This window comes from Vicugna pacos, unplaced genomic scaffold (genome assembly GCF_048564905.1).
Source record: "Vicugna pacos unplaced genomic scaffold, VicPac4 scaffold_19, whole genome shotgun sequence".
Lineage (NCBI taxonomy): Eukaryota > Metazoa > Chordata > Mammalia > Artiodactyla > Camelidae > Vicugna > Vicugna pacos.
In genome coordinates, this window is record NW_027328740.1 from 55,946,720 (window position 1) to 56,008,888 (window position 62,169).

At 37.8% G+C, this 62,169-nt stretch overlaps 1 protein-coding gene and 4 pseudogenes across 2 annotated transcripts; 4 read left to right on the forward strand and 1 right to left on the reverse strand.

Annotated features, from left to right (window-relative positions):
- The first annotated feature begins 3,717 nt into the window (after positions 1 to 3,717).
- Positions 3,718 to 22,849, forward strand: LOC140693451 (olfactory receptor 9G19-like; annotated as a pseudogene).
- Positions 22,850 to 26,666: 3,817 nt separating this feature from the next.
- LOC102532589 (olfactory receptor 9G4-like) lies at positions 26,667 to 27,608 on the forward strand (annotated as a pseudogene).
- Positions 27,609 to 28,466: 858 nt separating this feature from the next.
- Positions 28,467 to 29,382, reverse strand: LOC140693602 (olfactory receptor 9G19-like; annotated as a pseudogene).
- A 19,809-nt stretch (positions 29,383 to 49,191) lies between these two features.
- LOC140693329 (olfactory receptor 5AP2-like) lies at positions 49,192 to 53,019 on the forward strand. 2 transcript variants are annotated; one of them, XM_072957263.1, is made up of 2 exons: positions 49,192 to 49,203; positions 52,099 to 53,019. In XM_072957263.1, exons 1-2 carry the CDS (start codon positions 49,192 to 49,194, stop codon positions 53,017 to 53,019), a joined length of 933 nt encoding a protein of 310 aa, XP_072813364.1. The 2 variants fall into 2 exon arrangements, with proteins under 2 accessions (XP_072813364.1, XP_072813363.1); XM_072957262.1 differs by lacking the exon at positions 49,192 to 49,203 and having other exon boundaries at positions 52,066 to 53,019.
- A 5,542-nt stretch (positions 53,020 to 58,561) lies between these two features.
- On the forward strand, positions 58,562 to 59,502 carry LOC102529606 (olfactory receptor 5AP2-like; annotated as a pseudogene).
- Positions 59,503 to 62,169: the final 2,667 nt, after the last annotated feature.

Sequence of the window (62,169 nt, forward strand, 5' to 3'; positions counted from 1 at the left end):
CTCTAGTTTTTAGACACCTATAGCTTCCTTCACTCTGGTCATTACAACAAAAATGTATCTGGATGTCCTCTGTGGGACAAAAATATGTAAACCAGAGCCACTGATTTATGCTTGTCCATAGCTGCTTTGGGGTGACAAGGGCAGAGCTGGGTAGTTGTCACAGAGACAGTATTCCAGTAAGTCCTAAAATATTTACTAATAGCCCTTTATAGAAAAACTCTGATGACTCTTGCGTTATTCTATTCTATTCCTTTAAAACAATGTTGGTCATGACCTACTAAACTGATTTTATGAATATTTCCATTAGTAGGGCTTCAATTGCAGTTTGAAAAGTGCTATTCTCATTTAGCTCTAGAGAGGCAGTATAGTAAATATTAGATAATAGCCAAACATGGGTTCATGTTTTGTCTGTGGCACCTACTAGCTGTGTGAACCTGAGCAAGTTACTTAACCTCTCTGAGCTTCTATAACCACATATATAGAGTGGGGATGATGATAACCATGGTTACATAGTTATTTTTGTAAAACGACCAGAATGGTGCCTTGGTAGGTAACGAGCACTAGTTGTTTGCTATTAGCACTGATGTTTGTGTTTGTCAGGGTCCTCTAGAGAAACAGAACCAATAGGAGGTGGATGTAAAGGTAGAATGAGATTTACTTTAAGGAATTAACTTGAGATGCTGGAGGAGCTGCAGTGTGGATGGCAGACTGGATGTGCAGGGAAGAGTCCACGAGACAGTTCATGTCTGATCTGACCATCAGGCTAAAGACCCAGGAAGAGCCGATGTTGTACTTCAGATCTGAAAGAAGCCATCTGTGGCAGGATTCCCTCTTGCTCAGGAAAGATCAGTCTTTTATTCTATTCAAGCCTTCACCTGATTGTATGAGTCTTACACACATGCTGGAGTGCAGTTAATATTACTCCAAGTTCACTTAAATGTTAATCTTATCCAAAACCCCCCTCACAGAAGCATCCAGAATAATGTTTGACCACATATGTGCGCACTGTGTTTCAGCCACATTAGCATATAAAATTAATCATGGCAGTGCTCAACATAGTCCATGTCACAGTAAAAGAAAAAAATGATAACTCTTCAGCACCCTGAAGACAGTGGAAGAAGACTCAGGTATCTAAATGGGACTTGTTCAGATATTTTATTATTTTTAAATATATAATAACAATATACAAAATGATGGGGAAGATGTTTTGAATTTATATAAAAGCTATAAATAATTTTTTCCAAAATTTTGAATGGGAAACTTGAGTTTGTTTCCAACAGTTTTTACCTTAGGTTTTTGGTTGAAATGACTGTGAACAATGTCTGAGGAATAATTAAATTTTTTTTAAATTGAATTATAGTATATTTTCAATGTTGTGTTAATTTCTGGTGTACAGCATGAAGAATAATTTTTAGTAATAATTTAAAATTTAATTTTTACATCTCTTAAATATTTAAAGAACTGACATTAAATTGAAAGACATGATGTTAAAGCTGTTTGTTTTCTCTTCTTGACAAATGCAATGCTGAGATTTCTCATTATAATGAAAATGGTACATCTATTGAAAAGCTCTTTTTGTTCACTATCATTCCTATGCCACAGAGTAGTTGCTTAAGACTATTTTTTGAGTGAATGTTTATAAGTGACTAATATTTATGTGATCATATTCATCCTTATCTCAGCAGAAAATCCTTGCTTTGTCTTTGCATGTCTGAAAAGGTGATTGATACTGATAGCAATACTATTCACTGTAGTTGAAAATGTGGAAACAACCCAAAAACCCATTGACAAAAAAATGGATAATCAAATGTATATCCATACAATGGAATATGATTCAACCTTAAAAGGAATGCAATTCTGACACGTGCTACACCATGGATGGGGTTTAAGACATTAAGCTAAGTGAAATAAGCCAGGACAAATTCTGTGTGACTCCACTTAGAAGAAGTACTAAGAGTAGTCAAGTTCACACAGACAGCAAGTAGAGCTGTGGTCACCGGGTGGGGGAAGGGATAGTATGGAGTTACTGATGACAGGTACAGCGTTTCAGTTTGGGATGGTGAAAAAATAATGCTGGAGATGGATGGTGATGGTGGTTGTGGGGCAGTGTGAATTTACTTAATGTCACCGTATTATACACCTGAATGGTTAAAATGATAAATTTTATGTTGTACATATTTTACAATGATTAAAAAAAACTGACAGGATTTATGTAGACTAAGGGAACATACTCTGCCTTAATGAAGTATCAAAGTCTCTATTTTTTGTAAAAAAAAAAAAGGGAAATTCATAATGATTTGAAAAATGTCTTTTTATGACTTTCATCCTTGAAAGTAAAAGTTGCAGGCCCAGATGCTCCGAGTGACAGATGGGACAATGAACTACTAAAATAGTTTATTTCCCTCTGTTGAACATTTAAGCCCAGTGAACTAGAGCATTATGTCCTTTATACAGAAATATGATTTAGCTATTACCAGTCTCAACCAAGTGTCTACAAAACCATGAAGGTATTATTTGTTTCCTGGTTAAATAAGAAGTAAAAATAAAATGTTACATACCTGTTTTCAAAACACTAAACAAGGAAGAAAGATTTAAAAAAATTTAAAAAATGATCTATCTAACTTAGTAGCAGTTTTATTTGTATAATGAGATCATATATGACTTTAAAACTTTTTCTCTCTGTTTCATTATTGTTTAAGCTTTCTAGAATGAGAGTGTTTTAATACTATCTACTTAAAAAGGACCCTGAAATTCTCTTCAGAATGTCTACTTAATTCACCACTGTCCTTTTCAAGGGTAGTAACTCTCCTTTTATTCAGTTTTGGTTTAGGCTGGAATTTGAGAAGAAGCCTGGTTAACCTATTTATTACTCATTATCAGTCAATAACACTGTTTTAAATGTTGCCTTGACAGAGTACAGGCTTCAGATATTTAATTTATTATCATTTCCTCATGTAAAAGATACATTCACTACTCTGCTCCACATTTTGATTTACCTGGTTTTAAACTTGAGGCCCCAGTGTCATGATGATGTTCTTCTAAAGGCTCTTAGGAGGTTCTGGGCCTGTGGACCTGCTGGTGGGAAAGACTGTGTTTGGGGAGAGGGAAGGAGCAGAAAGTGGGGAGAGAGGAGAGGATTGGGAAAGTTAAATGCCTGTAATTTTTGCATAATTTTGTAAAATTGAGATCCAACTAATCCCCTGGCAGATATGTGTTTATGTGGGAAGCCTGAGGGCATAAGACCATTGACAACACTGATACAGGACCCTTGACCTTGTACACATAAGATTAAGAAAATACTGGCTTGGGAAGATGACTGCATAGGAAGTCACAGAGTAGAGTTTAAGACTTAACTTTGTCACTCATTTTATCTGTGATCTCCAGAAGCTACCTCGCTCCTAGGAAGGCCTCATTTTCTCATTTATAGAACAGAATTACAGCCATTTCTGAGGAACAAACTAAGGATAATTTATGAAGGCTAAAATACTTTACCATTTGTTAGCATTTGCTTTTACTATTAATAAAAAACCCCAAAAAGATAGTCTCTATCCTTAGTAATTTCCCAACCCAATAAAGCCAGCTAATGTACAAACAACTAAAATGCATGATGGAATGTAAGTGTCATAAGAAGGAAACACAGTGATGATGACTCAAAGGAAGTAAGGAGGGAAGGAAGGAAACAAGGAAACTTCATATCAGACTAGGCGGTGACTAACCATGGTGGAGGAGGTAACCCTTGAGATTGGCAGTGACGGTAGGACGTGGACATCCAGCAAAGGTAAGGAGAGTACCAGGTGGGAGGAATAGCACATGAAAGGGCATAATGATGACAAGTAAGGGGTCACTGGGATTATAGGGACTGTGACGTAAAGTGTGGCATGTGAAAGGCAAAAAGAATGGAGTCAGATTATGGTCTAATTAGTTTGGGGAGTTGGGACATTATTCCCTTTCCAGGAAGAGGTCAACATTTCTAACATGCAGGGCTAACCAGTCAGAGAGGTGGCTTTGTGTAGGATGGTCAGGGATGAAGAATGGGTAGAGGTGAGCAGACCTGGGAGGAACTAGCCTGAGTGAGAATAAGAGTGATGATTAAACAATAAAATGATGATGAATGTTTATTGAGTTCTTACTGTGATACAGACACACTATACGCACTGCCTCCTTTAATTCTTCATTGCAGGCACCATTATTTAACCTGTTGCTACAGTTGAAGAAACTGAAGCTCTAGAGGTTTAAATAACTTGCTTGAGATCAAGAGCTGGTATTCCAATTTAGACACACGTTACTTTGTTTTGTTCTGTTTTAATTAAGCTTTTTATTTTGAGATAATTGTAGATTCACATGCAAAAGTAACAAATAATACAGAGAGATCACATGTATCCTTTACCTAATTTTCCATGGTAACATCTCTTGTGCTTCACCTGCTCAGCACATCCACTGTCCTCTGAACCCCTGGAAATCACTGATCTTTTTCTCTGTCTCTTTTTTTGCCTTTTCTGAAATATCATGTAATGGAAAAAATAAAATATATAGCCCTTTCAGATCAAGACACATGTTCTTCAACATAGGAATATTTTGAATTACGACCTTGTCTTCATCTTCTGATTTTTCCAATTAATTTAATCTTCTGGGTTTGCCACTTTTTTCTAAATTGGAATGAAGTTTTCTGTTGTTTGTTTTGTAGGGAAAAAGATCTAATCCAAGAAGCCAGGATAGTGATCAATGAGCTGATACTGTTAGAAAGCCGCTTTCCTGCCTTCCATCAATTTACAAAGGCATTGCCTATCCCCAGGGCCAGTGCTTTGTTGTCTGACTTGTATCAGGCCCCAGGAGCTAACTTTGATGCTGAACAGCAATTATCACCCAAGAAGTTTTCTTACTTTGAAGTGTCTTCATTAATTAGTTCCTCTGAAACTTGTTTAGGAGTGAGGCAAATAATTTCTTTCAAGTTTAGTAACTACCCATCTCTGAGCACCCAATCAGTCTTAATAATGCCCAAGGCATCTTGTTAGCAAGATCAATAAAAATGTTGGGTCTTGCAGCTTTAGTCTCGCACTGGCATATTTTACTTTAGCTTTTTGCTCTAATTATTTCTCTGAAGAGTTAACTACTGGATGCTCAGGTTCCAAACTCATGTATAGGGTGTTTTTCATTTTTTTTGGAGTCACAGAAATGTTAGATGTGAAAGCTACCTTAGAGCTGCTCTGCTAAGAAGTAAAGAATTGATCTGCTCAGAGTCATGGGGTTAGCTGGAAGCTCAGTCTGGTTAAGAACCTGGTCCTTCTGATATTTAGAGCACTCATTCCTTGTAGGGCACATGGTACCTGCTCATAAAACAAGAGAGGAAAGAAAGAAGGAAGGAAAACTCAAATAGCTAATCACACTGAAAGGGATTATGAATGATTTTTTGATTAACTCATGACTATTCCCAAAGGAAGTTCTATTAAAAAAAAAGATATTCATGTCTTTGTGGAATTTTAGAAATTTATGATAGAGCATTTAAGAAGAATTTTTGAAAAGAAAGTCAGTGCTTCCTGGTCCTTTCTAATGAAGCCAATAAAGGGGAGAAAATAGTTTCGAGCACTCAGGGGAATAATGACATAATGACACTTGTTTTCTATTACCTCTACTTTGTTCTCTTTTCTACCCAAATTTTTAAAATTAATCTTTCCTCTGTAATATATTTGATTGATATAATATTCTTAATGGATATAGCTATGTAAATTTATTTTATTTTTTTAATATATATAATATATATGTCTTTCAAATTTAAAAAAAAATTCACAAAAAGAACGTCCCAGAAACAGAACAGGTATTGACTTATTAACAATGAAGTGCTATATAAAAAAGCCCCCTCCCCACTTAGTAAACAGGAATATAGTGTAAATAAATGTGAAAGGAGGTGAACACTTTAAAATTAAATACAAACCCTAAAGCTGAAGCCATATATGGCTTATTATCTCACAGCAATACTATTTTCATAATGATATATATGGCATTTATACTTATTGGTCAGATGCTTCTGACTTGAAAGTTAAAAAAATGCAGAAAATGTAGTTTAGCCAATGCAAGGCATGTGTAGACTTATATATACACACATACATACTATGCACACACATACACACACTAAGTAGAGCAAACATGTGACAGAGCAAACCTTAAACTAGCTTGGAGGGGGGTCCTGAAATGATGACATATGTCCAAATAGACATTACAGTGCTAAGGTTTAAGATAAAAATGAGAAGGTTGCAATAAAAACGCATGTATCATTATGCAAAAGAGAGATGGGGGACCCCGGCCTTACAGCATATGCACTAATCAACTCAAAATGGATTAAAGATGTAAATGTAAGACTTGAAACTGTAAAAACTAGAAGAAAATGTAGGGGAAAGATCCCTGACACTGGTGTTTGCAATGGTTTTTTGAATATGGCACCGAAGCCCAGAAAACAAAAGCTAAAATAAACAAAAGCTAAAATGAACTATAGCCAATTAAGATGCTTCTGCACAGCAAAGAAGACAATCAACATGATATAAAGACAGCATATGTGTTGGGAGAAAATATTTGCAAATCATAGATCTGATAAGGAGATAATATTCAAAATAGTTAAGGAACTCAAACATCTTAATAGTAAATAAATGAATAAATAAATAGATAAATAAACAACAATAACAACAAAAAACAAACAACCCGACTGAAAAATGGACAGAAGACTTGAATAGACATTTTTTTCCCAAAGAAGACATACAAATGACCAATAGGTGTATAAAACTATGCTCAGCATCACTGGTCATCAGGAAAACGCAAATTAAACCCACAGTGAGATATCACCCCAAACCTGTTGGGATGACTATTACCAAAATGACAAAAGATAAGTGTAGTCTAAGTGTGGGTAAAAGCAAACCCTGTGCACTTTTGATGGGAATGTAAATTGTTGCAGGCATTATGGAAGAGTATGGGGCTTCCTCTAAAAACAGAGCTACCATGTGATCCAGCAATCCCACTCCTCAGTACACAAAGAAAACAAAAGCAATGCCTTGAATAATCTAAATGTCCTTGATGGATAAATGGGTAAAGAAATCATAATTATATCTATATATCTATGCCTATATAATTTGCTTTAAAAATGAGGGAGATCTTGTGTTTTGCAATAGCATGGATGAATCTGGAGAATATTATCTTAAGTGAAATAAGCCAGACTTAGACAAATAATGTATGATCTCACTTACGTGTGAAATCTAAAAAGGTCAAATCCATAGGGGTAGAGGTTAGAACAGAGGTTACCGGGGGCAGAGATATGGGGAAATAGAGGGATCTTAGTCACAGGGCGCAAGGTTTCAGTTGTGTAAGGATGAATAAGTTCTAGAAATTGAATGTACGGCATGGTGGCTCTAGTTAATAGTTTCTGCATATTATACTGGAAATTTGTGAAGAGGTTGGATCTCAGGTGTTCTCACCACCCCAAAAATGATAATAATGTGAGGAAATAGATATGTTCATCAGCTGGACTGTAATAATTATCTCACTGTGTATATGTATACCACTCATCATGTTATACACCTTAACTATATACAGGTAAAAAAATTAAAGAAGAATGTGGAGGTTTAGTTTCTCCCTTTCACATCATAAAAATGTACGAGTAATTTGTTGTCTACATTCAGCAGTCACTATAATTTTTATTGTTAATGCATTTATATTAAAAATAATATACACACAGTAAATATTCCAATAAGTTATGCAAATGAGTACATGATAAGAAGTGATGGTTGCAGCCCAGACCTCCCACTTCCATGTATGACATGGGTCAGTATAAACAGTTCTGTGTTTCCTCTCAGAGGATTTGTATCCATTTACAGGAATATGTATGGATATATCTTTGCATACCCTGGCAGATGGGAAGATACTATACACACTGTGGCATTTTTTTTAACTTAAACAGTAACTCAGAGATGAATATGTTTCAGCATATTAACTAACTCACTCGCTCAGCATGAATTTATCACGTGCTCCCATGCTGGGTGCTGTGCAGGGGGCTGGGCCAGGCCAGGGGTATAACGCACTGGTGAGCAAAGGTAAATTTGGACCCAGCTTTCCTGGGGGTTGTGGTTTAGGGAAGAGGCAGGGAAACAGACAGCTTCAAATAAATTGTTCAGCATGATAAGGGCTATGAGGTTGGGGTTCTTGGTCGTGGACGCTTGGAAGGACTTGGATTCTGTGAGTATTTGGAGCGGCAGAGCCTGGCTGGTGGAAGGTGCCTCTTGTACAGATATTCTGCATGTGGCATTATTCTTACACAGCACAAGATGGCAAATGTTCTCCAAGGAAAGTGTCTTTCCTTGCTGGGATGAAGTCGGAATGTATTTTTTGACTGTGCACATGTGGACATAAATAATTATATAGAAAAGTAAAATCTGTAAACATATCATTTGTGCACAGTGTCACTAATTGTATTTAGTGCTCTCCTATCCTACCTGTAGTGATGAAAGACTTGAAGTCATGGTGCAGGAGCGATTTGTAGATTTTACAGAGACTTTAGGATACAGCACTTTGACCGAAATACTATCGTTTCTTCCTTTTCTTTCCAAGGTTCAGATACAAATCCTTGCATACTCCATCAAAAGGCAATGCTTTTGAAATTTACAAACAAAACATTTTATATATTTAAGATGTACAACATGATACTTTAATATGCATTGCAAAATGATTGTGACCATTAAGCTAATTAGCACATCCATCACTTCATGTAGTTACCATATTTTTGTGTAAGAGCACTTAGATGTTTTCAAGTGTACAACACAGTATTATTTACTACAGTCACCACATTGTAGGTTATACCCCCAGAACTTAGTCTTAAAACTGAAAGTTTGTACCCTTAGACCATTTCCCCATTTCTCCCACTGACCAGCCCCAGCAACTACCATCCTACTCTCTTCTAGGAGTTTGACTTTTTTGACTTAACACATAGGTGAGTTCCTGCAGTATTTTTCTTTCTGCCTCAGAATCTTTCTACTCAGCAACGTGTCCTCCATGTTTGTTTTCACAATTGTAAGGTTTCCGTCTCTTTGATGGCTGAATAATGACTTAGTCCATGATGTTCCACAATCACCTCTGCCCCCATGCTCTTGGATGAAGTCTGCACAACTGGACTCCTTTTTCCCTGAGGCTGAGTGCTGCCCAAGGAAGCTCCTTGGTTCTGAGTGTAAATTTACATTTATGCCCCCATGCTTGTGTCTCTCCTTATGGTCCATGAAATAACTTGAATTAAAATAGGCACACAGCTTAAGTTCACCCATATACAGAATGGTTTCAATTTTGTAGAAAATGGGGAACCAATAGGATAGATCTTAAGATACTAGAGTGAAAATATGGTATAATTTCTTGGAGAATCATCAGAGCAGCTGTGTGGAGGCAGGATGGAAAGCAGGAGGAACCAGTGGCCAGAAGTCTACTGATGGCACAGGAGTCTAAACATGAAATGGTGAAAGCCAGATGGGGCTGATGTTTTTGATATAATGCATTGCAGCAGGTTCAGCAAGGGTTACAGAAACTGAAAACTGTTAAATCCGAGATAAACCTCTGGGAGAAAATCAGACAAGACCTGCTGTCTTCATGTGAATAGTCTATCTGGTGTGTGTGAAGTGGGGTACTGGATCAGCCTGCCAGCAGCATCCCTCTTAGTTGGGGATGTGAAAGTAAATGTAGTTCCATTTTTAAATTTTTCATATTTTATTACAAACTGTTATTGCAATGATGAAAGCAATCTCCAAGGAAGATTTTGTTTTCCTTTTTTTGGAGTGTCTACAGACAGAGGGCCTAATTTAAATCCCCAGTTCTGTCTCCTGCCATCTGGGTGCCTCAGGTAAGTGATCTAATCTTCCTAAACCAGTCTCCTACCTGTACATGGAGATAGTGGTAGATATGGGATTCCAGGGAGGATAAATGAGATTAAGAATGATTATTATCATGCCTGCCTCAAGTTAGGGCTTTCTGGATTTAATTTGTGCGGGAGCCAATGAGGAGAATGAAAGACAGAATGTGCTAAGAATTTTAACAAAAGAGAGCAGGTTTTGAAACAAGTCTTCTCTCCAATAAACTTTAAGGGTTTTGAGGAAAAGGACTCATGTATTAAATGGACTCAATGTATTATAATTCATTCATTCATGAGTTAATTTTTGCATACTTCCAAGTCTGCATGTATGGTTTTCTTGTTAAGAAAAAATTTTTTTTTGTATCAGTGAGGGTCTTACCAGGAGACAGAAACCCCAGCAATTATATTGACAGAGAAAATTTAAGTGAAAAGTATTGCTATTTGAATGGCTGAAGCACTGAAAAGACCAAGAGGAAAACTTGAGTATGAAAGAAGTAGCAACTTTAGGAAGCAGTTACAGCATGTAGGGCTGGGGCAAAAAAAGGGGAAAAAGTTGAGATTATTAAAACTGAAAAAATTTGAAGAGCCTGAAAAGCTAAAACACCTACCTCAGAGAAATTGTAGCTCTTCACGGAAGTTCAGGGGCCCTCCCCTCCTCACCTACCACATGATCTTGAGTCCCATATAATTGAGGTGTGTGTCTTTGAGGTGCTGTAACAAGGTGTTGGAAAGACTGCAAGCTGGCATCAAATGCCACTGCAGGAACAACATTGCTATATTGGAGTGAAGAAGCATCTATAGGGTGACACTGATGGAACAGAAAGTGAAAGCAGAAAGGAGCAAGTCTGTTCCTCCTCTCCAGGCCTCCAGCCTCCCTCTGCCTTGCGGTTTGCAATGTCCCAGTCAAAGTACCCTGAAGCGCAGTATGCGAGTGGGCTTGAAGCTAAGAAGTAATATCTTACTAGTCAATCAGTGTTTATGATGTTTCAGCACAAATTAATCTCTCTTCCTTTGTAGAAACCTTGTCAGACCATTACACTATTTTATTTCCCTTATAAATCTGATGCTGACACTCTCACTTTCCTCTCACTGTACGTTTTACATAAATCTATAATTGCATCTCTCACACATTTCCTGTGCTTATTTCATGACGGGTTCTCAGAGCACAGATTAGGGAACTTGCTGCGGGGGATGGGGTGGCCTTGACACTTTCATGGAGTCCATACGCTCAGTATTTTCATCAGAACCCGTGATTTTACAGATACTGGCTGTATATTTTACATTGAAGTTAACTTAAAGAATACTATTTGGGTTTTGTTATAGTGTCAGAAAAGAGTATCACAATTGTCTGGAGACGATTTAAATATTCTCCTTTTTTCTAATTGCCTGTGTGTTTAAGGCTGAATTTTCTTCATATGCTTCAACCCAAACAATGTATCTTGACACAGTTGACCCTTGAACAGCAGGTGTTCAAACTGCATGGGTCCATTTCTATATGAATTGTTTTCAATAGTAAATACTACAGTCCAGTCTACTGTTTGAATCCACAACGTGAAACTGCAGATACAAAGGCGCCGTGTATATGGAGGGCTGACTATAAATTACATGTGGATTTTTGACTCCATGGAGGGTGGGTGTCCCTAACATCTGCGTTGTCCTAAGATAAACTGTACACTGAATTGAGAACATATATATGAATTCAGCTGTCTTGTTAAAGCCAGACATTTATAAATATAATATAATTATAATATAATATAATTAAAAATATAAAACTCTGCTCACCATATTTTTCTTGGTATGGGAATATAGTTATCTGTATTTATTAATCTACTTTCTGTTAACATGCAATGGGTATATTCTTTATTTTAAATGAATTAATAAAAACATTTCTTATTTTTATATCTGAAATGGTAAATATTGATTGATAAAACCTACATAAACAACATCTCTTTGGGGTCTTCAGTAATTTTTTTAAGAGTGTAGGGTGGCTTAGGTCAAAAGTTTTCAGAATCACAGTTTTAGCTGATGGTTGAATAGGTTGCACATTCTTAAACTACATCACCATTCCTGCCTCCCCAAGCTTTAGACTCCTTGCATCTCAGCTGTATTGTTGCTATTATTTCCTGGTTTATCCATCTTTATTCAACTTCCTTAGTCTGCCTTCCTGGCAAACTTCCCAGACCTTGCAGTGAAATTTCGCACGGTCCCACTGCAGCTCAGGTGTGTGCACGTGCCCTCCCAGGGCAGCCCTTGTGCTCTCCACCTGGGTCCTGCTTGGATAGAACTGTCTTTGGACCTAGAAGCAGAGAGAGATGTGGTGTGGTCTTTATCATTATCACTATCATAATCCTTATGGGCTGCGAATAATTCTTGAGCATCTCTAGTGTGCTGACTATTCTGTGGGTTATTCCCTTCTGCGAAATTCTCATTTTATCACAAATGCATGAATGAAACTCACAAAACCAAGGGACTTTACAGGTTAATTGGACCAATTATATTCATAATGAATGATCTGTCTCTACTTCATTCCAGAAAGGTAACTAAGCATTATAACTGGTCACTTGGCACCAGAGTAGCTCATGGAGATCTTTGCTTTTAGCAGCATATCCCAGCGGGATGATCAGATTTATATTTTCTCCCAGTATTGTTGCCTTTGGAAATAGGATTTTTGTGGTTCTTTTAGAAGGCACTTTTTATTCTAAGGTACTGTGCGAAAATCTGAACTTGAGTTGAAATTCAAATGAAGTAACTGTTTATGTTCATGAGGTAAGTGCTACATTAATAATTAACCTGGTGCAAAAGGTCAATAAATCACCACATGAACAAAAACAAACATCTTTTAGTATAACCGAACCATAACATAATTCTATTTCATGAAATACAATAAGGTTTTCTCTCTTGTGATTATATTTGATGGAGAAAGCTGAAATGTCTCCAAATGTATTTTGTTCCATTCTTATCCTCCTTTTCAGTGAAACAGACAATTAGATGTGTACTTGATAGATGTTTTCAGTCTCACAAACCCTCTGTAGTTACGTGTAGCTCTCTGCGTGGCCCACTGTTTCCCCTCCTGTTATCTTGCTGCAAACTTATTCGTCCTTAAGAGTTGGTCAGAGTGTGGAAATATTGGTATGGGTCAATATTTTCATGAGTTTGAAATATTTCTTTTTCTGTGCTAAGAAATGTGTGGGATAGGGCTCTTTAAGAGAAGGAGTACAATTTTATCTCCACTAATCTATATCTATTTATCTCTATTTGCATATATTTAAGTATCTGTATCTATTTCAATATATAATATATCTCTGTAGTTGTATTTCTGTCTATATAGGTCACTTTTTTAACACCTAAGATTTGCATAAAAATATAGCTATAGATAGATTTTATATATAGCTATGTCCTTGGGGTCATACTGTACTCTTACACTTAAGAAGTATCTGATTAAAGTATCGAACAGAATGACACAGACGGCAAGTTCTTCAAGCCTGGAGAGGCTTGAGAGATCACTGAGACATCAGCTCCTTTTGGATGACCATTCCTAGAAGCATCTACCTCTTAAAAAGTTCTCCTGATGAAGGGAGATGTTTTAGAGATGAAGAGGAGAGATCTTTTGTGGGGAGAAGATCTCTGAGTGTCTCTTGAATATAACAACGCATACAGCCATCTTTAAATCTGTGTATGAATGGCAAGTAAAGGTAGCTCATGAAACCTCTTTTTTTGTTGTCCACATATATAAGACTACCATTGAATATATTATATTATTCATTACATTTTAATTATTCTCTTTACAAGGATCCTTGGGAGAAATGATTTCAAAGTTGGTATCAAGAACAGCAACCTTTTGGTTGATTTGCTTGCCTTTTGAATGCTACTAATTGTGTACATGGGCTGCTCAAAAATTTTGAATCAGATCTGTGGTTTGCACAGAGCAGTGGGTAGGACCTGATGGTGTGCAGTAAGTTTTATCCTTGCCTATGTCTGGAGCTTGTTTTTCTTTTTCCATTTTTAAAATTTACGCTATTTGTCTGTGCCCTGTGTCTTGCATTAAGACATCTTCAACCATTTTTTATTTGTAAAAGCATTGATAGAGATGCCATACATGTAGACATTCACATGCATGTCTATTTCATGTTTTAATACCTGTAGAGGAAAATGAGAGATTAGGGAAGAAATGTCTTTTGCAGTTTACATTCCCAATTGTAGTTCTGCAAGTTAGCTCAGCATTTTCCCAGCTTGCACAAAAGCCATGCATTAAAGAAGGGGGAGATTCTGCATGAGACTACATGAAACTAGGGAGATGTAGCATCAATACAGTTGGAAATCCTTGGAAGGTAAAGTTATAGAACTGAATGATAGGTTACAGAGATGAAGAAATCATGAAGTTATAGAGAATGCAACATGTAGTTTTAACTTCCAGTTTTCAAAGTGCATAATCACATTGGTGATCTTATGTAAGTCTCACTGAACTAAGCAAGGTAGGTGAGGAAATAAAGTTTTAGAGGTTATAATTTTATTTAAAATTGACAGCAGCTGACTCAGATGAGAACCCGGGTCTATTGACTCCTGATCTTAAGCTGCCTTTTTAATGTGCTTCATTGAAAAATTTCTTAGCCCCTGACAGCCTTGAAAGTCTAAGGTTTTGAAATGTTACTTATTCCAGTCTTCTTTTGCTTATTACGAATCATTTCTATTTTGATAATTAATGTAGCATTGGCATTTATTTTAAAGCTAAAAGTTGTAGATTCCATCCATCAAACAGATAAGTTCCAAGAGAGCAATCCTTTATTTTTCTAGCTTACATTTAAGTCTATCACTTAAAAGGAATATTTTCTTTCTCCCCAAGCATAAGAGATTTTGAAAGCCTTGAATCTAATAGCAGAAATATTATATTCAAAACCCTAAAAATTTTAATTTACTCCTTTTTTGATTGTGCTGGGTGGCTGGACGGTCCCTGTGGCTTGTGACATAAACAAGCAGAGATGGTGCTTCCTCCATTGCAGGCAGCAGTCCAGTCTCCTGCTTCTAATTTTGAAGGAAAGAAGATGGTTAGAGGTTGAATTCCATACATCCTGTATTAACAAATTGCCATAAACTTGGTGGCTTAAAGCAACAAAATATTTATTCCCTCACAGTTCTGGAAGCCAGAACTCAATATCAGGGGCTAAAACCAAGGTGTTGGCAGGATCCCACTCTACCCAGAGGCTCTACAGGAGAACCCTTCTCTTCCCTTTCTGTGGGGGCTGGCATTCCTCATGGTTGTATCACTGAGTCTCCACGTCTGTGGTCAAACTGCTTCCTTCTCTGGCTTCTGAAGTCAGAACTCCCTCTCCCTCCTGCTTACAGGGACACTTACAGCTGTATTCAGGTCTCACCCTGATAATATTCTTATCTCAAAACTCTTATTTTTTAACTTAATAACTCTCTCAATTAAGTAACAGCCCTAGATTCCAGGAATTAGGAAAATATGGACTTGAAAAGATACATGCACCTCAGTGTTCACAGCAGCATTGTTTAGCCATGATGTGGAAACACCCTAAGTGCCCATCAACAGAAGAATCGATAAGGATGTATACACATGCTCGCGTGCAAGCACGCATGCACACACACACACAAAATGGACTACTACTCAACCATAAAAAAGAATGAAATTCTGCCATTTGTGGCAATGTAGATGGACCTAGAGAATATTATGCTTAGTGAACTAACTCAGACAGAGAGATACAAATACTGTATGAGATCACTTATATGTGGAATTTAAAAAATAATACAAGTGAATATATATGCAAAACAGAAATAGACTCACAGGTACAGGAAACAAGCTGGTGGTTACCAACAGGGAAAAGGAAGGAGGAGGGGCAAATTAGGGTTATGAGATTGAGACACAAATTACTACATATAAAATAGATTATCAACAAGGATATATTATACAGCACAGAGAATTATAGCAATTGTCTTGTCATATTTTTAATAGAGTATAAACTGTAAAAATACTGAATCACTATGTTGTACATCTTAAATTAATATAACTTTGTAAATCAATTGTACTTCAATTTAAAAAAAGAACTTGAATATCTTTATGGATCATATACAGCCTACCATATTCCCCTAAATCATTCAGTTGGCCAGTTTATTTTATTTTATTTTATTTTAAACCTCTGATTCTATCAGCAATTCAACCACATTTTGAACACAATTATCCATGGATTAATATTTTTGCTTCCTTTCAGCATACATTTGAGTGTCATACTGGTGGCTATGGTCTCAAATTCCTATAATATAAGAAACTCTATTATCAAGTTACACATTTTTTTGACTTTATGTATAGCTGTCTTCTTGACTTTGTGGAGAAAATATTGAATAAAATATAAGTGTTATCTTCAAGAAAATTATAGTAAATGTACTTCCATGGATATTCCAGAATATGGTTAGAATAATAAAAGTATGCTTCTCCATGTAATTCTCTAGTAAAGACAAAAGATTCAAGGATGTGAAGAGAAAACAAAGTCCCTTTTTTGTATCTTCCACACGGTTCCCAATCACCCTAAGTGCAAACAGAAGAGAAGATGAACAAGTCACCATCTCTCAAAAGGAGGACAATTAGATTAAAAATACATGTTTGACACATACTATGTTCTGTGCATAATGACTATATCTTTCAAGACACACGGTTCCCAATCACCCTAAGTGCAAACAGAAGAGAAGATGAACAAGTCACCATCTCTCAAAGGGAGGACAATTAGATTAAAAATACATGTTTGACACATACTATGTTCTGTGCATAATGACTATATCTTTCAAGACAGCATAGAATAATCCTCAGTTGTCTGACAAAAATGACACCCAGCTCAGTATAAACATGTCCTATAATGAACAATGTGTCTGCATCAGTTGAGTTCTTCAGTGATCTACAATGGCAGATGATGGGAAGCTGACATAGCTGTATCTTAAATCATGAAATGTTGACTAATCTTTTCACAGGAAGGAACCAAAGAGACCCAAAATCAGTGGATGAGAGAAACTTCACCACAGTGAAGGAGTTCATGCTTTTAGGGTTCAAGACAGATCTCTGGTTACAGAGAGCTCTCTTTGGCATCTTCCTCATCATTTACATCTTCAGTCTCTTAGGGAATATCACCCTGATTTCTCTGATCTGTGCTGATTCTCAGCTTCATACACTCATGTATTTATTCATTGGAAACTTTCATTTCTGGATCTCTGGTATGCTTCTGTCTATGCCCCCAAAATCCTGATAACCTGCATTTCTGATGACAAAAGTATCTCCTTTGCTGGTTGTGCAGCTCAGTTCTTCTCAGCTGGTCTCACCTACAGTGAGTGTTATCTGTTGGCCACCATGGCTTATGACCACTATGTGGCCATCTCCAACCCCTTGCTTTATTCCCAGGTTATGTCCCCATGGTTATGTGCCAGTCTCATTGTAGCTTCATACTTTTGTGGCTTTCTGAACTCAGCCATCATCACCAGTGAAACATTTGCCCTGAGCTTCAGTGGGGAAAACCTCATTGATGATTTTTTCTGTGAATTGCCTCCACTTGTCAAGTTGGCTTGTGATGTGGAAGAGAGTTACCAGGTGGTGCTCTATTTTATACTTGCCTCCAATGTCATCACTCCCTCTGTGCTTATCCTGGCCTGCTATCTCTTCATCATTGTTGCCATCCTGAAGATCTGCCCCACCCAAGGCCACCTCAAGGCCTTCTCCACCTGTGGCTCTCACTTGACAACTGTCACCTTGTACTATGGTTCCATTCTCTTCATTCACTCCCGGCCAAGTACTAGCTACGCCCTGGAAAGGGATAAAGTGGTGTCGGTGTTCTACATGGTGGTGATTCCCATGTTGAATCCCTTGATCTGCAGCTTAAGAATAAAGATGTTAAAGATGCCCTGAGGAAAATGATAGATAGAGCTGAGTTTCTCAAAGGCTTTGGTAAACAAAGGATGTATTATTATTATTATTGTTGTTGTTGTTGTTGTTATTATTATTATTATTATTTTTTTAGAATAGTCTTTATGTCATTGATAAGAGCCTGTGGTCTCAGAAATAAATAAAATAAACAACTGCTGGAAAACTGCTATGCATGCTAGATGGGAACAGTCTGTAGTACTACTGGGATTCTGGGAAAGTTGAAAGTGTTTTTTTTTTTTTCCAGTTTTTAATATTACTTGACAGTTTGTAAGCTTCTTGTAAGTATAATATTTCAATCTCTAATATGGAATACTGATTCTAGTTATGGACTCACTGTCATGTTTAGGTGGATGAAATGGCTTGCTTCTAGTCAAGCAACTCATGTGTGAGAAGACAAGAAGCAAACCCAGGGCTTCTGGCTCCAGAAGCACATAGTTATTTGTTAGGAGGGAGAGGTACATATGAGGTCATAAGTGAACTACCTACTGTAAAATGCCCTGCAAAATACATTTATATTTCTTTTCTTATCTTCCCATTTTTGCTTGCTATGATACAAAGATTTCCTTGACAATGTATGTAGGAAGGAACAAACATCTTTATTTAGAGTCACTGAAGGATTCCAATAAAAGAATATTTTCACCAAGAATTAAAAGAACCAAGGACAAAAGAACTACTGCATGAAGCAGACAGAAATGGACATATAGATAGAGATAGATGAGCAGAGAGACAGACTTCAAAAAGCTTTACATCGAAGAGAGAATTCAGAGTGAAACTCTGAGCTAAACCAATCATTGACACAAGGTCATATTAATGTTCGGATTTCTTTGTTCGGTTTATGTATGACTTAATGAAAAATTAAAGGATGCTTTATTTTGATGGATCACATTTCCTAATCAAGTAGTCATTATACATACAGATCATGGAGTTTAGCAACATAAACAGGCCCTGATGCTGATAAGCTGTACATCATTTTGCTAAGGTTGCCATAACAAAACACCACAGGCTGGTGTCGTAAACAAAGGAACTATACTCCTCACAGTTCCAGAGGCTAAAAGGCCAGGATGAGGGGCCATCAGGGCCGATCTGTTTTGATGCCTCTCCCCACTCCACACACATGGTCAGCTTCTGGCTTCATCCTCACAGGGTCTGTTTTCTGTACACAAGCATCCCTGGTATTTCTCTGTGTGTCCAAGTTTCTGATCTTTGTTTTTGTAAAGACACAACTCAGATGGGACTAGGGCTCATGCTAACCACCTCATTTTAAGCCAGTTACCTTTGTAAAGGCTCTGTCCCCAGATGCAGCCACCTCCCAGGCCACTGGAGGGTAGGGCTTTGACATGAGGATTTTGGAGGGTTACAACGGAGGCTGTAGCACCAAGGGTTGATAGGGGTTTCCTGAGACAGGGCAGCATGGCCTGGACAGACAGCGGTGCATATGGCAGGGAAAACCTTATATCTCCCCAGATAATTCCTAGAAAAGCCTAATTGGCACAATTTGGAGTTTCTATTATCAGATACATGTGACTACATATATGATTACACTGTGACTTACATCCATGTTGCGAGTCCACTTCTAATGAAATGCTCCTCAATTCATCATATCCTAATTACTATATTACTCCCATAATCCAAATGAACTTTAATTGTGTTTCTGGAGACTGAGGTGTCTGGTTCTGGGCTATTCTGTGGGAGGGGTCCCCAAGGGCTGCTGAGGAAATACATATATTGGGTCCAACAGAACAGGCCAAGACATCAGAGGAGGGGGTAGAGGGTGTCACTTCCTGGGGTGTCCTTCCTGACCAAGGTAAGCAGCTGGGCTCAGGGGCAGCTAAGTGGTTTGGCTTCTCTGTGATCTGAGTTGTGACCTCAGACAGAATCTGACCTGGCTCCCAAAGGATTGTTATTATGCCAAACACACACACACACACACACACACAAACACACACACACACACACACACACAGAGTCTTCTAAAGAGAATTCCATTAATGATATATATAACCCTCACCTAGAATTCAAATTCAGTCCTGTAGTTAACCCTAGGACATCATATACTTCCTTACACAGTGGAGAAAACAAGAGGACAAAAATGGTGACATGCTTTTTGACTAGTGGTTCTGGTCCTGTGAGCTGTCCAAGCTGCTAGTGTGTCATATATTTACTTCTTGGTGCTGATTTTCTGGTACTAGAAGGACACACTCTCCCCTAGGATTTTTAGTGCTCCAGTGGAAGGAGCAAGGAACAGCGTTCCTGCAGGGGACACACGACTTGAGACGTCATTCTATATGGCATGCTTTAGCATGACTGGCTCTGACATCTTCTTTGTCATTTATTTTATTCCCTTTTTAATTCCAATTCATTTAAAATTCAGGAATTATTTTAGCCCATCTTCCTGTCTTAGTGGTTATGAGTCCCCTCTGTTATATACTCTCCCTTCTTATTTAGTGTGTTGGCAATGTCATACACTGACCCGGGGCATCCACTTGAAGGAAGGTTTGTCCTGAGCAGTTGGAGCTAGGATAGAAGTAGATGATACTTCGAGGAAAACCTGCCTCAAATGATAAAAGTAATTAACCATTAATTAACTTTAGAAATATTAATTAAGTGCCAATTGGATGTTAGGAACAGTTTTATACTTTGGGATTCAGCAGTCAACAAAGCAAAGAAATCTTTTTGGTCTGTGATTAATGCATTCTAGTGGGGAAAAATATACAACTTAATAAATAAGAGTTAGAAGATGACTGTAAGTCTTGGGGAAAACAGAGCAGGGTCTGAGCAGAATAATAAGGATGAGGATGGTTGGTCAGAAGAGGATATGGAATTTAAAATAGAGTGATAAGAATGGGCAGAAATGTCAGAAAATGACATTTGATTGGGACTTACGAGAGCTGAGAGTGTGAGCCTGGCAAATATCTGGGAAGAGTGTCTCAAGGGAAAAGACAGTTCAGATATCTTTGATGCTGGGGCAGGGCTGCTGTTTTTGAGATATAGGAAGTCAGCAAGGCTGGAAGAGAATGAAGGATGGGGGAGACTTAGGAGATAAGAACGTGTAGGTAATAGAGGGTTTACTCATAGAGGATCTTGAGGCCACTCTATGGAATTTGACTTTAACTTAGAATAAGTTGATAGATTTGTAGGATTGTTTTAAGAGCAGGAGTGAAATGACTTACTTTTTGTTTGTGTGTTTGTAAAGGACCTCATGGACTACTATACTGAAAATAGACTACAGAAGAATGAGTGTACAGATCAGCTAGAAGGATTTTGCAATGTTCTTGGCAAAAATGGTGGTAGTTTGGACCATGGTTGTATCAGTGGAGATGATGAAAAGTGCTAAGCTTCAGGATATGTTCTGAAGGTAAGGGCACTGGGGTTTTTGGGGAGTTTGAAGAGAAGGTGGGAGAAAAAGAGAGTTGATTGATTCCCAATTAGTGTCTTGAGAAAGAAGAAGAGTAAAATTTCTTACTTAATATGAGGAATGAGCAGATAGATCAGTTTGGGGGACTGAAGATTAGCAGTTCAGATGTAAATGTGTCAAGTTAGAAGTATTTATTACTTATCTCTTATAGTTATAGAATGTAACTTGGTCATATTATAGTGGTAGAAATTTTAATTGCAATGCATAACCACAGAAATTATGGATAGATTTTTGGGGATTTGTTGAACCATCTACAATTTTGTGTGCTTAAGCCTATGTGCAGTTTTGGATGTTGGGGAGAAGATGTATTGCTTTTGTGAGGTTTTCAAAGAGATCCAGCAGTAGAAGAGTTTCAGGGCAATTAATGATTTTCCTGGTAAAGAGGTTAAGGTATGTACACAGCTCACATGATTGATTTTTATGGAAACAAGGATGACAATGCAAATCGTGGTGTTAAAATAAGATACACTCCCTCTCTCACTTCAACCAAGATGTCTGATGTCTCCAAAGATACGTGCATGTATGAGGGTCATTAATCTCTTCCGCACACTGTATTGTTGTAGGTGAGGTTATCTATTCTTATATTTATGATAGATTCTCTAAGAGGCTTTAACAAACTGAAATCATAGAAGGTGGGTGCTGGAAAGGGATCAATCACTTTGGCATGTGGGTGAGACTGTGTTACAGGGAAGACAGGTGGCACTCTTAAAAGCATACAGGTTTGTAGATGCTAATCCATATTTCTAATAGATAAGCAATAAGGATTTATTGTATAGCACAGGAAATTATCTTGTAACAACCTACAATGGAATCTAATCAGAAAAAATAACTGAATCTCTATGCTGTACACCTGAAACTAACCAATACTGTAAAGCAACTACATTTCAATAAAAAAAAAAGGAAAGAAAACACACAGGTGATTGGCTCTGTCCCTATCACAGGACTCATCAGTCCAAGGCAGATCAAATTCTCACTTCCAAACCTGTCAATTCCTTGTGAAATGCATGTGAGTAGGTGGTCAAAAAAAAAAAAACTTTCAGGATTGCAGAAAGATTATGAAGGACACTGCTACTCTGGCTTACACTGTCTCTTGGTGGATACTTGGCCTTTTTTTTGTTTTGTTTTTTCTTGAGCTCAGATTTTAAAAGTAAATCAGATGTAATTCATTTTTCTCAGGATAAAAATAGCTACCATAAGTTAGGTATACTTTCTGGTGACACACAAGGCCAAGCATGTTACATCCATAGCTCTGATAGTTCTCTTACCTTTTTTAAAGGTGAAGAAATGTGGGTTGGGGGCTATTAAGGACTTTCTCAAGGTGACAGAGCTACCAAGGAACAGAATCAGGATTTGAACTCGGGTGCCCTTTCAATTGTGCAGCCATGCGAGGCTGCGTATCCCAGCCCCGTCAGCCCTGCAAGGCTGCCTAGAGCAGCCCCGTCTGCTCTCAGCTGGGCTTGCTGCTATGACTGTGTTTAGCCATAAGGTCAGTGAGGGCTGGATTATGAAGAATGGAATGGCCCCACTCCCACATCACAGGTCCAGCTTGCTGTCTGCTGGGTCCCAAAAAGGATGCAGACACAAGTGTCATTATTCAGCAAGTGAACCGAGGCTTACTTACATCGTGGTAGCAGAATTCCAAAAGTGAGAAGAGAAGCTTGCAGTGTCTCTTGAGATTGAGGCCTGGCATCTGCATGGTGCTGCCTATGTTGTAAACTGGTGGCCAAAACAAGTCACAAGGCCATCCCAGATTGAAAGGTAGCATAACAGAATCTACCCCTGATATCATGAAATCAGTGAAGAATTGCGGTCACTTAAGAAGTATGTATCATGTAGATCATTGGTTTGTGGTTAATTTATCGCTTCTTCTTTTCCATATTAGAGGTTTGGTACCAAATATAATATGATTAATTTGTGATACAATTATGTTTCACAAAGAAGTCAGAATGGTGACTACGATTCAGGCTTTTAATAGAATGTTCTAAGGCATATAAATTTTATTTACCCACTCTTTTCAAGATTTTGTAGTTTCTTGTAGTTTTCTTACCAAAATACACAGGGGATGCTTTAATTATCAACCAATCCTTTGAAGGGATTTTGTCTTTAATATTTTTCTAGTATAAGGTTAAATTACTGTATAAATACACATTCCTGGTTAGAAGAGAAATTGAGATTGAGAATCGTTGAGTCTTGTTTATCAGGATAAGTTCCCAGTTTACATAATCCCTAGTAATTCAATGAGTTTGAGTACATCTGTCCTACCTTTGTCAGAAACTGGCCTCAACAGGTCATGGAGATGAAGGATTTCAGAGAAGTTCTGTATGTAAAAGGGATTTTTCTTCTCTTTTATTTTTTTCTTAATTTAGCTATTTTTTTAATTTAAAAAAATTTAGTGGAAGTATAGTCAATTTACAATGTTGTGTCAATCTCTGGTGTACAACATAATGTTTCAATCATACATATACATACATATATTCATTTTCATATTCTTTTTCATTTTAGGTTACTACAAGATATTGAATATAGTGCCCAGTTCTATACAGTAGAAATTTGTTGTTTATCTATTTTATATATAGTATTCATATATAGTAGTTAATATCTACAAATCCCAAACTTCCAATTTATCCCTCCCCACCCCATCCCCCCAGTAACCATAAGTTTGTTTATATATCTGTGAGTCTGTTTCTGTTTAGTAAATAAATTCATTTGTGTCTTTTTTTTTTTAAGATTCCACATATAAGTGATATCACATGGTATTTTTCTTTCTCTTTCTGGCTTACTTCACTTAGAATGATTATCTCCAGGTCCATCCATGTTGCTGCAAATGGCATGATTTCATTTTTTATGGCTGAGTAGTGTTCCATTATGTAAATATACCACAGATTCTTTACCCAGTCATCTGCTGATGGACACTTAGGCTGCTTCCATGTCTTGGCTATTGTGACTAGTGTTGCTGTGAACTTTGGGGTGCATGTGTCTTTTCTAATTAGAGTTCCCTCTGAATATACACACAGGAGTGGGATTGCTGGATCATATGGTAAATCTATTTTTAGTTTTTGGAGAAATCTCCATGCTGTTTTCCATAATGGCTGCACCAAACTATATTCCCACCAATTTTCCTCTCTTTTAATCCATTCTATGATCTGAGGTGAGAGTAAACCTTGAAAATGTTAACCAGCTTGTATCCCTGTCTCATAATGCTGATGACTACCATTTGTGCTGGTTTTAAGGCTAAAATCCCTAATCTGGCTTCCAGTGAATTTTGTGAGCTGATAACTCTATGGCTAATTCTGGTTCCTCTCTCTGTGCCATTTTATTTAGCCCCTGTTGGCATCTTCAACTCTCCAGGGTCTCTCATGTGAGGGACCTGATACATGTTTTTCCTTCTCATGGAAGTGCTCTCCCTTCTCATTCCCCCCAACAATGGGCTGTATTGCACTCATTTTTCAGATCAAATTTATACATCTTTTCTTCTGAGAAGACTTTAAGTTAGATATATATGCACATAAACCCAGAACATTAATTATTTTTCAGTTCTTTGTCTCTTTAAGTCAGTAGTCTACTACTACTACTACTACAGTAGTAATTGGCTCGGTCCAGATATTTTAGTTTCCCACTCCAAATTATATTGTATTAAAAATGAGCTTCAGAAGTTCCAGATTTTTAAAAAATTCCTTAGACAAGTGATAATGTAGCAGAAATAGTTTATAGTAACCATTGAGGTGGTGTCCATAACCCAACATTTTATCTGCTACCAATTTAATAGCCAAAAATTCCTGCCAAGATAATTCTATTCAAGCTTAAGCATATTCAGAAGGAAGTTGTACAAGTAAATAACAACATAGAACTGTAACTGGGGAGCTCCTGGGATGTTTGAGTGATCTAGTTTGGTAGAAGTTCTAGTAGGTGGAAACAAGTGGTGAAGAAGGGATTTGTAGAGGTTTAAGTTAAAGCCACTTTCTAGAACCTTGGATGTATGACTAGAGCATCTGTGCTTTGTGTGTTCACGAGACGTGATCCATTAGATACTGTAAAGAAATGGAATGGTCCTCTTTAACCACGGTGTCATCAGTCAAGTCACATCCTCTCTGAACTTATTAGATACATTTGAAAGGTTAGGATACCCAATCTCTGAGAGATATCTCACAAAGTAACAAGTGAAAACAATAGAACTTGAAGTAGGAAACTTGGATTTGCATTCTAGTCATAACATTGTTTCTGGCTTAGCTCAAAGATAAGTGTTTTAACATTTAAGTAAAGCACAATCTTCTTAATTTTAGTTTGCTCTCACTGTGTCTCTGCCTTGGGGGAAGTAAGCTGGTTACTGTGGCATTGGCACTAATTCTATAGTGTTTGACATTAGATACCTTCTCTTAGCTTCTCTCTGAGAGATGTGCAAGTTCAAGATACAAACTTTGAAGGATTCATGGTTTCTCAATAAATCTTTAACACCAAAGATTTGGTTCATCCTTCTATTCACCACCTACTGTATCAAAAAATGTTTAAACCATATATACATATATGTATATATATATAAATCTCATGTTAACTAGAGAAAAACATGGAATAAAAACACTTTTTAAAAAAATCTATTTTCATAGGTGAAGAAATTCAGGTTATCAGAGGATTATAAGATTGCCTTAATTGGGGAACAAGAGAAGCAATGTATTTACTAATAAGAGAGGCAAGTGGCTTAAAAGCTGAAAGCATATACTTTTCATAAAGAAAATTTGAGGTTCAAATACTAGCTGCTGTTGACTAGTTCTGGGACCTTCTTAAATTATGTGAGGATTATAATAATACTTACCATATACATTGTGGAAAGAATTAAGTGGTTAAGTATAGAACTGAGGATGCTCTGGGCCCAGTGAGTCATGTTTGTACTAGTCTCTTTGTATTAACAGTGGCAGGAGTAGCGCAATGAACTGCCATTTGTAAAGCGACCAGCATGTGCCTGACACGTAAACACTCACTGACCCACACGAGACACTCACATGTTGGGTGCTCACTGTGGGCCTGACATGTCAACACTCACTGACCCACACGAGACACTCCATGTTGGTTGCTCACCTCGTGCCTGTCACATAAACACTCACTGACCCACATGGGACACTCACATGTTGGGTGCTCACCGTGGGCCTGGCATTTGGCTGGATGCTTTCCTTTATGTCTCCTTAACTCCATCAGACCACCTGTCATAGCTCATCATTTTTCTCACCTGCTGGATGAGACTAAGGGATTTGCCCTGCATGAAACAATTAGTAAGTAAAAGCCCTAATTTCAAAATCAGATCCTGACTCCCATTCCGGTGGTCTTTCCAAGTCACAGACTGAATTTTTTATCATTTTATCTAGACAGTAAGGGGTTCATGAATTGTTGACTTGATCCATATACCTTTAATTCTTTCAAAACAAAAATCACTAATTTTTTTTTTCTCATGACAGTTATCAGACTTCCCCTCTGTGGACATGGAAATAGGAAATCGCACTGTCCTGACTGAATTTACCTTACTGGTCTCTCTTCAGACCCCCAGTGGCAGCTGATTCTATCTGGAATATTCCTGGTGCCCTACATGACCACCTTGTCAGGGAACATGACTCTAGTTATCTTGATCCATGTTGACTCCCACCTGCACACACCTATGTATTTTTTCATTGACAGTCTGTCTTTTTTGGATTTCTGGTACACTTCTGTGCATACTCCCAAATCCTGGCAAATTGTGTCTCAGAAGATAAGTGCACTTCCCTGGCTGGGTGTGGAGCCCAGCTGTTCTTTTCCTGTGTTGTGACTTACAGTGAGTGTCATCTCCTAGCGGCCATGGCCTATGACTGCCAACGCGGCCATCTGTAACCTGTTACTCTACTCAAGCACTATGTCCAGCTCTCTCTGTACTGGACTCATTGCTGGCTCCTACACAGGAGGCTTCTTGAATGCCATCGCCCATGCCACCAACACCTTTTGCCTGAGGTTCTGTGGCAAAAATATCATTGACCACTTCTTCTGTGATGTAACCAACATTGGTGAAAATGTCTTGTACATACACCCAGGTCTACAAAAAGGTCCTCGTGGAAGTGGTGGGCTTCACTGTCCTCTCCAACATTCTTGCCATCCTAATTTCCTATTTCAACATCCTTCTGGCTATTCTGAGGATCCACATGGCCTCAGGAAGGCGCAAAGCCTTCTCCATATGTGCGTTACACCTCGTCTCAGTCATGCTCTTCTATGGATCCTTGCTCTTCATGTTTTCAAGGCCAAGTTCCACCTACTCCCTGGGGAAAGACAAAGTGGCTGCCCTGTTCTACACTGTGGTCAACCCACTGCTCAACCCACTCAACTATAGCCTGAGAAACAAAGATGTCAAAGAGGCCTTCTGGAAAGCAACACAGACCAGAAGTTTCCAGAGATGAAGGTTATCTTTTGGCAGCAAGCTCTCATTGCACTTTCCACATATTGGTTTATAAACATGTTTGTAAATGTTGCAACATTTCAAGTAAATACAACAGGTTATACTTAAAAGATGAAACATTGTGATCAAACCATTTTTAATTATTTATTATTTTGTTGTGATTAAACTATTTTAAATCCAAAACACTGAGCTGTTTGATGTTCTACAGTTTTGTATTTTGCTTCTTGGCAGTACTCAATTTTCATACAAATTATCAGCTGGATTATCTGTGAGAGGTTTTAGAAAGAGAAAAGAGGAATTGGTAGGGTTTTGTGCACATACTTTGACTTTGAATCTTAGCAGACTTTTAAATAACACGCCACTGCCCTCTCTTTTTCCATCACAATATTCTTCACATTCCTTTCTTTTCCATTACCACAGACACTCTGTGGGTACTGAACAAGAAGGATTTGGGATATATTCCACAAATCTCAAGAATCAATTTAATATTTTATTCACATTTCCTTAATACCTCATTAAGTAGGTGGAAAAAATTGGATCTATCTCAGGGGAGATAGTAAATTAACATTCAACCATTTGGGATTCCAGAAGCAATAGATAATATTCTATATCACATTAAACCTTGATGTTGTTCTTTGAAAAATACACTAATATTACATTGAATCCATCTTTTGTAGAATAGATTATAGCATGATCATTAAAGCAAAACAAAGCAATGCAACAAAAGAAAATATTTCTCACTGGATTTCTTTGACTAGATAAACAAATATTTTATTAATGCCTCTCCATATGCCTCTCCTGAAGCAATTTATTTGCACCGAGCACTGATTTGAGAAATGTATGTAATTTAGGCTTCACATTATGTTACCTTGAAGAGTTTCTTCAGAGCTTCTTTCATGTCTTTATTCCTCAGACTGTAGAGCATGGGGTTCAGCATGGGGAACAGCACAGTGTAAAATGTGGACATCAATTTGTCCCTCTCAAGGGAATAGCTGGGTGGGAATAGATGTAGAGAATGGAGCCATCGTACAAGGTGACAGAGACCAGTGGGAGGAGCAGGTGGAGAAGGCTTTAAAGTGGCCCTGTGGAGAGTGGATCCTCAGGATGGCAGCTATGATGAAGAGGCAGGAGGCCAGGATGAGCAGAGCTGGGGTGATGACATTGGAGGCCAGGAGAAATTACAGCACATCCTGGTAGGTCTCTTTCACATCACATGCCAACTTCACCAGGGGTGGGACATCACAGAAAAAGTCATCAACAACATTTTCACCACAAAAACTCAAAGTGAGTGTGATGCTGGTGTGTATTATTGCATTGACAAAACCTCCAGTGTAGGAGTAGATAACCAAGCAGATGCACCATCTCCTTGGCATGGCCTGAGCATACAGCAGGGGGTTGGAGATGGCCACATAGCGGTCATAAGACATGGCAGCCAATAGGTAACACTCACTGTACCCGAGCCCAGCAGAGAAGAAGAACTTAACTGCACAGCCAGGAAAGGAGATGCTCTTGTCTTCAGAGATGCAGATCATGAGGATCTTTGGGGTGTAGAGAGAGGAATACTAGAGATCCAGTAAAGACAGATTCCCAATGAAAAAGTACATGGGTGTGTGCAGCCTTGAGTCATTACAGATCAACACCATGAGAGTGGTATTTCCTACCAGGGTCACAGAGTAGACACCAAGGAACATCACAAAGAGGACCAGCTGCATCACGGGGTCTGTCGTGAAGCCCACCAGGATGAACTCAGTGACCATGTGATTGCTTCTCTCCATGCTTTAAGGAGATCTCACCTACAAATGAAAGAGTGAAATGTTTATGGCAACCAGTACCAAAGGAGGTCATTCTCTGTTACAAATCTGTGAGATATAGTCAAGGCCATTGTTATTGGAATAAGGAAGGTCTGAGCAGAAATCTTGGCTGGGTTGGGCAAGTGATGGAAGCTTTCTGAGCCACAACATATTTGTCTTTAAAATGCATTTAGTATCAGGAAGCCTTAATGCTGCTTGGCCATTTATTCTTGTATTAATAAAATATTTCTTGGGCCCTTGGTGCTGTCTAGGCATTGGAATACAGCAGTGAGGTTGATAAGGTTGACTCTTATGGAGTCTTCATTTAGAAGGGATAGATACATAATAAATAAACAAAAAAGTATAGAAATATTTTTAGTTAATGATAGATGATATTAAGAAAATAAAACTGGCTCATGAAGTGAAGAGGAACTGGGAGTGGAGCTAATTAAATTCAAACACTGAGGGAAAAAATCTATTTCCCATTTCCCAGCTACAAATGGACAAGTAATTCAAAGCCTGTGAGATGTGGGAAAGGACCTATGGTTTAGAAGGCAGTGACAGATGAAGGGTAGTAGAATATGCCATCCCAATATGCCACTTTGGCATAAGAATTATTTTAAGCTAATGGCATTAAAAAAATAAAACAGTAGATAACCCAAGTACAGTTTGATCTCCCCTTTACTTCCTTAAAACAACATGTGAGAGCCACCCTCCCAATACCAGGAGAAAAGAAACATTCTTATTATCAAAGACAGGAAGTTGAGACCAAAAGAATTCTACACAAAGAGACTTTGTTAAAATAATTCTTTTTTTTCTTTTTCTTCCATGTTGTAGCATGTATCATTATTTTATTCTTTTTTATTGCCTAACAATATTCCTTTATACAGATACACGATATTTTGTTTACCCATTCATCAACTGACAGATACTTAATTTTTTCCATTTGGCGATTATGAACAATGCTGCTATGAACAAATCTTGACTAGAAATCTAGGAGCACTATTGCATAGTCACACGGTAAATCTATATTTAACATTTTTAAGAACTGCCAGACTGTCTTTCACATTAGCTGCACCAATTTTCAATCCCACAAGCATGGTGTGAGGATTCTAATTTTTTCTTATTTTCACCAAAACAAGTTGTCTGCCTTTGTAATATTAGCAATTCTAGTGTTCCTGAAGTGTTATAATACTGTGATTTTGATTTACATTTTCCTAATGACTAGTAATGTTGATCATTTTTTCATGTGCTTATTGGCCATTTGTTTTTCTTCTTTGGAATAATACCTATTCAAATCTTTGCCCCATTTTTAATTAGGTTTTTTGTCTTTTTATTGTTGAATTGTAAGAGTTCTTATATATTCTGGATACAAGTCTCTTATCAGCAATATGACTTGCAAATATTATCTCCCATTCTTTGGATTATCTTTTCACTTTCTTGATGATGTACTTTCATGAACAAAGGGTTTTAAATTTGATAAAGTCCAATTTATTTTTTTCCTTGCTTGTTTTTGGTGTCTTATCTAAGAAATAATCTAGCTCAATAGCCTAAACCCATGGTCACAAAGATTTGCTCATTTTCTTTTAAGATTTTTATAGTTTCAGTTCTTAAATGTAGACCTATGACCCATTTTGAGTTTTCTGTATATAGTGTGAGATTGGGGACCAACTTCACTGTTTTGAGTGTAAATATCTAGTTGTTCCAACACCATTTGTTGAAAAGATTATTCTTTCCCAACTGAATTATCTTGGCATCCTTGTCAAAAATCAGTTGATTATTGTTTTGGTTTCCTGTTGTCCCTGTAACAAGTTACTTCATACTTAGTGGTTTAGAACAATACAAATATATTATCTTATAGTTCTGTAGGATTAGAAGGTGGACTCAACATGGGTCTGACAGGGCTGAAATCAAGATGTTGGCAGGGCTGTGTTCTTTCCTGGAGATTCTCAGGGAAAACCCTTTCCTTGACTCTTTCAGCTTCTAGACACTGCCAACATTCCATGGTTCATGATCCCTCTCCACCATCTTTAAAGTTAGCACCATTGTTTCTCTATGACCATTCTTTAACAATCACATCTCCCTCTGACTCCTTCTGCCTCTGTTTTCAATGTTTAAGGATCCTTGTGATTATGTTAGGTCCAGCCTATAATCCAGTATAATCTATTTTAAAGTCACTTGATTATCAACCTTACTTTCCACTTCCCTTGTAACCAAATATATTCATATGTTCCAGGGATTAGAATACTAATGTTTTGGAAGGCATTATCTTACCTACCAAAACCACAAATGTAGCATTTTTTTTCCTGGACTCTCTATTCTATTCCTCTGATCTCTGTGTCTGCCTTTATGCTGGTGCCTCACTGTTTTAATTCCTGTAGCTTGTAGAAAGTTTTTAAATTGAGATGTGTGAGCCCTCCAGCTCTGTCCTTCCTTTTGCAACAATTCTTACCTTCCTTTTGCCTACACATATATTCTTAGTCATTGTTTCACAATTGCTTCTCTTTGTTCAACTTGTAGAAATCATTTAGATTTTGCCACTTCTTTGGGTCTTTATTTCTTCATGAGGGCTTCCCTGTGATATAAAACTTATACTAAATAAATGTGTATTCTTTTCTCCTGTTAATTTGTCTTATGTCAGTCTAATTTTCAGGCCCAGACCCTAAAGTAAAATTTTGCCTCCCCTGCACAGTTTTCCTCCACAATCACAGAGGAAATTCTCCCCTCAGTTATTCTGCAGGATCCTTTGGCACATTTATAATCCCAGAGAGAGAATCAAACTGAGCATTAGAGTGAACTGTCACAGTGGAGACCAGCAAATTATCCATCTGGTTATGGCAAGTAAAAAAAAAATTAATTGTAAGCTCTTTTGGGGTCTAAAAGCCTAGGATTTAGCACTATTTTCCAGTTTTTGTAACTAGCCATGTACAATTCTACAAAGGACACATCCCAGTTTGATCCCATCTGTAGTGGTAGTTCTCAGTTCTATCACATTAAAAAATTTCCACTTTACAACAAACATTTTTTAATGCTTTTTTATGGTCTAAAATGAAATTTATAGTTAATATAACATTTTGGTCCTCTGAGACCCAAAATCCCATTTGGCAGTTGTTCTCCCACACATAAAACAAAAAATATTCTTGGACACCCTGCTGGTGTCCAAGAATTCAACACAATTCTGACATTCTCTACCCTGAGATAGCATTGGATTTTACAGGGAAAGGGCTCAGTCCCACAAGACTGCTCCTTCTCCCAACTTCAGATACCAGTTGCAAGCCCAGGTTGTTACCTGTACTTCTGAACAACCTGCTATAACTCAGAGGTTTCCAGGAGCCCCCAACTTGAGTTTAATTAAATTGCCAGAGCAACTCACAGAACTCAGAGAAACATTTTATCTAGGAGTTATGTGAAGGACTAAAAAGACAGCTGGAGAATATCCCTGAGGGGTAAGATTACTTGTGATGATATTCTGCCCAGTTCACATTTTCATGAGTCTTCTGGGTCTCTGGGGTCATGCAGAGATGTGAGCCCACTAGGAAACAAACTACAAGACAGTAGAAATTTTTGTCTCTTTTGTTCATTGCTGTACACATGGTACCTAGAATATTACCAGGCATATAGTAGACACACATACATATTTAATGAATGAATGAATGAATGAATGAATGAACAAATGAATGAATGAGTTGCAAGAGAAACAAGTTGATAGTATCAATTTTCTGGGTGGCTTCTAATGATGTCATTTTATCCTTTGACTATCAGCAGAATTGTTTGAGATCTCATATGTGTTTTCTGGCACAAGTAACCCTTGGCCAGTTGTGTTGCCTGCAGAAGGAGTAGAAAGAAACAGACAAATATGCCTACAAAATATCCTTACCAAATATTTGTTTGTCCAAATGGACTGAATCTGTGTTGTCAGCTAAAGAATGTCACTCACCATCTGGCCCTACAGGGGTTGAGTCATTAGCCACTGAATTTGCCGACCTTCAACACACCCTGAAAACAGTTCAGGGTGGAGATGAGGAATGAGACACTGTGCTCTGGGAAAACTGTCAGGACAGGCCTTCAAATAGATATTTCCAGGAGAAAATTCTATGAATGCAATTTCCTGCATCTTCCCTTAGAAAGAGAAGCACTAAGATCACTACGATGTCTGTGTCTTGTGACCAGCAGCAACCTTCTTCCAAGCTGTGTGCTTGATTGCACGACACCTGTAAAATCATGTATATGCTGACCTCCCATCTTGTGTCTTCAGAGCAGTTCCTCAGAGGCATCTAAGAGAGTGTCCCTCGTGTCTCTCAGGCAATAGTCCTAAGTCCCCAAATAAAACTGAAACTGACAGCTCTCACATTGTGCTTTTTTATTTCAATCAACAGTGTAAAAGAAGCTTTTCAGATCAGCAACAGACTTTCTGTTATAATATGCCACGATGGATATAGGAAGCCTGCTCTAGAAATCAGAGCTGACTGTTTAAACCAGAGACAACTTGGATACCATAAAAAAATTGACTTTCAGGCAATTAACAAGGATTCCACTTCTCCATCACTAGTCAATATTGTAAAGGCTCAATTTCTTTACATATGAATCAAGGATAACTTATCCCTCCTATGGTGTGTTGTTACTGAGATAACTCAAGGGAGGACTAAGCACAGTGCCTGGCACATCATAGACACTCAGGTAACCAGTGGTTCTCAAATGTCATGCCCATGGCATTCACCTGGCCCAGCACAGAGCTCCTAACTCAGCAGGCTGGTGGTGGGGTCCAGGAACCAGCTTCCACTGAAGCAGCCCAAGGGCTTGTCTGCAGATCAAGTCTGAGAGATGCTGGAATAAAAATCAGTTGTTTCCTTATTTTTCTTCATATCAGGAGTCCTGTCTCCATTTTAATGTTGTGAAGACTCAAAGAGTTAACAAATGCAAAGATGTGTTGCATGTTCATATTTTAAAAGGGAAGCTACAGACAGAGCTACTTTGAATCCTGACACCAACACAGGAAAAGATGGGGCACACATTTCCCTGGGCAGGGACTGAATCAAAGAACTGAGTTCTGTGTTTGTTAACCAGAGCCAGAACACTGTGACAATCCAGCTGTGTTTGTTAAGTAGCTGACATGTTGTCCTTCCTAACTAAGGATATATTTCTGTGTCAAATTAAACAATGCACTTTTCTTTCAAAACTATTAAAATATAACCTTTTATATTTAGAGAGAAGCTTCTCTTAGCTGGAATTGTTCTCAAAAATGCCACATGCCTTTGTGCTGTCTTAAAGAATATTAAACTGAAAGAAATTTGAAATTTTTGGGATGTCTTTTGGCCTTTAGAAAAATAACCTCAAGTAATCACTGCTGCTTCATCCTGTTACTTCAGTTGCCCTTGCAATGTTAACAATGCTGCTTATTTTGTAAGTGGTTCCTGATAATATCTTGCTTCCGTGTTTTTTTTTTTTTTTGGTATATTTAGGTTATTATTATTTCTTTCTGTCATCCCTTGTCTTCTTCTGCAATATTAATGGATATTTTTGTCTCTAATAATGAAAAGTGCTACTTCTTCTTGAACTCTCAGAAGTTTCAAAAACTTCAGTAGGAAGATGGTGAAGATATTTCAAAAGATTCCCTTTCATTAGCACATATTGTATCTTAGTATGTGAATGATCTTAAGACAGGTTGTGAGGAACAGGTAACATTTTCCATCTAACTGTAGCATCTGAATTGGTCAATTTACCTAAAATTCTCAGCAACATCATCACCTCAACAGGGTTCAAATCTGCTTGTCCCAGAATCTTTTATGCCAGTTTCTGAATCCCCAGGGTTGTACTTCCTGCAGCCCCTTAGGATTTCCTAGGCTTTGTTAATATCTAACAGGACAATTAAATAACATTGCATGTTGACAAATTGTGTATTATTCAATGATGGGAAATATATATTTTTTGAGACTACAATTCCCTGGTGAAATGTAATGTCACAATTTCCATTGACATTCTCTCTAGTTATGTAGAAGGCAAAATAAACATATGTACACACGCTTGTGTATACTATACATTTATATGCATATATTTGCATATTAAAGCATATACGTTCAGTAATGCTAATATCTTTATTATCTGTTGAATACACTTCTTTTGTCCTTCCAAATCCATTCTCTACACTTTTAACCCGCTCTTTGCTTCAGGATGATCAGTTGTCTTAACTGTATCAGTAGGTTCCTTTGTGCTCTGTCTGCTTAATGGGTTTAGCCAGTGGTTGTCACTGGTGAGGAAGTAAGTGAGGTCAGAGTGATTTTTCTCTGTCCTGTTTTTTTGCAAAGATACCACAGATATCTGTATCCCTGGACCTAGACCATAGCTCCTGCCAAGTGACCCATTTCCAAGCTCTCTCTCCAGAGCGTATAACCTCACTCTGTTCTTACACCATCAAGAATAGAGAAGTAACACTCTCCGAAGTTATTAGTTCTAGGGTTAGTACACTATTTCTTGGGATACAAATAGAAATTATACATATCTTTTGGTAAGTTGGCTTTTGTTGAAATTTAAATCTGGACTATCCAATGGAAGAAAAGAAACAGGCAGGCAGAAAGCCATATTGCAATATTTAACTTCCAGAGCAAGAAGGCAGCAATTTCCCAATGTGCCAAAAACCCTAGATCATAACCAAATATTTTGTTGTTCAGATACTCGTGGCAGAGTCTCATGGATTAGGTGATTCTTATGGAATGAAGTAGCTAAGAAAACAACAAAGGTGATACTTTTCTTGTAAGGAAAAAATATCTGTCTTTACTTGGATAAAAACTAGCTCAAGATGGTCCAGTAGGGAAATGCCACTCCTTGATAATTCTCCAGGCTGAGCTAGTTTACAGCCACTGAAAACTTGAACCAATGGGGAAACATGGATCCTTTGAGGAAGAATCTTGAAACTTAGCCAATGTGTACACTGTACATCTTCTTCCAAGGCTTCTTGTGAATGGCTAGCAACCATTTATGACAGTAATCTTATATGGGGAAAAGGTAAATATCTAGATCTTCTGTGGGTTATTGGATATTGGCTCTGAATTAACACTAATTTCCAGTGACGGAAAAACATTAGGGGTACACACTTAACAATGGGACTTGTAAAATAATTTAAAGATAGTTTTGGCTTGCATGCATCTCTCATTGAGCCCAGTCAGAACAGATATGTAGATGATTATTTTTACCCAGACCCAGACATAATAATGGGTATAGATACATACAATACAACAAAACCCTCATTTTAGCTCCCTGTCCCTGACCCATGGAAAGAGGATTACCGTCGTTGGGAGTTCAGGTAGAAATTCCTGTAATTGCTTCCCCTAGACCTCCTCAGCTAAGGCAGTATACAAAATGCAGTGTAGCCTCCCTGGGGGCAAGTGCTGAAATTAGTGCTTTCATCAAAACTTGAAGATGCCAGGTTAGGGATCTCAGTCCCTCACATTGAACTCCTCTCTTTGTCTGAGGGAAAAGGATTGAGGGTCTTCAAAGGGGAGGTCATGACTGAACAATGATTGAATGCTTCCCCAGCAAAACACCCTCAGGTGCTCTGACCCTTTGGAATCCAGGAAGTACCCTGGACATGCTGGGCTCCTTCTGCATTGAACTGATAGGGGCCACTCTGCTGGGCAGGGCGATTGATGCCAGTCACCAGAGAAAAATTATTGGAGGCTGTAAAATATGACCAAAAAGTATCATGGCTGGAACCCAGGGGATTTAGCAGTGCATTTCCTAGCATCTCCTTAACCTTCTCTGTCAAAGGAAAAGTACCACAAACAAATAAAAACAAGACAATCAAAGACCCAGTTCTAACATTAAGGTAATTCGGACAACTTACCAGGTAACTTTCATTCAACTGAGGGGCTGAAAAAACGTGAAGGGACCACAGACAAGCAAGAAGGGAGGTAAAGAGAGAGGTTTGCTTTGTAATTATTACAATGGGCATTTATAGTAAATTTTAGCCATATGGATCCTATTGCCCACCTCCTTTTTTTTTTTAACCAGATACAACTCTGAATGTAAATAAAAAAACCCTATAGAGTGTGACTTTGGGGATACCAAAAGTCCTGCTCTCCAGAAATATCCACTGGCCATCACTTTCTGTGAAAGACCATAAGTATGATTTTTTTAAAATAGCACGTGTAAATCCAAGGAAATTTTTGCATGCTGAAGTATACTGACAAACATATGTACTTAAAAAATGTTTATTAAAGCTCATATATCTAAAAGACACAGATTAGAACCTACTTTCATTTAAGACTTTGAACTTCATTTCTAATTTGAGTAATAAAAGTGTCTTAGAAATATATGCTGTAATTTCAAATTAATGTTGAAGATTCTTCTGAATGCTTTACAACCATAAGCTGCACATGGAACATTCCCAACAGTCAGTAAAAAATACTGACTGCCAAATTTACACTTAAACATATTATAAAACATTCTCTAGGAAAAGGCAAGATGGCGGAGTAGAAGGATGCTTGTAAGTCACCCTCTTCCATAAATACACCAAGACCCATATCTACAGGCCCACTCAGCCAACCAGAGCACCTGCGGAACGCCAACAGATCATCGCCCTCTTCAAAAGATAAAGATGCCAAAAATCTGGTAGGAGAAAAGGAAAAAAGAAAGAACAAAAGGCAAAGCAGCGTGGGATGGGTCCCTCGGGGAGGGAGCGGCAAAGGAGGACTGGCGCTAACTCGCTGGGTCTCCCCTCTCCAACTGAGAGGCCAGCGGGATGGAGGGGGAGCCTCCGAGGCTCAGATCTGTACAGAACAGCCCTTGTCTGACAAAACTAAGTTAAACGGACACAGAGCGTCCCCCCGACACCCAGCCTGAGATGCGGGCTGGCAGGGGCGGGCAGGGCCAGGCTGCACAAGCTGGGCGGAGGACGGGGGCGGCTGCATGGAGGCATCCCCGGGGGACTGCAAGGGGCTGGGTGCAGTGGCTGTGGGTGTACAGGACAGAAAAACTTGGGCCCTCCATAAAACAGCAAGGCTGATGTACTCTTGGGGGAAGGGTGCATACCCCCATCTCTGAAAAACCGTGGAAACTTTTCAGGGGAAGAGAGGCAGGGCTCAGGCACAGCTGCCATATCTTCCGGCGCTGAGCACCTGGGTGGGGGCGGGGGCGAAACCTGCATCCTCACTGAAGGGCTTAGCAGCCTCAAAGGCCAGACTGAGATGGGCCTACAGCTCGGGGCAGATATGATCTTTCCATCCTGGTCCCTCAGAGAACTTGCTCCACAAAGACAAACAAGGAGCTGGGTCTTGGCTCGGAGCAGGGACGAGGCTGTCCCTCGGTCTTCCCGGATCCCACCCGCAGAGCGCTGACCAGGGCGGAGCACGCAGCTGCACAGAGCAGCGGAGCTACCGGCGGTGCAGGTAGAGGGAGAGCGGCCTCCCTCCTGTCGGGCAGGAACACAGCCCCTGACCGAGGTGCTGGGAGGGGGCACGACCCGCCCTCCTACATGGCCAGTCTGCAAAATCTGACTGCGGCATCCGGAGGGGCAGTGACCCGCCTGCCCACAGCAGAGGAGAGCTGCAACTGACCCAGTATTAGGAGGGGGCATGATCTGCTTGCCAACAGATGCTGGGAGCAGCACAGAAGAGGGCACCAACGGAGGGCTTCTGAAAACAAGCTGAGCTTCCAAAACAGGATGGAGACAGAAGGACTTCATATTAAAAGCACAGAGACTCCAGGAGAACACCGACAACCCCTTTTTCTGTTTTTTTTTTTTAAATCTGTTTTCACCTGTTCTATTTTCAATTACTCTCTTAATTTTTACTTCTTTATTCATTTCTATTTCTCTTGGGTTTTGATGTCCTGTTATTGATTAGACACAGGTTTCAAATACATCTATTCATCTCCTCACCCCTTTTTTTTAAGGTTTTAAAAGGACGTCTCAACCCGATTGATACTCTGCTTCAACTCGCTCTTCTATTATTCATTATACACTGTTTTCAAACCCTCTTTCTCCCTTCTTTTGAAAATCTTTCTCTCTCTCTTCTGTTTTTTCTTTTTTTCCCTAAATTCTATTCCTAAATAGGCATTAGATAGATAAAATCCTTAAGATCCAAGATAGAAAACTGATACTCCATAAACCACAGTGCCAGAGAGGTATGAGCAAGATGAAGAAGCAGAGAAACCTTTCCCAATTAAAAGAACAAGAGGAATTCCCTGAAAGAAAGATCAATGAAATAGACATCGATAGCCTACTAGATCAAGATTTCAAAAAAGGAGTGATCAAATTGCTGAAGGAATTAAAAGAGATAGTGTTTAGAGATATAAAATATGTCAAAAATGAAATTGAAGCTATAAAGAAGAGTCAAGTAGAATGGGTAAACTCATTGACAGAGATAAGGAATGATCTAATAGCTGTGCAAACCTGACTAGTTAATGCAGAGGAACGAATTAGTGATCTAGAAGACAGGGCAATAAAAAGCAAACATTCAGAAGAACTACAAGATAAGCAATAATAAAAAAAAATGATAATAGCATAAGGGACCAATTGGATAATATAAAGCATCCCAATCTTCGCATAATAGGGGTCCCAGAAGGGGAAGAAGGATCAAAGGGGATTGAAAAGGTTTTCAAAGAAATCATGACTGAAAACTTCCCAAACTTAAAGAAGGAATCAGATATCCAATTACAGGAAGCTCAGAGGGTCCCAAACAGGAAGAACCCAAATAGACCCACACCAAGGCATATCATAATCAAGATGGCCAGAGTCAAGGATAAAGAAATGATTCTAAAGGCAGCAAGAGAAAAGCAAAGGGTGAATTACAAGGGAACCCCCATAAGTCTCTCAGCTGATTTCTCTACACAACACTACAGGCCAGAAGGGAGTGGCAAGATATATTCAAAGCCCTGAATGAAAAAAAATGCAGCCTAGGATACTTTATCCAGCAAGGCTATCCTTTAGGATAGATGGAGAAATAAAGTGTTTCACAGACAAAAAAAAAACTGCCGGAGTTTAGCAACACTAAACCCACGGTAAAAGAAATATAGAAAGTGCTATTCTAAATAGAAAAGAAGCAGGATGCTACAGAAATGAGAAACTCACAACTGGAAAGGTGATAACTCATGAATTACAAATAAAGAAAACATACAAATCACTGAGAGTGGGAGAGGGAGGCAGGGAAATATAGAATATTTTTTCTTTCTTTTTTAAATTTTTTTAACAGTAGGATGGGTTTGAGATCATGTTACTATCAGTTTAAAAAAAACAGTTATAGTAATGGGTTAAAAGACTTACAAAAAAAGGTAACCACAAGTCAAAAATTTACTAGGGAGTCACAAAATGAAATAAAATCCATGATAATAAAAAGGAAAATTACCAAACCACAAAAGGAAAAAGAAAGGAACAAAGAGGATATACCAATTCAACTGCAAAGATAAGTTCAAAATGGCAATAAACACACATCTCTCATTAATTACTGTAAATGTTAATGGACAAAATGCTCCAGTCAAAACACATAGAGTGGCAGACTAGATAATAAAGCAAGAACCTTCAATATACTGCATACAGGAGACCCACTTTAGGGAGAACCCACTTTGATTGAGAGTGAAAGGATGGAAAAGGATATTCCATGCAAATGGAAAAGCCAAAAAAGCAGGTGTTGCAGTACTGATTTCAGACAAAATAGACTTTAAAACAAAGGCTATAAAGAAAGATAAAGAAGGACATTTTATAATGATTAAAGGAGTGATACAAGATGAAGATAGTACACTCGTTAAAATATATGCACCCAATATAGGAGCACCTAAGTACATACAAGAATTACTAACAGAGATAAAGGGGGATATTGATGGGAATACAATCATAGTTGGAGATTTTAACACTGCATTAACATCACTAGACAGATCTTCCAGACAGAAAATAAACACGGTGACAGAGAAATTAAATACTACAATAGAAAAACTAGATTTGGTGGATATTTTCAGAGCATTACACTCCCCAAAATTAGGATACACATTCTTTTCAAGTGCACATGGAACATTTTCCAGGATCGATCATGTACTTGGACACAAAAGAAACCTCAACAATATTAAGAGGATAGAAATTATCTCAAGCATCTTTACTGACCACAATGCCATGAAGCTGGAAATCAACAACAGTGAAACAAAGGAGAAAAAAAGAAAAGCATGGAGATTAAACAATATGTTATTGAAAAAACAATGAATCAATGAGAAAATTAAAGCTGAAATTAAAAAAAAATCTTGAGACAAATGATAATGAAAGCACAACCTCTCAAAACCTATGGGACACAGCAAAGGCAGTGCTAAGTGGGAAGTTTATAGAGATACAGGCCTTCCTCAAAAAAGAAGAACAATCTCAAATAAACAAGTTAACCCACCACCTGAATCAATTAGAAAAAGAAGAACAAAAAGCCCCAAAAAGCAGCAGAAGGAAGGAAATAATAATGATCAGAGAGGAATTAAATACAATAGAGATTAACAAGACCATAGAAAAAATCAACCGAACAAAAAGCTGGTTTTCTGAAAAGTAAATAAAATTGACAAACCTCTGGCCAAACTCACAAAGAAGAAAAAAGAGAGAGCACAAATTAGCAAAATAAAAAAGGAAAATGGAGAAATTACAACAAACAAAATAGAAATACAGAATATCATACGAGAATATTATGAAAAACTATATGGAAACAAACTGGATAACCTAGAGGAGGTGGACAAGTTTCTGGAAACATACTGTCCACCAAAACTGAATCAAGAAGAAACTGAACACTTGAACAATCCAATCACTAGAAAGGAAATACAAATAGCAATTAAAAACCTCCCTACAAATTAAAGTCCAGGACCGGATGGCTTCACCGGGGAATTCTACCAAACATACAAAGACTCATACCAGTCCTTCTCAAACTCTTCCAGATGATTGAAAAGGAGGGAATACTCCCAAACTCATTCTATGAAGCCACCATCACCCTGATACCAAAAGCAGGCAAAGACACTACAAAAAAAGAGAATTATAGGCCAATATCACTGATGAACATGGATGCCAAAATCCTCACCAAAATTTTAGCAAATAGAATCCAACAACACATAGAAAAGATTATACACCATGACCAAGTGGGGTTCATCCCAGGGACACAAGGCTGGTTCAACATACACAGATCAATCAATGTAATACATCACATCAACAAGAGAAGGGACAAAAACCACATGATCATCTCAATCAATGCAGAAAAAGCAGTTGATAAAATTCAACATCCATTTATGATAAAAACTCTCGCCAAAGTGGGTATAGAGGGAACATATCTCAACATAATAAAAGCAATATATGACAAACCTACAGCCAGCATAGTACTCAATGGTGAAAAACTCAAAAGCTTTCCACTAAAATCTGGGACAAGACAAGGATGCCCACTATCACCCCTCCTATTCCACATAGTCCTGGAAGTCCTAGCCACAGCAGTTAGGCAAGAGAAAGAAATAAAAGGGATCCAAATTGGAAAAGAAGAGGTAAAAATGTCATTATATGCTGATGACATGTTATTATATATAGAAAACCCTAAAAGGTCCACACAAAAGCTACTAGAGCTGATTGAAGAATTCAGCAAGGTAGCAGGTTACAAAATTAATGTCCAAAAATAAGTTGCATTTCTTTACACTAACGATAAATCAACAGAAAAAGAAAGTAAAGAAACAATCCCCTTTAAAATAGCACCCAAAGTAATAAAATATCTGGGAATATATCTAACCAAGGAGGTGAAAGAATTATACACAGAAAGCTATAAACCATTGATGAAGGAAATTAAAGAAGATTTTAAAATATGGAAAGATATTCCATGCTCCTGGATTGGAAGAATCAATATTGTTAAAATGGTCACACTGCCCAAAGCAATCTACAGATTTAATGCAATTCCTATCCAATTACCCAGGACATATTTCACAGAACTAGAACAAATCATAATTTTTTTGAATTTTGACTTATAATGAGACACCCAAAAGCCAAACCCATGGCCAATGACTCTTTTTGAAATTTTAAGATGGTATGAGCCTGGTGCAAAGGAAATCCAGGCCCAAAGGAGCACTGTGTAGTTTAATGCTCCACTGCTAGTAGGTCATATCATTTTCTCTTTCTGGCCCAAATACTTACCTGTTTTTCACCTTTAGGGAGAGGTAGAATGTCTCCTCTTCTCTTAATGTGCTGTGCTGAACAAATATTCTGAGAAGAATCCAAAGACAGTCAGTCTCTCTAGTAGTTGTCTCTGAGCCACTTGCTCATCCCACATTTGCTTCTGTTTGTGGGAGGCATTTAAGCTTCAGAGTCACAAATAATCCCCTGAGAAAATGTGATGAAATGACTTCTACACTCACAGGATACTCAAGGATTTAATGAACTGTCATCCCCCAAGGAATTTCACTCTCACTTTCTTCAACATTAATGATAAAAGAAGGAAACACGAGGGAATTCTTTTCTCCCTCTCTAGTTGTGATGGTGGAGTCAGTAATGAGTGTTACATGCATTATTTTTACAAGCCCAAATCTGCCTTCATGGTGTGATTTTGATGGCAGTTTAGAAAGGTCTGGTTGCTGATGTCTGAAGTCTTTTCAAAGAGGATGATGATACTTCCCATGTTATATGGAGTGGCCACATTTAAACTCTATTTTTTTATTGGAAATACAGTCAATTATGATGTGTCAATTTCTTATGTACAGCACAATGTCCCAGTCATGCATATACATACATGTATCAATTTTCATATTTTTTATTAAAGTTTATTGCAAGATATTGAACATAGTTCCCTGTGTTATACAGAAGAAACTTTTAAAAAATCTATTTTTATATATAGTGGCTAACATATGTAAATCTCAAACTCCCAAATTTATCCCTTCCCACTCCTTTTCCCCAGTAACCATAAGATTGTTTATTATGTCTGCAAGCCTGTTTCTGTTTTGTAGATGAGTTCATAGTATACATATATATATATAAATTTATTTTTTATATTCCACATATGAGTGATATCATATGGTATTTTTCTTTCTCTTTCTGGCTTACTTCATTTAGAATGACAATCTCCAGGTCCATCCATGTTGCTGCAAATGGCATTGTTTTATCACTTTTTATGGCTGAGCAGTATTCCATTGTATAGATACACCACAACTTCTTCATCCAGTCATCTGTTGATGGACATTTAAGTTAAATTCTGTTTTAACTTGAGAAAATCTGGCATAAGGGACTGAAATTTAACATAACAAAAAACCAGTGAGACTGATCTTTTTTGAGAGGGTGATTTGGTGGGCAGGAAAAGGAACAACTGGGGCTCCATGATACTAACATTGTTTTTTTAAAGGACATTTATTCACCAGCGGTTTTGTGGGGTACTTCCCACATGTGATCAACTGAGCCTTCTGATGATAACATCATTGCCTCTGGTTTCAGATGAAGTGAATGACTCATTGATTTATAGGTTAAGTGAATAAGTAATAATTGTTTAACTTTTCCAGGACACACAACTTACTTTAATAGTTTCAGAATGAAAACACTCATCTGTCTGAGTACGGTGCTCATGCTGCATCTCCTTTGATAAGAAAGGTGAGAAGACTGCCATTCATAAGGCAAAGATTCCTACCTAGGAAGAGATCTAGGGCAGCTTTCCTGACACTTCCATTTTTTTACCCCTGATATATACTCACAAAGAAAACAAAGAATGCAGGATGAAAGAAAGATAAGATTCAAATGCCAAAAACATGATTACATGCTTTAATTCTTTTTTAATTTCAAGAGATGGCATATAAATTTGCTTCAGCTCTCCATTGTATAAAGAAAAAGGGAAATTAGTGGTTTTAAGAGTCATATTGCCTACACAATTATTTTAAAAGCCACTTGATTTGGAAATTCTATTTGACCTGAGATAAATTTTTATCCAAGGAGAAAACATTAAAAATAAAATCAAAGAAGCTAATAAAAAATCTTTGTAATACTTTTCTATTTATTCACATTTAGCCTGTGTGTGTCCTTAAGGAACTCTTGTAGACAGTATATAGTTGAATCTTGTTTTCTAGTCTAGCTTCTTTAATTTCATTCTCAAATCTCATTTTATGATGAAAATTAATTTCTAATAACATTTACATATTTTCTTACTAATAAAATTTGTTTTCAAGTCAAACTTTGATTTAAAATAAATATTATTCTCTCATATCTCTAGCTTTGTAGTAATCCATTGTGTGGCTGTACCATTGCCTACTTATCAAGCATCCTGTTGACAGACATTTGAGTTGGTTCTGATCTTTTGCTATTGGAAGAAAATAATGCAACAATAAGTAGCCTAATGCATATGCTTATTCCTACTTTTACCAGCACATTACGTGAGTGGGCTCCTAGAAGTGGGATTGTTAGGTCAAAGGGAAATTTAATGTGCAATTTTGGTAATATTATAGTTTTCCCCTGGCAATGTACAAGAGTGCCCATTTCCCCACAGTCTTCCATAAAGTTTGTTGCCAAATGTTTGTATTTATTTCTCATCTAAATTTATCTATCTATTCTCTCTCTAGTTCACTATCTATCTATATTTGCCAATCTAAGAGTTGGCAAAAAGAAATAAACTCAAAATGACTTAAAGACATCAACATAAGACAAGACACCATAAATCTCCTAGAAGAGAATATAGGCAAAACATTCTCTTATATAAATCATAGCAGTGTTATCCTCAGACTACCAAGGCAATAGAGATAAAAGCAAAACTAAAGAAATGGTACCTAATCAAGCTTATAAACATTTGCACAGCAAAGGAGACTATAAACAAAAGGAAAAGACAGCCTATGGAATGGGAGAAAATATTTGGAAGTGATGCAACTGACAAGGGCTTGATTTCCAGAATATACAAGCAGCTCACACAACTTAATACCAGTCAACATTCATTAGCACCACAGTGTGGCTTTCCAGCAAGAGTTGGCTGGAAACCATCCACTGATAGTTTCAGTGGAAGCCTACTGAGAGGTTTCTTGATCAGTTGACCCAGCCAGAGAGTGTCTTGGCCACATAGTGAGCCATAGGCATACCCAGCACAACCATGTCCAAAGAAGCCTTGGAGATGGGGGCCTCTTCCAAGTCTGTTCCTATCTTCATGTGCTGCCTCAGCTCCAGAGGTAGTGGCTGCCCTTTGTATCCATTCTTCCTGTATACTTTAGACTTTTCTTGATCACTCAATAGTAGTTAATCCCATTACCAGGTAATAAATGTTTATGTTAAATTTTACCTGATATAATTACTGTGTGGTTTTTCTGTTTCCTGATTGGATCCTGGCTGATAGAAAGGGTGAACATATTTTCATATATTTAAGAGCCATTTGCATTTCTACTTTTGTGAAATGTTTATTCATGTCTTGTATCCATTTTTTCCCAGGGCATATCCCTTCTGTATTTTGATTTATTCACAGATTCTTTTATTTATTAGTTTTTAGATATTCTTTATATATTGGAGACATGTTCTGTTTGTCTAGTATATAAGGCGTGAGTTTTCCACAGTTTATCATTTGTCTTTTGATTTTGCTAAGAAATTTCTTACCATGAAATAATTTTCTTTTTTTCTTTCTTCCTTCCTCCCTCCCTTCCTTTCTCATTCTTCCTCTCCTTTCCTCCTTCCTTCCCTCTCTTCTTACCTCACTCCTTTCTTTACCTTCCTTCCCTTTATTTTTGTCAAATTTATCATTTTCAATTTTACTATTTCTAGATTTTGAGTCCTATTTATACTGTATTCAGATGCAATTAAATTTAAAAATCAGTGTATTTGACAAGATAAAATAAAAAATAACTGTTATGTATTGTTAAATTATGCTTCTGTTTACAAAGGACTGCACCATGTTTTCTCCTAGTTCTTGTGCTATTTAACGTTTTTAAATTTTTAAAATCATAACTCATTGAAATTTTACAGGGTCTAATAAGTAGAAAATATCAAGTTTTCTCTTTTTCTATAAGGCTATCAGCAATTGTTGTTAAAAAGTTTCCTTTCCCCACAGTTTTGAGATGCTATTATCATATATTGGGTTTTCATTTCATTTTATTGGGTCTATATCTGTATTTTTCTATTCTGTTCCTTGTCCTTCCACCAATTCTGTAAAATTGATTTATCAGTAATACACTGCTTTAATTATAAGCATCCTTACATACTTTGCACCAGTAAATCAGGGCCCACCCTGATTTGTTTCCTTTTTTACAGGGGTCTCATGGCTATAATAAGAATAATATCAGTTTGTTCCTATGTAACAACTAATTCACTCTTAATTGAGGAAGGGTATTTATTTGCTTATTAAATAAAATTCACTATTTGCCAATCATGTTTCATACTCTGTGTTCAGAAGAGCCTAATGTATTTTCCCTCCAAAATACAAAAAAAAAATTTTTAAATTTTAAAAAGCAAGTGGTTAAGCATTAAAATAATGTGAATTTTGTCTGAATTGCTAGAGACAAATCAAGCTTTTGTGTCCCCCAGAATTTAGTGCAAACTTATTACACTGTACTGAGAGACAAATCAGAGTGTCTTCTCAAAGTGGCACAGATAATACAAATGCTCATCAGATGATGATCAATTTGTCTCAGACCCTGTACCTCTTGAATGGAAGATGTATTTAGGCAACAGGAAAGCTTGTAAGTCTCCATCTAGACTTCATTGGCTGATGACTCTTCCTTACTCTGGACAGTATGGAGGAGACTCAGGGTGGAGGGAAGTCTTATTTATTAATCATCTATCTATACTCATTTGATGCAATGATGCATGTTCTTTGATTTACCTATGAAGTCACCCTGTGAAGCAGGTGTCAGTACTCTCACACAGAAATGAAGAACCTAAGGCACAAAGAGATTTAGTGCGCTATCTAAAGACACACAACCAGAGAGGCACGGAGCCAGGACTGAAGACCAAGTCTGTCCTTATCCTTGCTACATCCCTGCATCCCCTCCAGTTTGCCCCTCACTGTGATTCAGGCAGCATAACTTCTTATCTGTACTCGAAGTCCTTAGAGAAGGCAAGACCAAAGGCTGAGCAAACCTGCTCTGCTTTTGATTCTTTCAATGCATCTAAGGGGACCAGGCCACCAACTATTAGAAGAGACAGAAAATGAACATTAAATAATTGTTTGGAATACGGGACTGAAAATTCATTTTTCCACTGGGCCCAGGTGTCCTGAGGGTAAAGGAGAGAAATATGGAAAGACATGTGTTTTCCTTAGATTCAGAGGGAAACAAAAACAACTAGATCAAAATGAGGTGACGTGAGGGATGAAGTCCACAGAGACCAAAGAACAAGAAGTGCCTCCTACTTAAAATAAGTCAGGATGCCCTCTCCAGACTCTGGTCCAGAGCCTCTGCAACCGGAAATAACCACAAACAATATCACAGCTGTAACGCAGCAATGTTTTCTGTGTTTTGAATTGTGTTTACCATGACATAACAGATTGGGAAAGTTTAAGGAAAAATGAAGGAGAAAAAACTCAATCTCTGCTGAATGCAGGTGCAACTCTCTTATGAAAGGGAAGGTATAAAGCATTTCAGTTTTCTTACCTCTGTAACAAATGATGTCTAAAGTCCATTCCAACTCTGCCTGTTGCTTAACCTGGGAGAATTAGAGTAACTGCCTCCTCTAAGAAAAACATTTGTTTTTCTTTTTCTGCTTTTTTTTTTTTGATGAATTTAAGCCTTAGACAAGAACAAGCAAAAGGATCAAAGGTAAGAAGATGATATAAAAAGTTCTGTCCATGTAATTTACTGACCTGAGGAAAAATTTAATATCCTGTTAATTTCTGCAATCTACCCATAGACCCAAAGTTCCAAGAATACCGAATGGCTAAGAAAGTATGTTAAATATTCTGTCCATTTTTATTAATTAAATTTTATTTGTCATTAGGAAGATTATAAGGATCGATAAATAATATGATTTCAAGACCTTTTCAACACCAGCAATTCTCAGGAAATCTCACTAATATTTTCACAAACTCCTAGAAATTGACAACCCAGTTGAAGGATCTCTGGACTAGAGGCTTGACTGCAAAGTCTCAGGCTGGGGAAGGGGAATGTTTCAGAGAAAACAGGAAATGCATTTGCTAGCATAGAGGAAAGATGAAAGCATGTAATCCACAGCACTAGATGTAAAACAAGTGGTGTTTTGCTAAAAATACTATCTAATGAATGTGAGTTCTGAGAAAGACAGTTTTCAACCACTGTAACTGTATTTTCTCTTCAGGAGGTGTATGGATTTCTCCCAGTGTAACTAAGTGTGTTCTAGTGCATCAATAAGGTTCTGAGAATTACAATATCCATTGCTCTGTGCATTAGTGCTCACATCCATCACTGATGGGGTCCTTATAAATCACCTCAAGTGTTGCATTGGCTGGCTATACATCTGTAGGTGATCTCTGGGACTTTGGGCAAAGGTCACCAATCTTTTGTGCCTCCCATCTCCCATGTGCACAAAGAGGACTACAACACTGCTTATCTCATAGGATTTAAATAAAACAGTGCAGGAAGAATACTTAACATGGTGATTATGGAACATGGGAAATGCTCAGCACAGTTCAGTACTTGTTATTGTTACCCATCTTCGCCTTTCTTTGTGTGTCTAGCACACACGCAATGTCTGGGGCATTTTATTCTTTTTACTATTTCTGAGAGAAAGGTACTCAGAGGGAAATTTTCTGGTTGAAGATGAGAGGAAAAGATCTATTCCTTTTTTCTAATTCTTTCTGCTCTTCTTTGAAATTCAAACAGCAAGCGTTTTCCAAGGAAGAGGACTAGGCTGCACCTCTGTCCAGGGAAATCTGAAAGGAGACAAGGTAGTGTTGGGGAACAAATAATGTGGCCATCAAGACACCCAGGGTTCAAAATGTTATGGTAGCTCACAGAGAAAAAAATGTGACAATGAGTGTGTATATGTCCATGTATGACTGAAAAATTGTGCTGAACACTGGAATTTGACACAACATTGTAAAATGATTATAAATCAATAAAAAATGTTAAAAATAATAGACACCCAGGGTTCACCGCTGATTCGCTCCTCTACTTCATTGACCTCCCCTAACAGAAGGTCATCTTATTAACACTCCTAGACTCATGTGTATCCCCCTCACTGGTCTGTGGTGAGGCCTAGATTAGATAATGAGTGCAATGACACTTTGAAAAGTACTGTAACACTGTACAAACATGCCAGGTTCTGTTGCTGGTGAGGGCACTTAGCCCCTACCCAAGGGGGAAGCAGGTGGAGCAGAGTGCGAATAGGCACTTCTGTGTGTGGCAGTGTCTGTGAGCCTTCTCCCCAACTGTGCTCAGTAGATCCTTTAGCTCTGATGTTAGCCCACATAGTGGGTTACTTTGATCCCACATTTAAATTTGAGACAGTATCAAATAAATTCCTGCTGTAAATGATAAATGATTTAATACTTTAAGCTATAATTTGACAGCTAGATTAGCACCATTTTATCTACTGTTTAATAATTTGAGGTCATTGAGGTAGGGAGTTAGGCTGGAAATGGAGAAGAATTCCCCTGGAGCTGTTGCCTAAATTTTACTTGAGAGATCTAAGCTGGACATCTATTTTGATTTTCCTTCCTTCCTTCCTTCCTTCCTTCCTTCCTTCCTTCCTTCCTTCCTTCCTTCCTTCCTTCCTTCTTTTTTCCCTCCTCCCTCCTTTCCTCCCTCCATCCTTTCTTTCTTTCATTCTTTCATCTTTTTCCTTGTATCTTTCTTTTTTCTTTAGTCCATGATTTCACTTCATTACACTCTGCAAGGGGTGAATTTTAGTTCCAGTTAGACAACCTAGTGTAAAATTATTCCCCAGAATGAATACAGTGGAATATTCCACATGCTGGTGGTGATGTGTTCTGGTTCTGTGGTGATTCTGTGAATCTGGGTGTTACGTAGGAGTTTTCATTGCTGTATCTGATCTATTACTTTCATGTGGGATGTCTACTCATTCTTACAACTTGATTCTCTAGATATTGAAGGCAACTATCCAAAATGCTCAATATTTATTTAACTTTTTTTTTTTTCTGTAAATGCTGATACTGGGAAATTAGGGTAGGGTCAGAGCCATGCTAGCTGTATGGGAACTGTCTTCTGGCTTGGACTTCAGTTTTTAAAATTTCTCCCAGGCCCAGGAAGTTCAAACTTCTTTATTATTATTATTATTATTATTATTATTATTATTATTATTATTATTATTATTATTATTTAGTTTAGTGACTTATTATTGTTTAGTGATGTTTATTAATTTTACTAACTTTCAATATTTTGTATACATTCCATTAGTAGTGTGGAGGAATAATCAGTGGCCTGAATACATTTTGATCTTTTTTTTTCTAGAAGTTGTGTCTAAATGGTATATTAATATATCACTTTATTTATCATAAATAATGATGCATCTAAAGGATAAGTTCCTGCAATTACCCAATAAATAGTTAATGCCAGAAGTGACCTTGGTTAATGGATATTAAGTCACTCATGTCAGGGTCATTTCTTAGTGTGCAACAAACCTAGAACTCAACTGTCTTTTCATGTCTTTTGACTTGGCATCAAGTCCAACACACTTCATAGTAAGTTTTTCACTTTGCTCTCTTCTGTTAGAATTTGCATGTGTACATACCAGTAAAATGATGTTTATAGCTCTGTCATGTATCCATCTGACCAAATGCCATGTTCCACTTCTCTCTTACTGTAGCTCAGATGATCAGGCATATGAAAGAGATCCAAGGTGAGAATCAAACAGAAGTGACAGAATTTATCCTCTTAGGACTCTCAGACAATCCAGATCTACAAGTTGTCCTCTTTGGATTGTTTCTGTTCATCTATACGGCAACCATGGTGGGTAATTTGGGGATGATTGTGATAATTAAGATTGATCCCTGTCTCCACACCCCCATGTACTTCTTTCTCAGCAGCCTCTCCTTTGTTGATGCCTCTTACTCTTCTTCTGTTACTCCTAAGATGCTTGTGAACCTCATGTCTGAAAATAAGACCATTTCTTTTAATGGATGTGCTGCCCAGTTTTACTTCTTTGGCTCCTTCTTGGGGACTGAATGCTTCCTGTTAGCCATGATGGCATATGACCGCTATGCAGCCATTTGGAACCCTCTGCTGTATCCAGTTCTCATGTCTGGGAGAATCTGCTCCTTGCTAGTGACTACCTCATTCCTAGCAGGCTTTGGGAATGCAGCCATACACACGGGAATAACTTTTAGATTATCCTTTTGTGGCTCCAGTAAGATCAACCACTTCTACTGTGACTCTCCACCCCTGCTCAAACTCTCTTGCTCTGACACCCACATCAATGGCATCGTGACCATGGCTTTCTCCAGTTTTAATGTCATCAGTTGTGTTGTGATTGTCCTTGTTTCCTACTTGTGTATCCTCATTGCCATCTTGAGGATGCCCTCATTAGAGGGTAGGCAGAAAGCCTTCTCCACCTGTGCCTCTCATCTCATGGCTGTCACCATATTCTTTGGGACAATTCTCTTCATGTACTTGCGCCCTACATCTAGCTACTCAATGGAGCAGGACAAGATTGTCTCTGTCTTTTATACAGTAGTGATCCCTATGCTAAATCCTCTAATATACAGTTTGAAAAATAAGGATGTCAAAGGGGCCCTTCAGAAGATCTTACAGAAACAGATACTGTAAAGCCATATTACACATCACCTTGTTACGTAGAAGAAAATATGTTTTCATATTAATTGTATCGTCAGATTGCTTAAGCTGTTTTTCTGTGTTAAGGTAGATTGTTTAAAGTGAGGTATGCTTCTTAATCTCTTGGTGTCTTAAATGTGTATTCATGGGCTTATAGGATGAATCAACATAGTGGGGGGCATGGTGTCTGGTAAAGTATCAATACTTGGAATTGGCTGACCTGGGCCTAAGTCTCAATGCCAATATTTAGCTTTTTTCACTCTCAGTTTTATTATTTACAAATATTGGTGTCTTTGATTGGGACCTGGGCAAACAGACTGTGAGACAGATACTTGCATGCAGGGAGTTGATTGGAAAGTGTTCCCAGGAATAGTATGTGTAAGGGAGTAGGAAAATCAGGGTTGGGTAGAAGTTGAATTGTGATGAAGTCACAACAGAGTGCCTAGCCAATTCCACATAGAACTCTGGGGTTGAGATGATCCTTTAGATATATTCCAAATTGTCAAAAAGGGGCCAGGTATTTGTAATGCCACAATGACCAGTTTTGGATATGGGTCCCCCACTGGAAGGGGGTACAGTCTTGGGCATGACAATTCCATGCAGCAAAGATTACTCAGAATGGAACTCAGCTGTGAGATATCAGTTGCCAATACACTTAGAAGCTGGGGGAATAAATACTTCAACCCTGAAAGGCAAATCTGGACACTGTATCTCAGCATCCATTATAAATAGTGACACTATTCCCCTCACATGAATGTCAGGAGTACCAAACAATACACAAGAAAGAGTGTTACCGGGTCTTATAGTAACATGGATACCACACCAATAGCAGGGGAATATTTTACTGACTTTGTGAATTGGAATATTTTGAGGGTAGTAATCTCAAAGTTAAAGTACTTTAAAATTTTATGTCTAGCCTTGTCAAAGTTTAGATAGTTTTCAATAAACATTTATCAAATTAACTTATCTATCTATAGCTTATTATTATAAAGCTGGGGGCTGTCAATCTTACAGCAATGGGAAAAAAAAGACTTCTTTGATAGTATGGCATACTGAAGAAGGACTAAATAATGATTTGGAATCAGGTAAATGTCTATTTCCTAATTCTGTTTGCCCCACTATCTACAGAAGACAAGAGCAGAGAACACTAGTGCGCCACATGCTCCAGGTAAGACCACCTCATCCCTGAAAAACTTCTGAGAGAATACAAAAGAAGAGATAACTCATCCTATCCACCCAGAACAGTTTTCTGGTCTCCCTACAGCTTCCTCTGTCAACTACTAACCATGGTTTCTCTCAAAGATATTCAAAACTATCATGGCTGGCACCTTCCTCCCTGCTCCCTTTTATTCTAACTCTTCCAGTATAATATCTAGCCTTTAAATGTTTCTTATTCACCAATCTAAAAAAGAAAAAGGTGATATTTTGTCATTATTCCTATATCCATATTTCATTGATTGCCCAACTGAGATGCCATGGTCCATTATATAATGACTCATTCTCAATCTCTTTCCATTCCATGGTTCTACATTTTCTTCATGTATGTATCTGAATCCCAACCAGTTAAACTTAATCGTTAACTTCTCCATGTCCTCCGCTTAAGCTACTTAGTGCAGTTAGAGAAAACCCTTAGTATTCCAATTTCTATTGCTGATCTTTGGGTGGGAGCCAGTGCTGCTGGGGTTACCTGTGGGTGAGACAGGATGGGAGCCAAGAAGGGTGCTAGTACTGGATGGGGCTGCCTGCAAGCTGGGGTGGAACAGAAGCTGGATTAGAGAACCTGTCCATGGTAGGGGGCTTGAGTGAGCTGGTCCTCAGGAGAATGCTGGGGAAGGGTGTGTGTTGTTGGTTAGGTTGATGGAGAGTGACAGAAACAGTCCTGCCAGCACTGAGCCAGCTAGGTGGAGGGAGAGAAAAAAATAGGTGCCAACTAGCACTTTCATTACTAGGGAAAGTTTCACTAGATCCCTGCCTCTCTGGCACATATTGTAAAATTAATCAATGGATCTTCTTCTCATGTGTCTCCGACACTTTTCAAGCTGCTGCCTCTGTACTGGGACTTAGTAGTGAGTTTGTTGCAAGCCCTTCAAGAATGAAATTTCAGTTTCCCACAGCCCTCTGGCTCTCCCAGACCTCAGCCCTGCTGGTTTTCAAAGACAGATGTTATGGTGGCTCATCTTCCTAGTGTAGGGCCCCCATGCTGGGGAGCCAGATGTAAGTCCCAGACCCCTCACCCCTCCGACTGGACCTTTGAGGTTGTGATGTCACTCCTGCTTCTGGCTCTCCACACCAGAGTGTGGGTTCTGACCAGACCATGACTCTGCCATTTCCACCCATCTCCATGTAGCCTTTTCTCCATATCCTTAGTTGTAGGCAGTCTGCTCTGTTGGTCTTCGGGTCGTTCTCAGAGACAGGTGTTTTGCTGTGGTTGTAGTTTTGGTGTGTCTGTGGAAGGGTGTGAGCTCAGCATCTTCCTACTCTGCCACCTTGATCCAGACACCTCCCCACTCCACTCAACAACAACAACAACAACAACAAACTATTAGTGGAAAAATCAGCATGTAATACAAACTGAAGATATACAGGTGAGAAAACAAAGTTTCTCATTTCATGAAACCTGTATTCAAATGAGGAAGACATAATTGTACTTAATTTGTGTTTATGTGTGCATAGGCATTTATGTGTGTGTGTGTGTGTGTGACATGGATGTGAGTGGTGCTTTAAAGAAGTTAAAGCAGGCAAGAGAATAGGGACTGGTTGTGTCAGAGATGAGCTCACCGTGGAAATGATACTTGAGCAAGGCCTGAGTAGGGTGAGCAGCACATGAATGTCTGTGGAAGAGCCTTACATGTATAATTACAGTGAATACAAAGGCCCTGAGGCAAGACCCTGTTTGGTTTACAAAAGGAATAATAAAGAAAGCTGATAAATAGGCCTTGGACTTTATTTTTTTCATATCACTTTGTAATAGCTGTTTTCCCCCACCCCAGACTGAAAACTGCATGAAGAAATAAACAAGATTGACTTTGTTGACTACTCTATCAATACCAAGGATTCTTCTGCTACATAAAACACATTCACTAAATATTTGTTGAATGAATTAATGAGTGTGATGTGAATTATATTCTAATAGAAAGGAGTAGACATTTTATTTTAAGTGCAATTCTGAAATTTAGAGGCAGGATCTAATCAATCCTGTACCATTTAATTCAATGTTGTGCACAATGGAGGCTCAAGACTGTAAAAGTGATTTTGTATTTCTCTCAATGCCTAAGTTACTCCCCAGAGTATAGATGGTTCATTGAGGAGAATGTAGTTCAATTATCTGAGTGAAAAATAAATGAATGTCTTAATTTTGGATTAGCACATTTCAAGCTTCAGACTTTTTCCTGTTTTGCAGAGATGATTAAATCTCAAGAGCATTGTCACAAACTTAATAGGCTGACCTTCTGCCTCAGATTCAGAAGCAGCATTGTTTCTACTCCTTTTACTCATGCTTAATTTCATAACTATGCCTTAATTCTACCACAGCTGAATATGTGATGCCACTTTCATTTTCATCAAAGCTATGAATTTCACATTGTAAGGAAGAAAACTTGTATTCCTCCAATACCCCAAAAATAAAACTAAACTAAATAGACACCACTACTTTGGGAATATTGTTTTAAGGACAAAAGATAAGATGATTTAATTTATTTCAAAGTGTTGAGGTATAGAATTTTCCAGGAGGACTCAAAAAACATTCAAATAATTAAGATTAAATATCTTAATTGCAATATGTTTGAAACACTGAATTTAATAGTATCAACTGAACTAACCTGGATTTTTTTAGAAGAGAGAAATTTAGGATGACTAATAACAGATGATTTTTTTTCAAATATTCAACATGTGCATACACATACATATATGAATACATGCATATGTGTGCGAATATATGTATATGTGGTATGAATTTGTGTGTGTGTATAAAGCAGGAAAATTTAATTAATTTTGTGCAGAAGGAGCGCCAAAATACCTGGCATGTGTGCGTGTAAGAGCAAATTATTTTATGCTTTTTATGCACCCATTGAGAAAATGACTGCAATTTTCAGCCTTTATCTACATATACACAAACACATATGTATACACATACACATACATATAGGATCATATATATCGTATAGGCTAATATTCCATTTATGTCAATTTATATGTTTGTTTCATATAAAAATTGTATTTGTATATTATGCATAAAGTAGAGCTTTATAAAATGGCTGTAAATTTTTAAAAGTGGTATTTTACAGGATAATATTTTAGCCAAGTTTAGGGATAGAAAGATCAGTCAAAAGACTATTGTAGTTATGTAGGTGGAAGATGATGTTGGCTTGAGCCTTCACGATAGGAATGGAGGTGGTAGGAGGTTGTTGGATTCTTGATATAGATATCTTGAAGGTAGGGACAATATAATTATCTTAGAGACTGATTATAGAGTGTGTGGGAAAGAAGAAAGAATGATTTCTCTAGTATTTATTTATTTATATTTAATTTTATTTGGACAAATATGAGTGGAGAGCTGTCACTGACTTGAGACAGGGAATGCTATACTTGGAATACATTTAAGGAGGTCATGAGCAAATCAGATTTGGGTCATGTTGAGCCACTATTCAATATTAATGTGGAGACATGAGTAAGCAACTAAATTGTAAGTTGAGTTTGGAAAAGAGGTCAGGGTTAAATACGTACATTCAGGAGTTGTAAGTACGTAGGCAGAATTTAAAGTCATGAGACTGAGTAAGATCAACAAGGTAGAGTGTAAGCAGGACAGAGAAGAGGGTCAAGATGTGAGTTCTGAGTGACTCCAACCTTAAGAGTCAGAGAAAAGAAGAGGAATAAATGAAGACTGAGAAGGAACAACCACATGGTAAGAGGGACACTCAGAGTCTGGTGTCCTGGAAAAGAAGGAACTTTTTCAAGGTGTAGTTAGCCATCACCTCTGCCCAATGTTATGGATAGATCAAAACGATGGCTGAGAATTGACCACTGGATTTGGCAACATAAAGACTCCTGATGACTTTGAAGAGATCAGTTTCTGTGGAGTGATGGGATGAAAGCCTGATTAGAGTGGGTTTAGGAGAAAACAGGAAAAATAGAACTGGATACAGCAGGTCTATTCAACTGTATCATACATTTAATTGCAAGAGGAATGCAGAGGAATTGGATGACAGGTAGTGAAGGTAGTATGATCAAGAGGGGAGGAGATAAAATTTGAGGAGTAGGTTAGGATATAGAAAGATAGACTATCAAAGCCTTCACACAAACATGAGCATAAATATTCATTTTTAAATAAAGTAAGTTACTTTAGTGTTTAGTTACCTTGTTTTGTTGTTGTTTTTTGATAGTAAAAAAGAAAAGAGGTTTTTTCATGTTCTTAGGACATCTTGGAAATAACCTTACCTACAGCAAAAAACAAGCTGTTTGATTCCCCTGATATTTTTGTGTAATTTATTTCCTTGGTTTCTTATCTCAGCAAATGAATCATCTATTCAGAGACAAAAGTATGAGCAACCATTCAACAGTGACTAAATTTATTCCCTGGGGATTCAGTAATCATTCAGACCTACAGTTTCTTCTTTTTATGGTATTTCTAGTCATCTATATGATCACTGTGCTTGGAAATCTTGGCATGATCCTGTTAATCAAGATTGACTCACATCTCCACACGTCCATGTACTTTTTCCTCAGCAATCTGCCCCTTGTTGACTTCTGTTATTCTTCTGTCATTGCCCCTAATAGGCTAGTAAATTTCTGGGTGGACATCCCAGTTATTTCATTCAATGAATGTGTCACTCAGTTCTTCTTTTTTGGTTCTTTTGCTGGCATTGAGGGCTTCCTGTTGAGCGTGATGGCCTATGACTGTTATGTGGCCATCTGCTAGCCTCTTTTTTACACAGTCACTATGCCCCCCCATCTTAATATCATGCTGGTATTGGCCACATATTTTGCAGGCTTTATAAATGCTGCCATTCACACTGGCCTTACCTTCCAACTATCTTTCTGCCACTCAAATGTCATCAACCACTTTTTCTGTGACATTCCACCTGTCCTGAAACTCTCTTGTTCTGACACACATGTCCATGAAGTTCTCATTTTTGCTTTTTCCAGTTTTAATGAACTGAGAGCTGCCTCCTGACTATTCTCACTTCTTATCTCTACATCCTCATGGCCATCTTGAGGATCCATCCAGTGAACAGGAGGTACGAAGCCTTCTCCACCTGTGCTTCCCACTTGATGGTGGTCACCATCTTTTTTGGCACAATCCTGTTCATGTATCTGCAACCCAGCCCCAGCTATGTGATGGACAAAGACAAAGTGGTGTCTGTGTTTTATGCAGGGGTCATCCCCATGTTAAAACCTCTCATCTATAGTCTGAGAAACAAGAAAGTCAAAATTTCCTTAGGTAAAAATTTTAAAACAACCTCTTTTTGCCTCTGTACTTAGAATCATCAAAGCATGGGATTTTAGGACTTGGAGGTAACTTAGAAATGACCAGTCCACTTCCATTCACCCTGGATCCATTTCATTCTGTAGTGAGGCTTTTTAAATTTTTCTTTTCCTTTTTATTTTTTGGGGGAGGTAATTAGGTTTATTTATTAATTTTTTAACCTCTGGAGGTAGTGGGGATTGAACCCAAGACCTCGTGCATGATGGGTAGGTGCTTTATCCCTGAGCTGTGACATCCCCCAGTGAGGCTTTTTATCTGATAGCAGAGTTGGACCAAATGTCTCAGGCATCCTGGGGAATATGGTCACTCTGCATAAATCCCACTTATTCCACAGAGCTTACATGCTTGAAAATAACCAAATATCCCATTTCAACTCCCTGTTCAGAGGTATAAAACCCAGTACTGGCATACCTCAGAGATATTGTGGGTTTGGTTCAAGACTACTCTAATAAAGTGAATATCACAATAAAACAAATCACATTTTTTTGTGGTTTCCCAATGCATGTAAGAGTTACATTTATACTATAGTCTATTAGGTGTGCAATAGCATTATGTCTTTAAGAAACAATGTACATACCTTAGTTAAAAATATTTTATTTGGAAAAACTGTGAAACATCATCTGAGCCTTCAGTGAGTCATATTTTATTGCTGGAGGAAAGTATTGCCTCCATGTTGATGATTGCTGACTGATAAGGATGGCAGCTGCTGAATATTAGGTGGCAATTTCTTAAAATGAGACAACAATGGAGTTTGTCACATCATTTGATCCTTCCTTACACAAACAATTTCTCTGTAGCATGCAATCCTGTTCCATAGCATTTTATCCACAGTAGAGCTTCCTTCAAAATTGTAGTCAGTCCTCAAAAACTCTGCCACTGCTGTTTCAACTAAGTTCACGTAATATTCTAAATTCTTAGCTCTCATTTCAACAGTCTTCACAGCATCTTTACCAAGAGTAGATTTTATCTCAAGAAACCACTTGCTTTGCTCATCCATGAGAAGCAGCTCCTCATCCATTAAATTCTGATCATAAAGTTGTAACAACTCAGTCCCACCTTCAGGCTCTACTTCTAATTCCAGTTCTCTTGCTGTTTCCACCACATCTGCAGTTATTCCTCCACTGTAATCTTGAACCCCTCAGACTTGTGGATCCCTTGAAGGTTGGGATCCATGTTTTCCAAACTCCTGCTAGTGTTGATATTTTGACATCTTCCCAAGAATCAAAAATGTTATTAATGGCCTCCAGAATGGAGAATCCTTTCCAGAAGATTTTCAGTTTCCTTTGCCCAGATCCATCAGAGGAATCACTACTGATGGCAGCCATAACCTTACAAAATGTGTTTCTTAAACAATAAGACATGAAAGTCAAAATGACTCCTTGATCCTTGGACTGCAGAAAGGATGTTGTGTTAGCAGGCATTAAAAACAAATTAATCTTGTTGTACATCTCCATCAGAGTTCTTGAGTGACCAGGTGCAACATTGCTGAGTAATCATATTTTGAAAAAAAAGTTTTTTCTCTGAACAGTAGATCACAGCAATGGGCTTAAAATAGTCAGAAACCACACTGTAAAGCGATGTGCTGCCCTCCAGGCTTTATTGTTTCATTTATAGAGCACAGGTAGAGTAGATTTTGTGTACTTCTTAAGGGCCCTATGACTTTTGGAATGGTGAATAAGCATTGGCTTCAATTTTAAGTCACAAGCTATATTAATCTCTAACAAGGAAGTCAGCCTGTCACATGACACTTTTTGTTTTTTTTTAATTTTTTATTGATTTATAATCATTTTACAATGTTGTGTCAAATTCCAGTGTAGAGCACAATTTTTCAGTTATACATGAACACATATATATTCATTGTCACATTTTTTCTCTGTGAGCTACCATAAGATCTTGTGTATACTGTCATTTGACACTTTTAAGCCAGAGACTTCTCTCTAACCAGGAAAGTTCTAGCTGATATCTTCCAATATAAGGATGTTTCATCTACACTGAAAATCTGTTGTTTAGTATAGTCGTCCTCATTAATTACTTTAGCTAGATCTTCTGGGTCTGGTGTTATTGTAGGGTTATTAGCTAACTTAATTCCAATATTGTTTCTCAAGGAATGGGAAGCCCTAGTAGAGGGAAGGAGATGGGGAATACTGGTTAGTGGAGAAGTCGGAGCACATACAATATTGATTAATTTTACTTATGTGGGAACAGTTTGTGGTGCCCTGAAGCTATTATAGTAGTAATTTTTTGTGTCACAATATTTTTTGTGTCAAAATTAATGCTTTTTCTGTCCTTCCTAAGAAATTTTTGATAACCTCATGATTATAAAGACTTTCTTCTATTTTTCCTTTCCCAAGACAACTTGTAGACATAGCATTTACATTTAGTCTTATGATTCACATCAAATTAATATAGAAATATTTGATTATGGTGATATAGGGATTGAAGTTAATTTTTTTCTATATAGATATCAATTATTCCAATAACATTCTCCATTGAAATACATTTATACTTTTGTTCTAAAATCCATTCACTATATATGAGTGGACATATTACTGGATTTTCTATTCTGTATCTTTAATCTGTTTGCTATCTTTGGATCTGCACATTGTTTTGAGTACTGTAGTTTCTTGTTAACTCTTAAAATTAGATAGTGTGAATTATTTAAT

Bases quoted from the DNA above. Each gene is read 5' to 3' on its own strand.
- LOC140693329 (XM_072957262.1), top strand. From the start codon at position 52,066: ATGATCAGGCATATGAAAGAGATCCAAGGTGAGAATCAAACAGAAGTG.